The sequence below is a fragment of the Dendropsophus ebraccatus genome, chromosome 10, assembly GCF_027789765.1.
Source record: "Dendropsophus ebraccatus isolate aDenEbr1 chromosome 10, aDenEbr1.pat, whole genome shotgun sequence".
NCBI classification, from domain to species: Eukaryota; Metazoa; Chordata; class Amphibia; order Anura; family Hylidae; genus Dendropsophus; species Dendropsophus ebraccatus.
In genome coordinates, this window is record NC_091463.1 from 18051088 (window position 1) to 18116576 (window position 65489).

Sequence of the window (65489 nt, forward strand, 5' to 3'; positions counted from 1 at the left end):
ACTGATGCCAGGGGATAGTGGCAGAGCCCATGTGTACAGGCTGGCACTACTGATGCCAGGGGATAGTGGCAGAGCCCATGTGTACAGGCTGGCACTACTGATGCCAGGGGGATAGTGGCAGAGCCCATGTGTACAGGCTGGCACTACTGATGCCAGGGGGATAGTGGCAGAGCCCATGTGTACAGGCTGGCACTACTGATGCCAGGGCTCATTCACAGGCGGATCCAACAACACATGGGGGGGGAGTGGGGGGGAGAGCGGGCAAAAACAAAGAAATATGGCAGAGAGAGGAGAGCCGAGAGCGCCATGCCCCGGAGGGTGAGGGGGCACTGCCACTTACTATCTCCGCCGCTAGGATGGCTCCTTTCCGGGTCCGTATATAGGCTTGGACCAGGCTGGTACAGCTGGCACTCTGCTCGGGCGCGGAGTCCGACATGCTGGCACACGGGGCACTGATGGAGCTGGCCGGGCGCTGTGGGGAGCTGTCACTGGGCGGGATGCGGGGCACTCCCAGGGGCAGGCAGGGGTGTGTGCAGACGCCGCCACTGCCGTGTAAGGAGAGCGCAGGGCCGGGGCTCCTCACAGGAATGCCGCCTGCTGATGGGAGCTGTGAGCGCCGCTCCGTGCAACAGGTTCAGACAATGTAACTCAGCAATGGAGGACGGCGCCTCATGGGGATAGGAGGCAGGGCGCTCACTGGGGGCGCGGAAGGGGTTAATTATCAATGGCTGAGACAGGTATAAGGCACCGGCGCAGAAAGGGTTACCACAGTGCAAACAGCGACCAATCACAGCTCCGCTCTTAGCGCTAGTCAAATTAAAGCTGAGCTCTGATTGGCTGCCGAAGACAGGTTCTGTTTTAGTTTGGTAACTCCGGGCCATAGGGAGAACGATGTTCTTTGTTGTCCATAGCAACCAATCACAGCTCAGCTCATAGCACTGGTAAAATGAAAGCTGAGCTCTGATTGGCAGCTGCGGACAGGTTCTGTTTTTTTAGTTTGATAAATCCGGGCCATAGGGAGAACGATGTTCTGTGTTGTCCATAGCAACCAATCACAGCTCAGCTCTTAAAATGAAAGCTAAGCTGTGATTGGTTGCTGTGGGCAGATTCTGTGGCCCATAGGGAGAGATTCTCTATGCCGTCTTATTGTAGTAAGATTTTGTTGTGTTGCCCATAGCAACCAATTGCAGATTAACATTTTAAATATTTACAAGCCTTGGTTAAAAAAAAAGAAAAAAAAAAGTTGAGATGTGATTAGTTGCTACGAACAGTAAAGCAAAAGGACATTCCTACTTTGGCACAAGAAGGGTATGCAGTAATGCATTAGAGGAAGGCATGGGAGGGGTTAATTATCAATTTTCCTATAGATTAGGAGGACACACTGGCATAGGAAGCGTTATGTAGCTGTGCATGCATACAAGAGGCATGGAAAGGGTTAACTAGCTATGACCACGTAGCTTCACACACATCGAATCGCAGTGGATTTTCTGCTGCGGATCCGCAGCAGATTTGATCTAAACAACTGAACACAGCATCAAATCTGCAGCATCAAATCTGCAGCAGATCAGCTGCGGATTCTGTACGTGTGAATGCACCCTAAAGAATTATGTAGCAATACAATGGAAGCAGGCATGGAAGGGGTTAATTACGATATAGTGTAAAGCAGTGATTTTCAACCGTTTTTGAGCCTGCAGCAGACTTTTTATACTTAAAAAATCCCGGGGCACACCACCAAACAAAATGGCACAAAATGACACTAAAACAGTACATATTATACATATAGTTAATAATATAGATTCTAAATGTATTTATACTCACTCAGTGTGAAACCTGGGCCTCTTTTCTTTTCCCCCCTGTGCTTCTCTCCACCATACTTCTCCCCCCTACTTCTCTCCTGTGCTTCTCTCCACCATACTTCTCCCCCCTGCTTCTCTCCTGTGCTTCTCTCCCCCATACTTCTCCCCCCTGCTTCTCTCCTGTGCTTCTCTCCACCATACTTCTCCCCCCTGCTTCTCTCCTGTGCTTCTCTCCCCCATGCTTCTCTCCTGTGCTTCTCTCCACCATACTTCTCCCCCCTGCTTCTCTCCTGTGCTTCTCTCCCCCATGCTTCTCTCCTGTGCTTCTCTCCCCCATGCTTCTCTCCTGTGCTTCTCTCCACCATACTTCTCCCCCCCTGCTTCTCTCCTGTGCTTCTCTCCCCCATGCTTCTCTCCTGTGCTTCTCTCCACCATACTTCTCCCCCCTGCTTCTCTCCACCATACTTCTCCCCCCTGCTTCTCTCCTGTGCTTCTCTCCACCATGCTTCTCCCCTGTGCTTCTCTCCCCCATGCTTCTCTCCTGTGCTTCTCTCCACCATACTTCTCCCCCCTGCTTCTCTCCTGTGCTTCTCTCCCCCATGCTTCTCTCCTGTGCTTCTCTCCCCCATGCTTCTCTCCTGTGCTTCTCTCCACCATACTTCTTCCCCCTGCTTCTGTCCTGTGCTTCTTTCCACCATGCTTCTCTCCTGTGCTTCTCTCCCCCATGCTTCTCTCCTGTGCTTCTCTCCACCATACTTCTCCCCCCTGCTTCTCTCCTGTGCTTCTCTCCCCCATGCTTCTCTCCTGTGCTTCTCTCCACCATACTTCTCCCCCCTGCTTCTCTCCTGTGCTTCTCTCCCCCATGCTTTTCTCCTGTGCTTCTCTCCACCATACTTCTCCCCCCTGCTTCTCTCCACCATACTTCTCCCCCCTGCTTCTCTCCTGTGCTTCTCTCCACCATGCTTCTCTCCTGTGCTTCTCTCCCCCATGCTTCTCTCCTGTGCTTCTCTCCACCATACTTCTCCCCCCTGCTTCTCTCCTGTGCTTCTCTCCCCCATGCTTCTCTCCTGTGCTTCTCTCCCCCATGCTTCTCTCCTGTGCTTCTCTCCACCATACTTCTCCCCCCTGCTTCTCTCCACCATACTTCTCCCCCCTGCTTCTGTCCTGTGCTTCTTTCCCCCATGCTTCTCTCCTGTGCTTCTCTCCCCCATGCTTCTCTCCTGTGCTTCTCTCCACCATACTTCTCCCCCCTGCTTCTCTCCTGTGCTTCTCTCCCCCATGCTTCTCTCCTGTGCTTCTCTCCCCCATGCTTCTCTCCTGTGCTTCTCTCCACCATACTTCTCCCCCCCTGCTTCTCTCCTGTGCTTCTCTCCCCCATGCTTCTCTCCTGTGCTTCTCTCCACCATACTTCTCCCCCCTGCTTCTCTCCACCATACTTCTCCCCCCTGCTTCTCTCCTGTGCTTCTCTCCACCATGCTTCTCTCCTGTGCTTCTCTCCCCCATGCTTCTCTCCTGTGCTTCTCTCCACCATACTTCTCCCCCCTGCTTCTCTCCTGTGCTTCTCTCCCCCATGCTTCTCTGCTGTGCTTCTCTCCACCATACTTCTCCCCCCTGCTTCTCTCCACCATACTTCTCCCCCCTGCTTCTCTCCTGTGCTTCTTTCCACCATGCTTCTCTCCTGTGCTTCTCTCCCCCATGCTTCTCTCCTGTGCTTCTCTCCACCATACTTCTCCCCCCTGCTTCTCTCCTGTGCTTCTCTCCCCCATGCTTGTCTCCTGTGCTTCTCTCCACCATACTTCTCTCCACCAAACTTCTCTCCCCCCTGCTTCTCTCCCCCATCCCCAGGTTTCTCTCCTCCCCCCCTTCCTCCTCACCTCCTCCGAAATGGTCGCAGCTGCTGTCCACCTCACCTACTGGCCGCCCGTAGGGCCCGGATGGGCCGTAGCGCACACGTTGATTGGATGCGTGCATCACGGCCCGCCGCAGCGCACCACGCAACCACCCACATTACAATCCGCCACTGATCGCTGCGCATTGCCGGGGAACAAAACACAGGGGCACCATAGTTTGGGGAACTTTCCCCGTGGCACACCCGACCATGTGCCGCGGCACACTGGTTGAAAATCACTGGTGTAGAGCACTGGCTCAAAGGGGTTGTGTAGCAGAGGGCAGGCGTGGAAGGGAAAGGGTTCATTATCATATCATAGAGGAATAGAGGGTAAATCCCACGCCAATCATGGATCTGATGAGCTGAACTGATATCTGTCATCTATAATATGGACACATATGTGCAGCCCAATGTTCTTGCAGAATGCTAGCCTAAGGCTGGTCTCACTCATGTTTTTACCTGCAGTTTTTGGCAGCCAGATGTTAGCTCACAGGCGACAAACTCACAGCCCTCCAGCTGTTGCAAAACTACAATTCAATTCATTCATCATGCCTGGGAAGCTTTAGCTTTGGCTGTCCAGGCGCATGAGGGGAATTGTAGTTTTGCAACAGCAGGAGGGCTGTGAGTTTTAGCTGAAGGTCAACAATCAAATATATAACACACTACAAAACATAAAAACAAATGCTATATATATATATATATATATATATATATATATACATAGCAACCAATCAGAGCTCAGCTTTCACTTCTCACACTTCTCTTGTAAAATGAAAACTGCTCTGCGATTGGTTTCTATGGACATCAGCGATGCTCAAAAATGCCTTAAAGGGAACCTGTCACCCCCCGTGCCGGGGTGACAGGCTCCCGACCCCCCGTTAGAGCCCCCTTTACTTACCTAATCCCGCCGGGTCCCGCTTCTGGAGGTGGTCGGGTGATGAAGATCTCAGCCGCTGCAGCCCGGCGCGCGCGCTGAGAGATGAGTCCAACGCTCATAGAGAATGACGGAGCGCTGGACTCTCCTGTCATTCTCTATGAGCGTTGGACTCATCTCTCAGCGCGCGTGCCGGGCTGCAGTGGCTGAGATCTTCATCACCCGACCACCTCCAGAAGCGGGACCCGGCGGGATTAGGTAAGTAAAGGGGGCTCTAACGGGGGGTCGGGAGCCTGTCACCCCGGCACGGGGGGTGACAGGTTCCCTTTAAATATGCCATAGCAGAAAACATGTAACATCTAAAAGATAAAAAAAAGTGGAAGCTTTTTTTCTCGAGCCAAAAGAAAAAGAGCGCCAAAAAACTTCTGTGTGAAAGAAGCTGACAGGAATTTTGTTGTATTTATAACTTGAAGGGGTCGTCCCCCCTGTGAAAACTTTGGCTGGAGCGCCGCCCGTACCCCGCCCTATGGGCTCAGTGACACCCGCCTGTAAAAATGAGCAGGTAATTGAGGAAAGGTCAGCGGTCAGCCATCCCCAGCTGCAGGAATGCTGTGGGCGCAGTTCGAGGGCAGCTCTATAAAGACCTCTACCAGAGATTCCCTACACTTAACCACTCCCTGTTTTCATGACAACCGAGGACAAAGACTGACAAGAAGCAGCATGCTGTAGAGTTCCATGGGAAAACATTACCAGGCAAACTGTCCGCCCTTCTTCTTCCCTTAGGCCGGATGATAACACACGTCCTGCAATCTCCGCACATACACAGCCATTTATAGGTGCAGAACCATGAGCAATCACAGTACATGATGAGAGTTGTCCTGACAAGCCGTAGTCACCCCACAATCCTTCCATTAACATTGCTGCAACATGCCGGCTAATTCCTATAAGCAGCTGCCAGACACCTGGCCAAAAAAAAATCAAGCACGGCCGCTGTAATTGTTGCCGCCTAATCACACCATATAATAAGCGGAATGTGCCAAGAGTAATATAATCGGTGTGAACAGCTTCATGTTGATTTGTTGGCATGAAGGTGCAGCTGATGTCGGAAGATTTGTTGTAGAAATTTCTGTGCCAGGAAACTAGTTCCTTCATCTGAATGACGTTTGGATTTCTGCAAGTTGCATTGAGATCTATGGAGCAACAGCAAAAATTCCTTTATGAAAAGTCGTGTGTATATTCACCCTGAGACAACTCCCTAATGTATTCCTGCACAATAACAACAACGTGGGGGCACATATCTAACGTTAGGGATTTCCTTCCCTTCACTGTAATGTGATCCTGGAATTCTGGGAGTAGGAAAGGTATAAATATACCGGCTATATCCGGCAGACGTACAGAGAGCAGCGTCACCTAGAGAGTAAATATGTGTATTTATGGGGTCCTGCCCCACCTTGGATTGGTCATGAACCCTTATTCGTGGCATACTATAGTAAACCCAGGTAACTTTGATTACTTATCCAAAGAAAAAGGCAACGTGAGGACACGGGAATCCAAAGCAAACACGAGACGGAAACTCTCAGAGGGCAGATGCTAAAGGAACTAAGGGGCAAGGAACCTTGGGCTCTCCAGCTGTGGCAAAACTACAACTCCCATCACGCCTGGACAACCAAAGCTAAAGCTCTATACCAGGCATGATGGGAGTTGTAGTTTTGCCACAGCTGGAGGGCCGCAGGTTCCCTGCCCCTGAAAAGTCTGATAATCCATCACACGGGACAACATAAAGACAGTAGAATGTCAGGCTATGAATAATTCAGCTGAGATGGGAGATGTTTCGGTTGTTGTTGGATAGCTGCTAAAGCAATTACATCTGCTGCTCCGATAACAGATAGGCGGCCCAGTCACAGGTTACCGTTTCCTCCCATTGATCTTAAGAGGAAACAGTAGTCAGAAGTCACACGCCGGTGATAGGATGGATAATGTATTGGCAGGTAGCATGGATTGGAATGGAATTGGCGGGCAATCTAATGAAGTGGCTCCTGGCGTCTTTGGGGCCCCTACATCCTCTTCTTGTGGCCCTTGGGACATCTACATTAGAAAAAAATCCACCATTATATACTTACTTGTCACAATTCCATCTCCTTTTTTTTTTGCACATACATTAAGGGATTTGATGCGGTATCAGATATGCCGCAAATCCTGTACGTGTGAATGGACCCTGGTAACGTGCATGTTTTATTCTGCTATTGCTTTGTGAGCTGAAAGTCTATGAGATGTACAATGGAAAAGTGACTCCCCGTCCACACACAAACCTGAGTATGAATTAACCAGTCATCCTGGGGAACAGCAGGGACTGGAAGAGGCACTGGATCGGGCATCCGGTAAGTTGGAAGTGCAGGATTCTTTAATGGGGTTTTTCAGGCCTTTTTTTTTTTTTTAAAGCACAGGTCATCAATATCTGGTAGGTAGGTTGTGAACACCTAACACCCCTGTCAATCAGCTGGTTGCTAGATCCGTAGGGTCTGACACCCAGTGAACTAGGCCAAAAGCAGTCAGGTTGTGTGTCGCACCCACAGCAAAGGTTATGGATGTTATAGGCATTATTGGCATTTTTCATGGCTCTGTGCTACAATGCCCTATAGTAGGGTGCAGGACAGAGAGAATTGTGGCATGGATATCATGTTGCAATAGTTTAGGGGTCAAAGAGGCATAGTCCTGGGGGGGGGGGGTTTAGCACAGTTCATTGGGGGCTCAGAGGTATTCTTTATTAGGGGGGCAGTAGCACAGTCCATGGGGGGGGGCACAGAGGCACAGTTCATTAGGGGGCTGCAGTACAAGTAGTTAATTAAGGGGCAGTCATACAGTCCATTAGTGACATGGTTTATGGGTGGTGGGATAGAGGCATAGTTTATTGGGGGTGCATAGGTATTGTTTATTGGGGGGGGGCAGTAGCACAAACCATTGGGGGTACAGAAACACAGGTCATTGGAAAGCAGTCACAGAGTACAGAGATACAGTTCATTATTGGGGCAGTGGCACAGTTCATTGGGGGGGGGGGCACAGTCCATTGGGGGCAGTGGCACAATTCATTCAGGGGCACAGTCCATTAGGGGCAGTGACACAGCTTATTAGGGGGCACAGTCTATTAGGGGGCAGTGACACAGTTTTTTAGGAGGCACAGTCTATTAGGGGGCAGTGGCACAATTCATTAGGGGGCACAGAGCCACAGTCCATTAGGGGGCACAGTTCATTATTGGGACAGTGGCACGGGTCATTAGGGGGCTCAGAGGCACAGTGCATTATTGGGGCAGTGTCACAGGTCATTAGGGGTCACAGAAGCACAGTGCATTATTGGGGCAGTGGTGCATGTCATTAGGGGGCAGTGGCACAGGTCATTAGGGGGGCACAAAGGCGCAGTCCATTATTGGAGAAGTGGCACATGTCATTAGGGGGTACAGAAGCACAGTGCATTATTAGGGCAGTGGCAGAGATGATTAGGGGGCAGTGGCACAGGCAGGGGCGGTCATGGCATTTCTGGGGCCCCAAGCGAAGTTATGTCTGGGCCCCCCTCGACACGCACTCCACAACATTAGACCGCTGTGTGCTGCCCCCAGTAGTATATACCCTTTGTGTGCTTCCCCCAGTAGTGTATAGACGCCTGTGTGTTCCTCTAGTTATATATAGCCCCCCCCGTGTGCTCCCCCAAAAGTATATAGACCCCCTGTGTGCTGTCCCAGTTGTATATAAACCCCCTGTGTGCTGCCCCAGTCGTATATACCCCGTGTGCTGCCCCCAGTTACATATACCCCCTCTGTGCTCCCCCACTAGTATATAGACCCCCTGTGTGCTCCCTCACTTGTATATAGCCCCCCTGTGTGCTCCCTCAGTGGTATATAGCCCCCCTGTGTGCTCCCCCACTTGGATATAGACCTCCTGTGTGCTCCCCCAGTAGTATATAGACCCCCTGTGTGCCCCACAAGTAGTATATAGACCCCTGTGTGTTCCCCCAGTAGTATATAGACCCCCTGTGTGCCCCACCAGTAGTATATAGACCCCTGTGTGCTACCCCAGTAGTATATAGCCCCCCTGTGTGCTCCCCCACTTGGATAAAGACCTCCTGTGTGCTCCCCCAGTGTGTGCTCCCCCTCCCATATAGTATATAACACAATAAAACAAACACTTATACTCACCTGGGTCCGGGCGTCTCCTCTTCTCTTCACTCTTGTGGCCGCAAGGGTTTTCCCTGCGGTCACAAGAGGCCGCGCTCCCCTTGTCCTGGCGCCAATGCTCCAGTGATGTCACTGGAGCACCGACACTACAAGGACAGAGCGGCCACTCGTGACCGCAGGGAAAACACTTCCTGCGGCCACAAGCGTGACTGACAGGAAGGGAGCAATGGCTCCCCCCCTGTTAGTGCTGCTGCAGCATGTAACTGGTAGCGCTCATTACGAGTGCTCATAGTTACAGTTCAGATCACAGCAGCGAGCGGGTTTGGTGCCAAAGACCGCTACTGGGCAGTGGGCACAAGTCATTAGGGGGCACAGAGGCACAGTGCATTATTGGGACAGTGGCACGGGTCATTAGGGGGCACAGAGGCACAGTTCATTATTGGGACAGTGGCAGAGATGATTAGGGGATAGTGGCACGGGTCATTAGGGGGCACAGAGGCGCAGTTCATTATTGGGGCAGTGGCACAGTCCATTAGGGGGCACAGTGGTACGGGTCATTAGGGGGCACAGAGGCTCAATTCATTAGGGGGCACAGTGGCACAGTCCATTATTGGGGCAGTGGCACCGGTCATTAGGGGGCACAGTGGCACAGTTCATTATTAGGACAGTGGCACGGGTCATTAGGGGGCACAGTGGCACAGTCCATTATTGGGGCAGTGGCACGGGTCATTAGGGGGCACAGAGGCGCAGTCCATTATTGGGGCAGTGGCACGGGTCATTAGGGGGCACAGTGATGAAGTTTACTAAGGGCACAGATCCACTATAATGTTTCCAAGAAGGCTTGAGTGAAGTCTGATATAAGTTCCAGTCCTGGCGCTGAAAAACTACAACTCCCAGGTGGCCTTTACAGCGTGCGGCTAGTATGACCTTATGGGAGTTGTAGTTCACTGTTACCAGCTAGCAGAAAACTCCGCCGCAGCAAAGAACTACATTACCCGGCATGCCGCGCGGCGCACAGCTCCTCCCAGCATGCCGTGCGCTGTGATTCTCCCGGCAGCTGCCTCCTGGAAGTGGAAATAACAATGGCGGCGTCCGGTTCTTCTCAGGCCCCGGTGTCGTTCGGTTTCAGTCGGGTCTCCAGACCGAAGCTCGTCGTTCCCGCTCGTAAGGAGGATGGGGAGGAGAAGGAGTATGTGCTGGCGGCCGAGGGGAAGGAGATCGTGAGGTGACAGCTTGCAGTATGCTACATCCCGTGTATCTGGGCCTGGGAAAGCTGGGTGATACCTAACTGTCTCTAATAAACGTGTGTCATGTATCTACAATACAGGTGTCAGACCTGCGGCCTCCAGCTGCCGCAAACTACGACTCCCATCATGCCTGGGCGCACAAAGCGTTGTCTCTCTGGGCATGATGGGAGTTGTAGTTCTGTGACAGCTGGAGGTCTGAATAGATGCCACCACAGATGTGACCCTAGCCGTAAGCTGAGCCTGTATGGAGGGGATGCTGGTAGCATTACACAACCCTTAAAGGGGCACTGTGATTTAATTTATTCTTGCAGAAATCAATAGTCCAGGCGATTTTAAGAAACTTTGTTATTGGGTTTATTAGCCGAAAAATGCATTTTTATCATGAAACAGCAGTTTGAAGCTTGGAGGGAGATAAGGCAACAAAACAGGACAACAAAGAGTTAATTTACAGCTACATCTCGGGCTATCTCCTCTGAAGTCAGCACTAACCTCTCTGACCTCTGAATACCTGCTTTTACACAGGTCCAGCTGTGTAATCCTTTGTTCTCTGCTGGTGACTAATCTCCCTCCTCCTTCCTCCCCTCTCCATAGATTAGACAGGGCCCGACCAATGTAAGAGAGTTGAGATTTCCTGATAATGAGCAGTGGATGAGGGAGAGGGGGAAAGTCTTTTTGAATGCAGATAATGGCATATTTGCCTAATAAACCCAATTATGAAGTTTCGTAAAATCGCCTGGACTATTGATTTCTGCAAGAAGAAGAAGAAAAAAAAAAAAACGCCAGCGACACTTTAATATAGACCGGCACCCTTACCACTGGGGACTGTAAAGGTACTATTACACCGAACGATATTCGGCCGATTATCGCTCCATGTAATAAATACAACGTTCAGCCGATGACAACAATGTTTTCGTCAGGCGCCAACCGCGCATTGCTACATGTAATAGCGGTGCGCGGCCGGCGACTGACGATATACATTACCTATCCACGCTCTGGGGCTGCTCCTGCGGTCTTCTTCTCCCCCAGGTCCTGCGTGCTCTAGCTTCAGAGTGGCCTGTCAGCTGACAATCACAGGCCGTGGCGGTCCCAGCCTGTGATTGGCTGAGCGGCCTGTCAGCTGACAATCACAGGCCGTGGCGGTCCCAGCCTGTGATTGGCTGAGCGGCCTGTCAGCTGACAGGCCACTCTGAAGCTAGAGAGCAAACAAGGGCTGCAAGGACATCGGTAACAATGTCCCTGCAGCCCTTGTTTAACGATTATCGGGCCGTGTAATAGGTCCAGTAAACGAGCGCCGATCTAGCAGATCGCTGCTCGTTTACAGGTATTATCGGGCCGCCATCGGCCCGTGTAATACCACCCTAAGACTACATTCACACATCCAAAAATTTTACGGACAGGGAAGGATTCGTTCCCCGCCTGGCGTGATGTGTCAAAATCATCATCACAAATTTTTGGACGAGTTAGTGCCCCCTTAGGCTCTGTTCAGTGAGAACAAAATCATTCAGCTGTAGGATCGGCCTGTGGATAATTGCACAATAACCATGATGCATTGGGGATATCCGCTGCCTGTTTCTGCAGTTACTGCAAGGCTGCGTTCACACGCTCCGTGTTCTGTCCGTGAAACATGGACGTTAAATTCCCAACCTGGACTGTTTTCTCGCTGCCTGGATAATATTGATACATCATGCCAGACGGGAAACAGTCCATCTCGGGCATTCAACGTCATTGTTTCATGGACAGGACACAGAATGTGTGAATGCAGCCTTAAAGGGGAACTCCAGTGACAATCTTTTTCAGATCAGCTGGTTTCAGAAAGTTATATAGATTTGTCATTTACTTCTATTTAAAAATCTCCAGTCTTCCATTACTTATCAGCTGCTGTATGTCCTGCAGGAAGTGGTGGATTCTTTCCAGTCTGACACAGCGCTCTCTGCTGCCACCTCTGTCCATGTCAGGAACTGTCCAGAGCAGCGGCAAATTCCTATAGAAAACCTCTCCTGCTCTGGACAGTTCCTGAGAGCACTGTGTCATACTGGAAAGAATACACCACTTCATGCAGGACATACAGCAGCTGATAAGTACTGGAAGACTTGAGATTTTGTAATAGAAGTAAATTACAAATCTATATAACTTTCTGATACCAGCTGATCTGAAAGAAGACGATTTTTGCTGGACAACCCCTTCCTACTCTGTATGTTTACATAATGTAAACTGATCTGTCTAAACAGCAGAGATCAGTCATCATTGATGTATGTATATCACATACGTATGTCACATCAATGATACAGGGGCTATATCCACGTCATCACTGGCAAGCAAAAGTAGTATTATTATACAGCCATCGCCCTGATCTAATGGCCAGGATCAGAGATTACGCTGATCTCTGCTGTTTAAAGTGACAGTCACAGACACATATTCAAAGGTTTTTGGTGATAGGTAGACCTTAATGTGAACTTTTTACCCAGTTACCCCACAGATCACGGCTGACCGCTGAGGAACCCCATACTAGAAGAATCCTTGATCACATATAGGGGTTGTCAGAAGTGCAGAGCGCTTTTAGCAGAGAGACGCTCTTGTCGGCAGGCGTCAATGGTTTTTATATTAGTTTTGGAAAATGTTCCTGGTCCCCGGCGGTAGGTGCTTTAGGCGATAAGATTCATGACCTGACATGAACGATCTCCATTTCTAGAGATGATGAGACCAGATGTCTCTTGTAATGCACAGGGCTGTGGAGTCGGTAAGCCGCAGCTCCGACTCCAACTCAGACTCCTGAATTTTATCAGGATCGACTCCAACTCCCGACTCCTGCTCCTTCATAAATGGCCGGTCATATACCAGGGGAGTTATTTATCACGCTGGCTCAGCAGCTTCTCCCTAATGTCCTACATGATCCTGGGGCGACTTCTGAAACATACAAAGGAAGCTTCTCCTGTGTGTGCAGTGGATGCAGCCAGTCTCCAGCCTCCATGTCCTGAACAACTCAGAACTAGACTAGATGGAGCAGGTGGTCTTTTCCTGCTGACAGTCTTCTATGTTTCCTACTAAATATTCACCATACTTAACCCCTTAAGGACGGAGCCAATTTCGATTTTTGCGTTTTTGTTTTTTTCCTCCTTGTGCATAAAAGGCCATAGCACTTGCATTTTTCCACCTAGAGACCCACATGAGCCCTTATTTTTTGTGTCACTAATTGTACTTTGCAATTACAGGCTGAATTTTTCCATAAAGTACACTGCGAAACCAGAAAAAAATTCAAAGTGTGGTGAAATTGAAAAAAAACCCGCATTTTGTTTATTTGGGGGAAATGTGTTTTTACGCCATTCGCCCTGGGGTAAAACTGACTTGTTATATATGTTCCTCAAGTCGTTACGATTAAAACGATATCTAACATGTATAACTTATATTGTATCTGATGGCCTGTAAAAAATTTAAACCATTGTCAACAAATATACGTCACTTAAAACCGCTCCATTCCCAGGCTTATAGCGCTTTTATCCTTTGGTCTATGGGTCTGTGTCAGGTGTCAGTTTTTGCGCCATGATGTGTTCTTTCTATCGGTACCTTGATTGCGCATATGACTTTTTGATCGCTTTTTATTACAATTTTTCTGGATTTGATGCGACCAAAAATTCGCAATTTTGCACTTTGGGATTTTTTTGCGCTGACGCCGTTTACCGTGCGAGATCAGGAATGTGATTAATAGTTTGGGCGATTACGCATGCGGCGATAGCAAACATGTTTATTTATTTATTTACTTTTATTTATAACCTGGGAAAAGGAGGGTGATTCAGACTTTTATTAGGGGAGGGGGCTTTTTACTAATAATGACACTTTTTTTTTTTTTTTTTTTTTACTTTTACACTTATACTAGAAGCCCCCCTGGGGTTAGGGTTATTCCCCCCCTAGGGGACTTCTAGTATAAGTGCTTTGATCTCTCATTGAGATCTCTGCAGCATAGATATGCTGCAGAGATCCATGAGATCTGCACTCGTTTGCTTTCGGCTGCTGCAGCTGGAAATAAACGAGTGCCGAGTCGGGGACGGCGCCATCTTGGAGCGGTCCCCGGCCGGCTTCAGTTATGGAGATCGCTCCTCCGGGATAACATCCCGGAGGAGCGATCTCCCCACTAGACACCAGGGATGACGCTGCACCCGGTAATCAGATGCAGCTGTCATGTTTGACAGCTGCATCTGATTACTGTATTAGCGGGCACGGCGATCGGACCGTGCCCGCTAATACCGGCGGTCCCGGGCTACAAGTGGCACCCGGGACCGCCGCGGTTCAGAGCGGGGTCGCCGCGCGGCCCCGCTCTGAACTCCCTTACCGGCATCAGGGCGTAAATTTACGCCCAATGTCGTTAAGGGGTTAAAAAAACACTTCTAACAATGCCAGATCCCTATGAAATAGAGGTCAGCCATAGTGATATACAGGAGGTCACACATAGTGATATAGAAGGTCACTGTGGGGGCACGCAATAGCACGCACGCACACACACACACAGCCTGCTGCAGCCATAGCACGCACACACACACACAGCCTGCTGCAGCCATAGCACGCACACACACACACAGCCTGCTGCAGCCATAGCACGCACACACACACACAGCCTGCTGCAGCCATAGCATACACACACACACAGCCTGCTGCAGCCATAGCATACACACACACACAGCCTGCTGCAGCCATAGCATACACACACACACACCCACACAGCCTGCTGCAGCCATAGCGCACACACAGCTGGCTGCAGCCATAGTGCACACCACACACACACACACACACACACACACACACACACACACACACACACACACAGCCTGCTGAGGCAATAGCACAAATACACACAGCTTGCTGCAGCCATAGTGTGCACACACGCACACTCAGCCTGCTGCAGCCATAGCACACATACACTCAGCCTGCTGCAGCCATAGCACACACCCAGCCTGCTGTAGTCATAGCACACATACATACACACACAGCCTACTGCAGCCACAGAACACTGAAGAAAAACACACAATCTTCTCCCAGAGAGAAAACACCACACTGAGGACAGAGGTTACTGCTATACTACTTATGTCTTCTCCTCCTCCTCTATATTACACAGGATATCTTCATATTACACTACTGCTCATATACAGTCATCCAGCATCCAGGAAGAGAACAGCACAGATCTCCCCCCACACAATGGACTCTTCCAGCTGCCAAATAGTGACCGACAACTTTTCCATGACTCCCCTTATGTAATAGGGCCAGTGTCCTATTACTGATATATTCCCCGACCACCCTTATCTAATAGGGCCAGTGTCCTATTACTGATATATTCCCTGACCCCCCTTATGTAATAGGGCCTGTGTCCTATTAGAATGTTGCTCATAATATATATTCATGAGCAAACAAAGGAAAGTCTGTCCTCAGGGCTCACATAGGACTGTGAGCGTGTTAGTCACTGGATGTTATTACCGAGGCAGAGTATACTACTTCACATTGAATCCAGGATGAGAAAAAGCACAGCTACTTTCTTGTGAAAACAGCGCCACCCTGTCCTCAGGTTGTGTGTAGTATTACAAATAAGCTCCATTTACTTCATTGGAACTGAGCTGCAATGCCCACACCCAGGGTAGTTGCTGTTTTTGGAGGAATGCAGCCATATTTTTGTAGGCCTGAAAAAACCCTTTAATTTGTGCCAAAATCTTGTCCCAGAAATCTACTGTGTCCCATTTTATCCTGGCCGCACACCTCAGGTGTGGTGGCAAAAACGGTGCATGGCAAGTCATGTGTCTGTGATTACAAATCATGTCCAAGCCTCATGTAGTGTTATTTCCTTATATTTGTCCCCGGCTTTATGCTAATGCAGTGCTTCTCAATTCCAGTCCTCAGGCCTCACCAACAGGCCATGTTTTGAGGATTTCCTTAGTATTTCACAGGTGATATAATTATACTCAGTGCATCAGGTATTATTACAGGTCATCTTTGTATGGGATATCCTCAAACCATGACCTGTTGGTGAGGCCTGAGGACTGGAATTGAGAAGCACTGTGCTAATGTATACCTGGAAAGTAGAGATAAAACAGTCTGGCTGCAAGATCAGACTACAGAGTTGTTGTCTGTTACCATGGAGACACATTTTCTACATAGGATGTGTAGGAAATATTGCTTTATGTTAAATGAGACAAAAAAAAAGTCAAGGTAGACATTGCCTATAGTCATTCCTGGTGATAAGTAGATATATGAAGATGTTTAAAGGAGTCTTCTGGGCAGAATAATTTTTATGATCTATTGTCAGACTTGGACACCACTGCCAGTTAGCTGTTTGCCAATGCATTAGGCATACAAAGTGAAGAGCAGGAAGCAAACAGCGCCGTACATTGCATAGTGGCTGTTTTGCGTTACTGCAGCTCAGCTTCAGTTCACTTTAACTGGGATTAAGCTGCAGTACCCAGCCCTGCCACTACACAATGTATGGAGCTGTCCTAAACAATTGTTCATCATGATCGTCCTCATTCATGGACACAATACCTGTAATACATCAGATGGGGAGTTCATGCTGACTATTGCTCTTTTTTAAAAGAAATTTTACTCTTACTTTTTGCAGCACTAAACCCGCTCCAGAGAACAAACCTCTAGTGATCCCCCTAATACAGAAGAACAGGTGGTCCCAGCTGGGTAAAGAGAAAGCTGAGAATGGTGACACACCGAAAGAGCTGGATCCGATGCTGTCACAGGCGGTGCAGGAGCTTATTGCAGGTATTTTCCTCTGTTGTGGCACAGTGCGGCGTTTGGGTCAATAAGTACACTGTATTAACCCTGGAATTTCACTCATTTCTAATTTTTTAAAATTTTGTTCCAAAGAAGCTCAGAAGAAGGAGCAGGAGGATCCTGAGGGGGGTCACACTGTCAGCATTCCCCTACTCATGCAGAACAGAGTACCTGATGGCTTTGAAGATGGAGACAAAGTGAATGTGAGCCTGAGGCCCGAGTCTGTAAGTCTCTCTATAACTGTTTAATAGCTATGTAATATCTGATACTGGGGGGTAACTGGTATTACTGGTGGTCTGTGCCCAGTTATCGTATAGGTAGGGCCCAGGGATTCCTGTGCTGGGCAGCGACATACATAACAAGTTCCTTATGGATCAAGGGACATTAAACTCAAGGCCCTCCAGCTGTTGCAAAACTACAATTCTCTTCATGCCTGCGCAGCAAAAGGCTTTGGCTGCCCAGGCATGATGGGAGTTTTAGTTTTAGAAGAGCTGAAGAATCGCAGTTTGATATAGATAGAAGACCATGAAGTAGACAGGGAGTTTGTTATGGCTGGATTTGTTCACCCATGTTTTACTGACACGTTTGTTCCCTCTACAGGCGGCAGCTGTGGACTACGAAGCAGTGCCCGTGGAGCATTATGGGATGGCAATGCTGAGAGGGATGGGATGGAAGGAGGGAGAGGGCATTGGAAAGACCTTCAAACAGTGAGTATCCTACTATCATCTGAGCTGCAGCACCGGTACTGACAAACCACTGCTCTGCCTCATTCAGCTGATCAATAGCTTGAAACACTGGCGAGCTCCCTCATCACAATGGCCGTGCCGTTTCAGAGCGACCATAGTTATAACAGCAACTGGGAGTCGTTGCTCCAAGTCGATGGGGAGGAGTCTAGCCATGATTGACAGATGTCTCCCTGAGAAGATCTGTCAGTCAGGACTGGTGGATCAGCTTGATGACTCGAGAGTCCCGCTCCTATCCTAAATTATAGATATGATTTCTCTGCAGTCAGCATATTGTAGACCATTGTGATAAGTGACGCCTGTCAGTGTTTCCCTTTAAATGAAGATGATCCCATCTCCGTCTTGTTGTGTTCCATCACAGAGACGTGAAGCCTTTAGAACAAAAGCTCCGACCCAAGGGCCTCGGCCTAGGAGCTGACCGATCTGCTATCAGTGACCTCGAACCCCAGAAACCTCGCAAACCATTGAGACCTGGAGACAAACCAGAGGAAGAATCCAAAGGCCTTGGCACAGGAAGCACGGTGTTGATCCAGAGCGGCGCTCACAAAGAGCTTTACGGAAAGGTGTGGCTTGTTGTGATAGAAAACAGAAAGGAATCTTTCAATGGATTTACGTCACTTTTGTGGTTCTGTAATGTAAACGAACCCTAATGTTGGTTAACTCTTTAGGGTGGGTTTACACGTACTGATTTGCAGCGAAAATCTCGGTGCGAGTTTTGCAGCGAGATCTGCTACGAGTTAAGGTCCTGGCAGGCTCCTCTGACTACATACTCGCAGGGGTCTGAAAGACCTCTGCGAGTATGTAATGCAGCTGCCCCCTTAACCTCTTTGGCTATTGCTCGGCTCCCGCGCTGTCTGTATATACATTACCTGTCTCCTTGCTGCACGGGATCCCGTCGTCCTGCTCTTCCGCCCAGACAATCAGTGTGTTGCAGAGCAGGACGCCGGGACCCCGTGCAGCAAGGAGAGAGGTAATGTATATACAGACAGCGCGGGAGCCGAAGGGGTTAAGGGGGCGGCTCCATTACATACTCTGAAAGACCGCTGCGAGTATGTAGTCACAGGGGCCTGCCAGGACCTTAGCTCGTAGCGGATCATGCTGCAAAACTCGCAGCGAGATTTCCGCTGTGAGTCGGTACGTGTGAAGGCACCCTTAAAGGGATTATCCAGGATTTAAAGTGCATAGCCGCTCCCCCCCCATAAACAGCTCCATCCGTCTTCAGGTTGTGTTGTTGGATTACAATTCAGCTCCATCTACTTCAATGGAACAAAGCTGCAAACTCCCACATGCAAAGTGAGGACAGGAGTGGTGCTGTTTCTGGAAGAAAGCAGCTCGGTTTTTCCTAATCCTGGACACAACCCTTTTAAGACTGGTATAGTAAATCTCCGTTACCTTTTCTCATCATACAATAACTCTCTTGTCTCTGTAGGTCGAAGGCCTGGATGCAGACAACTGCCGAGCAATGGTAAAGCTGGCTATCGGTGGAAAAGTCGTGACCGTCTCTCAGTTTGCAATACGATTGGTTGGCAGTGCGGAGTACAACAAATATGCGAAGGATCTTAGTAAGTACAAGACGGTAATAGTTTTCCACATGATGGTAATAGTTTTCCACATGATTGGAAGTTTTAGTTTTCCACATGATGGTAATAGTTTTCCACATGATTGGAAGCCACAGAAGTCACCACAGGCGCACCCTGTCACTCCCACTCTGATTTATTACATCCAGCGCGTGGTACATTCTCCGTCTAATGACATCAGATCACACTGATAGACGCTCACGTGATGGGCGTCGCACACTCCTGTGATTCCTATCTCCACCCAATGTCCGGGATGAGATAACGCTACAGATTTTGAAGTCAGTCCTAGCCGCTCTGACTCTTTGCAGCGCCTTATCCTGCAGAAAGAAGCGATTATTTGGTTACCTGGAGATGTATTTACACAGGGGTTACTGATTTACCCGGCTCTCTTGGGTGGCGGCCAACACTATAACTCTACAATCGTTTTACAGCCTTCATGAGATGAAAGGGTTTTTAGGAAAGTCTGTTCGTGTTACACTGCTCAATGAACTGGCTGCTTTCCCTATCATAGCTGTAGCTCCTGCTGACACATTACACATGGCTGCTTTCTTCCAAAAAATAGCTCCACCCCTGTCTTCGGGTCGTATGGTTACAACTCAACTCCATTCATTTAAATGGAGCTGAGCTGAAAATATTCACAGAAACTGGGGAAGAGCGGTCCTGCCTGTTTCTTTTTATCCTGGATAACCCCTTTAAGTATATTCTTGCAGAAGCTATAGAGCTGGCAGCTGTGGGTGGGCCCTGACACTAAGGAGGCCCACAGGCTGTCCACATTCTGGATAATGGGTCATGCACGGAATTCAGCCGACATGGGACATACCACATTTTCTCTATCTTCCGGTGGCAGCTGTGTCCATACGCCAATCGGGAGATACAGTCTTTTGGACAGGTACCATTTAGGCTGGGGATACATGATGATTCCTGGTTGGGGGCCCAGAAATCCCTATGTAGCCCCAGCATTAATACACCTCGGGTACCTCTTAGATCAGACATAAGATACCATGGGGTTTATTGAAATGGCTTAGCCATAAATAGTGATCTGAAGTAGTAGGATACTAGGAAAGATTCCCACACACGGCATGGTCTCTTAGATTTATCAAGCAGCTGGTCAGGGTTACTGTAATATTTATAAGAATAGTGCTGCAGATTATTGCATGGTCATAGACGCCTATATATCGAGATCACTTGTTAGGGCCAAGAAGTCTGCGGGAAAAGATCCAAGAGGAAGTATTATTGCAGAACAGGCTGATATCACTACTGTGTTTATTTGTTATGTCGCTCATCTTTGGGTCTTCTGAGCTGAGAACAAGTGCAAATCTAACTTCTGGACTATTGACTTGACAGTTTAAAGGTCATAGATGTGCATATATATTATGTATCCAGCTGGTTATCCACATAAGTGTCAGCTAAAACCTTGTTCTTCCTGTTGTGAATATATGAACATATAGTGGGATATGGAGAGAGCTGGGTGACTTGCCCAGTTATTCCTAGTATAGATGAGCTGCTTCTTTCTCATGAAGTCTGCCTAAAAACCCATCCACAACTAACAGAAAAGGGAAGAAGCGGAGAAGTTACAGTCACTGCTTCCTTATATTTGCTTATATCAGCAGGCGCCGTGACTCTGCCAGTCATTCAGGACGACCATGATACAACACGTCATTAGTCTGTGACTGAGGACCGTGACATACATTGCTGGATTTCTGGCTTCTCGGTCATTATTTGTGGATGAGCCTAGGTCTGACAAGGGGAACAAGACTGGATTATCACACTGTCTGTTAACATTGAGACAGCCAAGCACTGTGCCCATTGTTGTGCGCATCTATCAGCCCCATAGACTATGAATGGTGCAGCAGAGGCTCTGTGACAGCTCATGGTAAACTCCTCTTCTCAGTGAAGCTCAGAACAGCCCAGTACATAGCCAGCTTCTGTGCCTGGCACTACACATGTCTCTTAGAATAGCTGGTACAACGCGGTACATGATAATGGAGGCCACAGTACACTGTTGGAGCCCGTTCTAATCCGCTGACTGATAGCTGTACCAGAAATGTCCCCCACCACCAATTAATATTATTCAAAAATTTCAGGATAGGGTACCAAGCAGTTGATTTGACGCAAACACATGCCAAACCCATCAAGGGACGTTAGGCTGCAGTGACCCCGCGCCACCACTACACGGCTGATCTGTGGGGGTGCCAGGTGTTAGTACCTTACCAATCAGTCATTGATGGCCTATGCTGAGGATAGGTGATCAATCATTTCAGCCTCAAAATCTCCTTTAGGGTGCGTTCACAATTTTATGGCGCAGATTGGAAGTTGTAGATTCAAAGCAAATCTGCGCCATCAAATCTGCTGCAGATCTTGTACGTGTGAAGCTTTCCTAAGACTTTGTTCTCATTATGTTTTTTTTCTGGTTGTTGTTTGATACAACGGCTCTTGTTTTGAATATGAAATAACGTACATGGTTTAGCATGTTTCAGCGCCAGTCAGTGCAATGATGGCCATTGGAACATTATTCTAGGTCAGGTGGACTGATCATCCTATGGATGTGTCTTTAATTGAAAAGTCCATTGAGTTTAATAATAAAAGACGTCTGCGAATAATTGTCATGATCATTATTTTGACATACGCCCAAACAACATCCGTTATTTAATACACTGCTGCATTGGGTGCCCGTCATTTCATTGACGTCAATTACAATGCGGCAAAAAGAGATGTCATTTTAAAAACATTATTTTTTTTATTTTTTTTTACTTAGTGGGAACATGACCTTAAAGGCAATGACATTTTTTTCTAGGACATCCTCTCTAGTATCTGATGGGTAGTGTCCGTCCTTTGATATTGGTTCTATCTTGTAAGAATAAAATGATATATTCTTCTTGTATTTCAGGTCGGTTAAGTAAAGCAGAACAGCAAAAGGAGCAGCGTGAGAATAAGGAGGATAAGCGGAGGGAGCGCTCCCCAGACAGGGAGCAAAGGAGAAGAGAAGGTGAGGAGAGCAGAGAACAGAAAAGAAATGGACACTCCAGCAGCCGAGACAAGAGGCATCGACCAAGGAGCCCAGACAGGGAGAAAGAGAAGAAGAAGCAGAAACCGGAGGAGCCAAGGTAAGTCTCATTCCCTGGACGGCGAGTTGTGTAGCAAAGTAGTAAGGCCACAGAACTCTTAAATCATGCACAGGTGTGAGTTTATTGTACAGCAGTCATGTCAAACTCTGGCCCAGGGGCCAAATCTGGCCCGTGGTGCCGTTATTTTTGGCCCGCCGTGCTTTTTCATTGCTGTTTTAAATCTCGCCCTCCTGACGTTGCAGTAGATTTTAATATGGGTGGTCCAGATGGCCGCTCAGACCGCCCATATTATAATCTCGTAGGCCGCAGGCTACTATATAAGAGACTATTTTAGGGAATGGCTTCTATATAAGACACTATTGGAGAGGGTAGGATACTATGTAAGACACTATTGGGAGGGGGGCTACTATATAAAACACTATTGGGGACTGGCTACTATATTGGGCACTATTAGGTGTGCTGGCTACTATATGGGTCACTATTGGGAGGTCTGGCTACTATGTGGGGCTCAAATAGTGGGCCTGGCTAGTATGTGGAGCACTATTGGGAGGGGGGGCTACTGCATGGGGCACAATTATGGGAATATCTACTGCATGAGGGATATAGTGGGTAACTACCATGTGGGGACAAATACTTTAGGATAGGCAGTGACAGAAATGCCACATGCACTTTTCATTAAATATCATGGTTGGCCTGTGACTTTGTCCAATTTTTTTTTATTTTGGCTCTCTGAGTTTGACACCACTGTTGTACAGTGTAAAAGTACAGGTTTTTACTCCGACCGATATGACAAGTAAATGAGAATATGACATAGCAATGTTTCCAGCCAGGACCACCTTCAGGTTGTGAGGTTCGCTGTGAGAGAGGGAGGTCCGGTGGACTAAGACGGGGGGGGGCCAGTTGTGTAGTGTGCAGATGGTTCCACATCCTGTTTCCTGTGTGTTTGTATGATGCAACCAGAACTGTGCAGAATTTACCCAACCTGACCAACCTTAGCCATAATCTGACTGCAATAGTCACTTCTAGCTAGTTTATTGCATCAGAGGAAAAGGTTATCTGGTGTTCCTGTGCATGTGATTGTAATCATTCTCTTATGGTAAGTATATGGGGAATTTTTTTTTCTTTGAGGGTGGAAAGTTCATCTTGCATGATAGTGTAATGCTGTCTGCTCCATCCCTCCCTGATGTGTCCACAGTTATCTCCATATACGTTAGAATTGACTAAGACGTTGGTCTATTTCTTCAGGACCGGGTGACTAAATGGGTATTCACTCTAGATAGTCAGCCTCCCGATTCATATCCAGCAGATGATTTTTGGGGGAGAGAACTTTTTTGGGGAGGATTGGAAAACAATGTCAGCCGAGCCAATTGGTTATGTGTATGGTGGGATCGGGAGAGATGGCTGCTGCAATTAGGGATGTATTACATGGACCGATCACTAATGTAATTAAGCAGATTGGCGCTCCTGTACTGAGTTATTACATGGCTCGATAATCCTGCTACAAGGGCTGTAAGATATATATATATATATATATATATATATATATATATATATATATATATATATAGATATAGATATGTGTGTGTGTGTGTGTGTGTAATAGAGAGAAGTCTGTGCAGCCCTTGCAGTATATAGTAAATAATAAAGTATATACCTTACCTCTCCATGCTTCCGGTGTTCTTTTCACCTCTGCCTGCTTCTTAAAGCTGGAACTTCAGAGCCGGTCTTAGGTGGCTCAGCCAATCACTGGCGGAGACGAGACAGCGCTGTGGCCAGTGCTTGGCTGAGCGGTCTGTCACTTCAGAGACCACTGTAGAAGCTTCAGCGGTGGCTGCAGGGAGTGGGCAGAAGCAAGAAGAACATCAGGGAGTGTGGCCAGGTATGTGTAAATCTGTTTGTAGTCAGCAGTGCATCGCTAATATAGGTTATCGGTGGTCCACAGGCTGATTTTTAGGCTGGACCAAATGATGTGATCAACTGTTGATCAGTGTCATTGGCTGATCATTGTCTTTTTTACCTGGAGCGATAATCTGCTGAATCGGCAGATTAATCTGTCCCCCTAAACCACTTGTACCTTCGGATAGCTGCTTTTAATCCAAGATCCTGTTCATGCAGCCCTGTGCCCAACGGAAGGTGACCTAGAGTATCTGTGCCCTAACCTTGCACCACCCCTCCGTCCCTCCTCCCCACCCTCTTCACCATTAGGAATGCCACTGGCAGGATTTCTCCTATTCCTCTGCAGTGAACACTGCCCAGGTGCCTTAAAGAGGACCTGTCACCCCCCCATGCCGGGGTGACAGGCTCCCGACCCCCAGCTAGATCCCCTTATACTAACCTCATCCCGCCGAGTCCCGCTTCCGGAGCCGGTCCCGGGACGGAGATATCCCGGTCAGAAGCTGGTGCTCGGGCTGTGGGGAGAGGTCCGGCATCCACAGAGAATGAATGGAGCCGGACTCATCTCTGCAGCGCGCGCACGGCTCCATTCATTCTCTAAGGACGCCGGACCTCTCCCCACAGCGCGCGCGCCGGCTTCTGACCGGGATATCTCCGTCCCGGGACCGGCTCCGGGAGCGAGACTTGGCCAGTTGAGGTCAGTATAAGGGGATCTAGCTGGGGGTCGGGAGCCTGTCACCCCGGCACGGGGGTGACAGGTCTCCTTTAACGATCCAGCCCATGTGCTGTGCTGACACAGCTGATGAATAGAAGAATACCTGCCTGAGGCATTCCTAATGATGAAGAGGGCGGGGAGGAGGGACATAGAGGGTGTGCCAGCGTAATGCTTAGTCACTCTAGGCCACGGCTGTTTGGCACAGGGCTGCCAGTTTAAAAGTTGTTTTTTAGGACAATAACTGCATCAGCTGCCGAACGGACCCCAGGACAGATCTTGGATTAAAAGCAGCTATCTGAAGGTACAAGTGGTTTGTGGGGGTCAGATTGTGGGTACAAGGTCTCTTTAATAATACATCTGCCTCACTGTACATAGAGGACAGGACCTGTTTTCTCCATCAAATCTAGTTTCCCTACAAGCCATATTGGCTCAGAAAATGAATCTGGCCGAATTCTCTTCTGCCAGGCACTTGTACCGTATCTTGCACTGATAAGTGATCTCTTTGCTTCTTTCTTAGTTGGTTACATTGCGACTTAAAAGTTCGCTTTATTGACAAGCATTATAAAGGAGGAAAGTACTACAACTCCAAGGTGAGTGGTTTCCCTGCCCCCGCTCCTGATCAGTGCTGCTGGGCGGCAGTTTTCTCATCCGTCTATCTTTGTATAAAATATTAATGTAGTTATATTATCCCCCCCCCCCCCCCCACGGCATGTGGAATGCTAGGCCAGGTTCACATGTAGTAGTGGTTTTTTTTCTCTCTTGTGCTTCTGTTAGTGACCTCACCCCTGTGTGATAGATCCCATCTGCCTGTCCTGGTTTCCATACCCCACTCTCCCCTCAGTTGGTGGCACTGAGTTGCAGTCTCTGACTTCCTTATTCTACCTTCTTGCAGATGTTGGTAGAAGATGTTTTGAGCCCCACAACCTGCGTGTGCCGGACAGAAAGCGGACGTATCCTGGAAGGTAAGTGCTGACCTGGAAACAATCGGTGATCACCACAGTCCTATCAGATATGCAGTTTAGAGTGGCCGTTCAGGGTTGGATGCCATATTAGAGGTTTTGCACCATCCAGTGAGAATTCTGGGCTTGGGGCTTCCACAATCTCACGCCCGTGTAACATTGGGTTAATCTTATTATGTGTACCGTTCTCTCTATTACAGATATAAAGCAGAACATGCTGGAAACTGTCATCCCCAAAGACGAGGGAGACCATGTGATGGTGGTGCTGGGGAAACATCGGGGGCAGGTGAGTATTACATCCATCCCATAGTCTTCTCCCCTGTTCTGTAATAGTAGGGGGCAGGGAGGGGATCCGTCCCACATTTCAGCTGTAGCTAGTAGGCTTCTTCCTATGACGTTCGGGAACGGTTATCGGACATATGCCCAACCTATGCATGGTTTGCAAACACTGACACATGAGGTTCATGGAGTTAAAGGGATTGTTTGCTGAGGCTTTGTGTTACATGTAGTTGTTACAGTAGAAGTAAATCCCTTTCCTGTCCTTTATTTGCTTAACCCATTACCCTGTAAATTGTCAGCAGTGGCCGCCCTCGGGTAAGCTGGCTGCTGCACAGTACGTCCAGGGTTCACACCGTAGTGGGTGGCTTCTCTGTCGCAGCTGTGTTTGTCTTCAGACTCTACATGCAAATCTACATACAAATCCAGTCACACACACACACACACAGCAGAGGCTGTAGCAATGTACACAACACAGATCACAGGAAGTCAGCTGACCCATGACAGACCACTTTCCATGACACATTGAGTGCTGTGATTTTCTGTGGGTCAGGCTGGCGGTCACATGACTCTGCAGCTGTACTGGATGGCGCTGTAGGAGTAGGGATGATGAGTGCGCATGATAGGGGCAAAACTCTGAGTGTTTTTAAAGGGATTGTAAACTGCGCCACACTCCCCTACGTTTGTGTGTGGTATTACTTCGATGGAACTGATCTGCAATATCACACACAACCTGAGGACAAGAGTGGCGCTGTTTTTGTAATCCCGAATAACTTCCTTTAAAGGGGTAGGTCACTAAAAATGTTTTTCTTTTAAATCAACTGGTGCAAGAGATTTGTAATCTACTTCTATAAAAAAAAAATCTCCAGTCTTCTGGTACTTATCAACTGCTGCATGTCCTGCGTCAGTGGTGTATTCTTTCCAGTCTGCAGAGCAGGAGAGATTTTCTATGGGGATTTGCTACTGCTCTGGGCAATCCCCGACATGGACAGAGGTGGCAGCAGAGAGCACTGTGTCAGACCGGAAAGCATACACCACTTCCCGCAGGACATACAGCAACTAATAAGTACTGGAAGACTGGAGAATTTTTTTTTTTTTTTAATAGAAGTAATTTACAAATCTCTGGCTTTTTCTGACACCAGTTGATTTAAAAGAAAAATATTTTTGATTATCTACCCCTGATGAGACATATATAGCAGCGGTCTGCAGTCTGAGACTCTTCCCTTTTAAAGGGGTTATAAAGGATTACAAAAACCAAAGCTACTTTCTTGCAAAACATCGCCACCCCGTCCTCAGGTTGTGTGTGGTATTACAGTACAGCTCCATTCACTTCGGTGGAACTGAGCTGCAAAATTACACCCAGACTATGCACAGGAGAGGCACTGTTTCTGGAGAGAGGCATGTTGCTCTAAGCCTGGACAACCCCTTTAAGGAACTACAACACTCAGCATGCCTGATGGCTGAAGGCAGTAAAGTGATATGCTGTGTCTGTTAAATTTGTTGCTTTGTAATTTTTTAAAATTAAACTTTTATTTTTCTGTCCAGGTGGGGAAGATCGTCCATAGAGAGAAGCAGAAGAGCCGAGCGTTGGTGCAGCTGGAAGGGGATATCGATGATGCCGTCAGCTTCAACTATGATGTCATTTGTCACTACATCGGGATGCGGGAGGACTGACCATGGCAGACAGATGTTTTGTACATTTTATCCAGGCTATTGTATTTTTTATTTAATACCTGTAAATAAACTTTTTTCTGTAATATCTGCCGTTTTAATGTGTACGCCAAGAACTTTATGTAAGGGACGGCAGACTCATAGACAGCGCGTATAGTTGGGTGATGTCTGCTCCCACCCCAGCTCTTATACCACAGGCATTTTACTGAAGAAACAGCGACATCTGCAGGAAGCATGTGGTATTACATGCAGCCATGTGTAAAGGTATCAGGCAATAAGGAACATTCACATCTAGTACTATGGAAGAGAGAGCTTTTCCCTCCGTGCAGCCAGTAATGGAGGATTGTGGGTACTAAAGGATAATGTTACATGAGAAAAGCGCTTGCTTGTCCAGTTTACTTTGGAAATGGAGGAGGCATTTGCTTATGTTTTGCATACACGGTGATGCAGCATAGAGTCAGGTACACCAATAATATCTACATATATATATATATATATATATATATATATATATATATATATATATATATATATCTCTATATATATATATCTATATCTATATATATATATATAATATATATACACACACACGTATATATAGGTAAACCCAGGAGCCCACACACTCAGAGACCTGCATCTCTTCTATGAGACCCTATACTGATGCAGAAGTCTGTGGTGTAGGGCCAGGGCTATGGTGGGGCTTGTGCGACTCCCACCACCTGTTACCCATGGGTATGGGGATTTCAGTGTTAAATGTGGGTTGCAATTGCATGCATTGAAAATATTTGTGGCAGTCACACTGTTGCAATATGACACCAATTTACTATGAACTTGAGATCAGTGTGGGGCCTGCACCTCTCAAAACTGTGGCCAAATAATAAAAGTCCAAAAGATCCCTTTAAATGCAGTGATTGTGGTATCTACTGAACAATTACAGACATTCTGCAAAGGTTCTCTCATTCTTACAAACACCTCTGATGATTCCTCCCTTACAGACATGCATCCTGGCTCCTTATACCAGTTTAACACTGATCCTTCCTATTAATAACATTTCAGCTGTAAAGAGGTGGTCATGCCCTGAGTAAAGATGGCGCGGGCCGCTCATTGCGTCATGACGTCACTTCCGCCGTGCATCACCGCTCTAACATGTAAACACGGAAGCGCAGTGTCAAAAACAAAGCGGCTGTCACCTGCGGAGCCAGGTAGCCGGAGGGGCACGGTGGCGAGGGGTGAGCTCGGTGCCGGCTCGGTCACCACATAACTTCTCTATGTCTCGTTACAGCTGGGGAGTTCCTGTGTCCGCCATGTCCCAGCAGCGCGGTGTCAATGGCCTCCGGTTCAACCAAGACCAGAGTGAGTGGCGGATGCGACCCGCTCTACCTGCGATACATCAGTGACGTCAGGGGGGCGGGGTTTCAAAACTACATCTCTTTTCTTTTGATTAGGTTTTTTTAACCTCTTAAAGGGGGATTTTTTGGGTCATGTGACTTCATTGTCCAGTGTCCAACGTTCTATGCTGAAGGGTGGTGTCTGAGACTTAAAGGGGATTTCTAGTAGTTTTAATCATTATAGGTCTGATTGGAACCTGTCCTAAACCTTTTTTAGTTTGCTGCTGCCCCAGTGTCCCCTTTATAGTAGAGCTGTGATGATGTCATGTGACGCCGCAGCCAATCACTGACCTCCCTGGTCTCCATGTACATCACATGATGTCATGGCAGCGCTTTCATCAGGCGGCGGCGCTTAATTCAGAGTCTATGGGGCTTCTCAAAATGACCAAGTAGACGCCCACTCATCTGCTAGTCATCCTCTGTCCTTCGGGGTAACTTCTGAGGATGAAAATACCCCCTTTAAAGGGGTTGTCTAGAGGGTCCGCCCTATTTAATATATTGCTACTTGTGCATTTAAAAGAATAAACATGTTCTCCTTACCTCTCCGTCTTGGACTGTCTCGGGATTGTCAGCCAATTACTGGCCGTGCGGCTGTCCTGTCTCAGTCAGTGATTGGCTGAGCACGCTGTCACTCCTGAGATGAGTCAGTGCAGCCAGTGAGGGACACAGAGGGAGCACAGAGAGGTAAGGATAACATGTTTATTCTTTTATATCTAAAAGAGAAAAAGGCCGACCACTGGACAACCCCTTTAAGTAAAATCTGGAATTGTCGGCAGAAGTGATGTCACCATTGTCTGCCCATCCATAGCTGTGTTCTTATTGGATCTCAATGATCATGTGTTCTCCAGGATTGTAGTATGTAAAGAGATGTGAGTATGACCATAATGTGATGATGTAAGACCAGTTGTTCTTGGTTATTTGTCCTCACCCTGACCGACCAGTGATGGCTGCTTTCTTCCAGCTTGCTGTCAGTGAACAGAAACCTCCTAGCAGTCAGGGACTGAGTATCTGCACTGATCTTACCAGAACTCTGATAACAAGTTCTCCCCCGCTGATCAGGAAAAATCAATTCAATTCAGGACAATTCAATTTTTTAATATACAGTATATATATTTCTCCTTTATGGCTCAGGTTGCTTCTGCTGCGCGATGGAGACGGGAGTACGGATCTTTAACATTGAGCCTCTGATGGAGAAAGGGCACCTGGGTAAGTAAAGGGTGCATGGGGTGGGGGGTTATGTTTTGTCACCCCTGTACATAGTCTTTGGTTTAGAATTATAGACATGAGGTCCATAGTGAGGTCATGTGAGCACGTCGGCCATTACTCTAGCACATAGGTGTTAAATCTGCAAAACTACAATTCCCATCATGCCACTTGTCTGCCAACAGAGTAATGGCTGATATGGTCACATGACCTCTAACGTTATGTCGGTCACTACCAGGTTCCTTACATTTTATACATAGAAAAAGTTTCACAGTTATCTATTAAAAACACATGCACACTTCCCTGAGCCGAGCATGCGTATGTATAGGGCTATTAAGAGGATTAGGTGGCAGCTGAACATGTGTTTGGCCGACAGTTGTAAGAAGATGGATGGGATTATAATGCAGTCCGCTGTTCAGGATCCCTCATTAATTAAAGTTTTGCTACAGCAAGAGGGCCACAAGTTGTGTCCTAGTGCAGTCATCTCTAGCTATTGTGAAACTACAACTCCCAGCATGCCATGACAGTTTCACAACAGTTGGAGATGACTCGCAATGAGACAACCACTCAGATGTTATTGGACAAAACTAAGCGGAAGAAAGAGTTGTCGGCGACTGATCAGTGTTCTGTTTCCTCTGTCCAGATGTGGAGCAGGTGGGCAGCGTCGGGCAGGTTGAAATGCTGCAGCGGTGTAACCTGCTGGCACTGGTGGGCGGCGGGAGCAATCCCAAGTTCTCCGATATATCGGGTGAGTACTCCTCACACTGGTAACAACTCGAGTCTCTGGCTCCGCCTAAGCTCTAATAGCGCCTTACTTCTTATAGTGCTGATCTGGGACGACTCCCGGGATGGGAAGGACAAGCTGGTGCTGGAGTTCACCTTCACTAAACCCGTGCTCAGTGTACGACTGCGAGCCGACAAGTGAGTCCGCACCTCCTCTGTTCTCTGCTAATGGAGGAGGACGCCACATATAGCATATGATACAAGTCCTATTGGAGGAGATCGTAAGATCCATAACATCATAGCCATGGACTAACAATATCCATTCTATTCAACAGGATTGTCATCGTAGTGAAAAAACGGATTTACGTCTACTCCTTCCCCGATAACCCCACAAAACTCTTTGAATTTGATACAAGAGACAACCCTAAAGGTAATGTCACCCGGCTGTAGTAGTGTCTGTATTACAGCTGCAGGGCTGGTACAACCTAAAGCCAGCCCCAGGGTCCAATCCTCTAGGGGGCAGCGTAACTTCTGTGACCTGTCTTTCCCAGGCTGGGCTCACACTAGGACAGACTTACCTTTCCATCTGTATTACTGCCACAGGCCCAACTGAGGGTGTGATGCCCCTGACAGGCGCCATAGTAGTCTAGTGGGCTTTACTGAGTCTATGTATGCTTCTGACTTCATAGAGGTTTCTCCATCACAAGTCATGTGTTAGAGGTCTTCTCCCTTCCATAAGAAAGTAGCAGAATGTGTAGTGCATCTGGCTCCATTACACTTACATCTTAAAGTGGTACTCTAGCGGGGAAAAAAAAATTAAATCAACTGGTGTCAGATTTGTAATTAACTGTCTTCCAGTACTTATCAGCTGCTGTATGTCCTGCAGGATGTGGTGTATTCTCTCCAGTCTGACACAATGCTCTCTGCTGCCATCTCTGTCCATGTCAGCAACTGTACAGAGCAGTAGCAAATCCCCATAGAAAACCTCTCCTGCTCTCCAGACTGGAAAGAATACGCCTCTTCCTGCAGGACATACAGCAGCTGATAAGTACTGGAAGACTGGAGATTTTTTTTAATAGAAGCACATTACAAACCTCTGGCACCAGTTGATTTGAAAGAGTTTTTTATGCTGAAGTACCCCTTTAATGTTGTGATTTCTCATCCACTTTACGTTGTTTCTATTCTTCCCTCTAGGTCTGTGTGATCTCTGCCCCAGTATGGAGAAGCAGCTGTTAATCTTTCCAGGTCACAAATGTGGCAGCTTACAGCTGGTGGTGAGTCCATTACTAAGTATGTAGGAACTTTCCGGCAGTATTGTATCACATATCTAAGCAGCTCCTTTTCTTTTCAGGATCTGTGTAACGCCAAGCCTGGTAGCTCATCTGCCCCCTTCACGATAAACGCCCATCAGAGTGAACTAGGCTGCTTAGCGGTCAATCAGCAGGGCACACTGGTGGCGTCCGCCTCACGTAAGGGCACCTTAATACGACTCTTTGACACCCAAACCCGGGAGCAGCTGGTGGAGCTCCGGCGGGGTACAGATCCAGCCACTCTGTATTGGTATGTGCCGTACTCCTTAATGGCAGGAAGTCCGTGGCAGTAGTGAGAAATATTAGTGATCGTCTAACTTTCTACACTACTTGTAGCATCCTATGAGTGATAGTACAGTAATGGCGTCCAGTACAGTGATAGGAGTACAATAATGGCGTCCAGTACAGTGATAGGAGTACAGTAATGGCGTCTAGTACAGTGATAGGAGTACAATAATGGCGTCCAGTACAGTGATAGGAGTACAATAATGGCGTCCAGTACAGTGATAGGAGTACAGTAATGGCGTCCAGTACAGTGATAGGAGTACAGTAATGGCGTCCAGTACAGTGATAGGAGTACAATAATGGCGTCCAGTACAGTGATAGGAGTACAGTAATGGCGTCTAGTACAGTGATAGGAGTACAGTAATGGCATACAGTACAGTGATAGGAGTACAGTAATGGTGTCCAGTACAGTAATGGCGTCCAGTACAGTGATAGGAATACAGTAATGGCGTCCAGTACAGTGATAGGAGTACAGTAATGGCGTCCAGTACAGTGATAGGAGTACAATAATGGCGTCCAGTACAGTGATAGGAGTACAGTAATGGCGTCCAGTACAGTGATAGGAGTACAGTAATGGCATACAGTACAGTGATAGGAGTACAGTAATGGTGTCCAGTACAGTAATGGCGTCCAGTACAGTGATAGGAGTACAGTAATGGCGTAGAGTACAGTGATAGGAGTACAATAATGGCGTCCAGTACAGTGATAGGAGTACAATAATGGCGTCGAGTACAGTGATAGGAGTACAGTAATGGCATACAGTACAGTGATAGGAGTACAGTAATGGTGTCCAGTACAGTAATGGCGTCCAGTACAGTGATAGTACAGTAATGGCGTCCAGTACAGTGATAGGAGTACAATAATGGCATCCAGTACAGTGATAGGAGTACAGTAATGGCGTTCAGTACAGTGATAGGAGTACAGTACAGTGATAGGAGTACAGTAATGGCGTCCAGTACAGTGATAGGAGTAAAGTAATGGCGTCGAGTACAGTGATAGGTGTACAATAATGGCGTCCAGTACAGTGATAGGAGTACAGTAATGGCGTCCAGTACAGTAATGGCGTACAGTACAGTGATAGGAGTACAATGATGGCGTCCAGTACAGTGATAGGAGTACAGTAATGGCGTCCAGTACAGTTATAGGAGTACAGTAATGGCGTCCAGTTCAGTGATAGGAGTACAGTAATGGCGTCCAGTACAGTGATAGGAGTACAGTAATGGCGTACAGTACAGTGATAGGAGTACAGTAATGGCGTCCAGTACAGTGATAGGAGTACAGTAATGGCGTCCAGTACAGTGATAGGAGTACAGTAATGGCGTCCAGTACAGTGATAGGAGTACAATAATGGCGTCCAGTACAGTGATAGGAGTACAATAATGGCGTCCAGTACAGTGATAGGAGTACAGTAATGGCGTCCAGTACAGTGATAGGAGTACAGTAATGGCGTCCAGTACAGTGATAGGAGTACAATAATGGCGTCCAGTACAGTGATAGGAGTACAATAATGGCGTCCAGTACAGTGATAGGAGTACAATAATGGTGTCCAGTACAGTAATGGCGTCCAGTACAGTGATAGTACAGTAATGGCTTCCAGTACAGTGATAGGAGTACAATAATGGCGTCCAGTACAGTGATAGGAGTACAGTAATGGCGTCCAGTACAGTGATAGGAGTACAAGAATGGCGTCCAGTACAGTGATAGGAGTACAGCAATGGCGTCCAGTACAATGATAGGAGTACAGTAATGGCGTCCAGTACAGTGATAGGAGTACATTAATGGCGTCCAGTACAGTGATAGGAGTACAGTAATGGCGTCCAGTACAGTGATAGGAGTACAGTAATGGTGTCCAGTACAGTAATGGCGTCCAGTACAGTGATAGGAGTACAGTAATGGCGTCGAGTACAGTGATAGGAGTACAATAATGGCGTCCAGTACAGTGATAGGAGTACAATAATGGCGTCCAGTACAGTGATAGGAGTACAGTAATGGCGTCCAGTACAGTGATAGGAGTACATTAATGGCGTCCAGTACAGTGATAGGAGTACAGTAATGGCGTCCAGTACAGTGATAGGAGTACATTAATGGCGTCCAGTACAGTGATAGGAGTACAGTAATGGCGTCCAGTACAGTGATAGGAGTACAGTAATGGTGTCCAGTACAGTAATGGCGTCCAGTACAGTGATAGTACAGTAATGGCTTCCAGTACAGTGATAGGAGTACAATAATGGCGTCCAGTACAGTGATAGGAGTACAGTAATGGCGTCCAGTACAGTGATAGGAGTACAAGAATGGCGTCCAGTACAGTGATAGGAGTACAGCAATGGCGTCCAGTACAATGATAGGAGTACAGTAATGGCGTCCAGTACAGTGATAGGAGTACATTAATGGCGTCCAGTACAGTGATAGGAGTACAGTAATGGCGTCCAGTACAGTGATAGGAGTACAGTAATGGTGTCCAGTACAGTAATGGCGTCCAGTACAGTGATAGGAGTACAGTAATGGCGTCGAGTACAGTGATAGGAGTACAATAATGGCGTCCAGTACAGTGATAGGAGTACAATAATGGCGTCCAGTACAGTGATAGGAGTACAGTAATGGCGTCCAGTACAGTGATAGGAGTACATTAATGGCGTCCAGTACAGTGATAGGAGTACAGTAATGGCGTCCAGTACAGTGATAGGAGTACATTAATGGCGTCCAGTACAGTGATAGGAGTACAGTAATGGCGTCCAGTACAGTGATAGGAGTACAGTAATGGTGTCCAGTACAGTAATGGCGTCCAGTACAGTGATAGGAGTACAGTAATGGCGTCGAGTACAGTGATAGGAGTACAGTGATAGGAGTACAGTAATGGCATCCAGTACAGTGATAGGAGTACAATAATGGCGTCCAGTACAGTGATAGGAGTACAATAATGGCGTCGAGTACAGTGATAGGAGTACAATAATGGCGTCCAGTACAGTGATAGGAGTACAATAATGGCGTCGAGTACAGTGATAGGAGTACAATAATGGCGTCGAGTACAGTGATAGGAGTACAAGAATGGCGTCCAGTACAGTGATAGGAGTACAGTAATGGTGTCCAGTACAGTAATGGCGTCCAGTACAGTGATAGTACAGTAATGGCTTCCAGTACAGTGATAGGAGTACAATAATGGCGTCCAGTACAGTGATAGGAGTACAGTAATGGCGTCCAGTACAGTGATAGGAGTACAGTAATGGCGTCCAGTACAGTGATAGGAGTACAGTAATGGCGTTCAGTACAGTGATAGGAGTACAGTAATGGCGTCCAGTACAGTGATAGGAGTACAGTAATGGCATACAGTACAGTGATAGGAGTACAGTAATGGCGTCCAGTACAGTGATAGGAGTACAGTAATGGCGTCCAGTACAGTGATAGGAGTACAGTAATGGCGTCCAGTACAGTGATAGGAGTACATTAATGGCGTCCAGTACAGTGATAGGAGTACAGTAATGGTGTCCAGTACAGTGATAGGAGTACAGTAATGGCATACAGTACAGTGATAGGAGTACAGTAATGGCGTACAGTACAGTGATAGGAGTACAGTAATGGCGTCCAGTACAGTGATAGGAGTACAGTGATGGCGTCCAGTACAGTGATAGGAGTACAGTGATGGCGTCCAGTACAGTGATGGGAGTACAATAATGGCGTCCAGTACAGTGATGGGAGTACAGTAATGGCGTCCAGTACAGTAATAGGAGTACAATAATGGCGTCCAGTACAGTGATAGGAGTACAGTAATGGCGTCCAGTACAGTGATAGGAGTACAATAATGGCGTCCAGTACAGTGATAGTACAGTAATGGCGTCCAGTACAGTGATAGGAGTACAATAATGGCGTCCAGTACAGTAATGGCGTCCAGTACAGTGATAGGAGTACAGTAATGGCGTCCAGTACAGTGATAGTACAGTAATGGCGTCCAGTACAGTGATAGGAGTACAGTAATGGTGTCCAGTACAGTGATAGGAGTACAGTAATGGCATCCAGTACAGTGATAGGAGTACAGTAATGGCGTCCAGTACAGTAATGGCGTCCAGTACAGTGATAGGAGTACAGTAATGGCGTCCAGTACAGTGATAGGAGTACAATAATGGCGTCCAGTACAGTGATAGGAGTACAGTAATGGCGTCCAGTACAGTAATAGGAGTACAATAATGGCGTCCAGTACAGTGATAGTACAGTAATGGCGTCCAGTACAGTGATAGGAGTACAATAATGGCGTCCAGTACAGTAATGGCGTCCAGTACAGTGATAGGAGTACAGTAATGGCGTCCAGTACAGTGATAGGAGTACAGTAATGGCGTCCAGTACAGTGATAGGAGTACAGTAATGGCATCCAGTACAGTGATAGGAGTACAGTAATGGCGTCCAGTACAGTAATGGCGTCCAGTACAGTGATAGGAGTACAGTAATGGCGTCCAGTAAAGTGATAGGAGTACAGTAATGGGGTCCAGTACAGTGATAGGAGTACAATAATGGCGTCCAGTGATAGGAGTACAGTAATGGCGTCCAGTACAGTGATAGGAGTACAGTAATGGCGTCCAGTACAGTGATAGGAGTACAATAATGGCGTCCAGTGATAGGAGTACAGTAATGGCGTCCAGTACAGTGATAGGAGTACAGTAATGGCGTCCAGTACAGTGATAGGAGTACAGTAATGGCGTCCAGTACAGTGATAGGAGTACAATAATGGCGTCCAGTGATAGGAGTACAGTAATGGCGTCCAGTACAGTGATAGGAGTACAATAATGGCGTCCAGTGATAGGAGTACAGTAATGGCGTCGAGTACAGTGATAGGAGTACAATAATGGCGTCCAGTACAGTGATAGGAGTACAGTGATAGGAGTACAGTAATGGCGTCCAGTACAGTGATAGGAGTACAGTAATGGCGTCCAGTACAGTGATAGGAGTACAGTAATGGCATCCAGTACAGTGATAGGAGTACAGTAATGGCGTCCAGTACAGTGATAGGAGTACAGTAATGGCGTCCAGTACAGTGATAGGAGTACAATAATGGCGTCCAGTGATAGGAGTACAGTAATGGCGTCGAGTACAGTGATAGTACAATAATGGCGTCCAGTACAGTGATAGGAGTACAGTAATGGCGTCCAGTACAGTGATAGTACAGTAATGGTTTCCTATTGACATTGGGTTTCCTCTCTCTACAGCATCAACTTCAGCCATGACAGCTCCTTTCTGTGTAGCTCCAGTGATAAAGGAACCGTGCACATTTTTGCTCTGAAGGACACAAAGCTGAACCGTCGCTCTGCGTATGTATCAGACCTACACTGTGTACCCACATGTATAGTACGGTGCCATGCCAATAATCCAGCATCCCCAGGACCACCAGGGTGATGGACTATGGGAAATTATATACAGATTATTACGTATACACATCCATATATAGATGCCTATACAAACATATTCATATATTATATATAAATCCATGAGTGGTCACATAGAGATTATTTTTTTTTTTATCCTCATCCAGGTTGGCCCGAGTCGGTAAGGTTGGTCCCATGATCGGTCAGTACGTGGACTCTCAGTGGAGTTTAGCCAGCTTCACCGTGCCCGCAGAGTCCGCCTGTATCTGTGCCTTTGGCAAGAACACGTCTAAGAATGTGAACTCAGTCATAGGTGAGTGTGATTCCTCTGCCCTGCTAGCTGCCAGCTTCGCCCCCTGATAATGATGGGATCTAACCATCCTTCTCTCCCTCAGCCGTCTGTGTGGATGGAACCTTTCACAAATACGTCTTCACTCCAGAAGGGAACTGTAACCGCGAGGCCTTCGATGTATATTTGGACATATGTGATGATGACATTTTTTAAGCTGCTTATGAAGTGACTGTAACCCTGTGCTAAAGATGGGGGGGGGGCTCAGCCTGGATACCTGGAGTGGCTGCCCCCTGTACTACATGGTCTATGGGAGACTAATGCTGCGTGTATACAGTATTATTGTACATAGATTGTAACTGACTGTATGTATTCATTTATAGTATTAAAGATATACATGTTGTAGACAGAGGTAGTACTGCTTCCATGTCAGTATAATGTGGGCACAGAGAGTGCTGTACCAGTCAGCACCTGTATCATGATCACCATACTATTATTAGCAGTGATGAAGCGTACCATTTATGTGAATAGGCCGTGCATCTCTGCTACTAATAGTATACATGGAGTGGCAAACAAGAAGCTTCAAACAGCCCATTCAAACAGCTGGTTGGGGAGGTCTGAGGATAAGGCCATCAATTTTATTAGTCTGGATAACCCTCTTAAGGCAAACCTGTCATTACTTTCATGCTGCATGAACGATAAGTCATATGAATCAATAATATGGCTTACCTATCCAGTACCATCCAGCTGGTTAATGAGGCTGCGACATATCACTGTGTGCCAGGTGCTGTTGTATACTGTTACTAGAAGCTGTGCCTGGTAGTACAGCTCCTTCCCATTCAACTGAATAGGACACAGTGGCAGGAACTAATACCAGTCAGTATTAAAAGGACACGTGCCAGGTAACTTTCAGTAAGTTCAGGTTTACGAGAAGGTCAGGGCCTGAGTGTTCAGACAGCGACTGGTAGAACAAGACAGGTGAAGGCATGCTTAGCGCATTTCTCTCCCAGCTCTGTGTCATGTGATGACAGTATGGAAGTATGTGGGGCAAGTGTCTTCATAGTCACCGAGTGCGGTCCTCTCCCCGCTCATCCTATGGATTGGTCCAGGTGCAAACACTCAGACCCTAGTCTCCCTTATATACAAGAGCAAAAGAGGCCAACAGCATCCAAGTTCAGCAAAACCCAAAGGTTTATTATGTCTAGGTACAAAAAGCGACGTTTCGACCTATAAAGGTCATTATCAAGCATATAATTGCACCAGGTATCACTTCTGCCTGGAACGTTACAGGTACCAATAAGAAAGTACAGTCTGATGAAGCCGGACACCATCAATAGATGGCCAGAAGCCATTTATTATATATAAAACGGAACATAAAGAAAATTATGTGCAGCAATATAATGCAGTGTGAATGGTCCAGTCCAGTCTGGAGTTACCCATCCAGCAACATAATGGGACGTTCTTCAGAACATGGAGTCTGCAAAGGATCAGGAGTCTGGGAGCGGAGGTCCGAATCTGTCCATCGTCTGCACCACGAGGGAGAGGTGATCCAGGAAAGAGCTGACAGACACCCGGAGGATACGGGCTTCATCTGCTCGCCAGTGTCTACAGGCAGAAGAGAAGAGGCATAAGCCTGGACACATTATATATGGTGGTGTAGTGCACATTCTAGTGAACATGGCAGCCTGTTAAGCGGTGAACTAGATCTGCTAGATCGGCCTCACTTACCGAGTCTATTAGACGGTTTGATAGTTGTGTACCCGGGACTGCATGGTCATTGTTAGAGATGTTCATGCAGCCCTGGCTTTAAGAGGGTTAAATAATAAAGAGGATGCTCGCCTCTCCACGCTCCCCTGGTATCCTCCTGCCACGTCCCTGCGTCCCTCACTGACACTACCGAACTTTTCTCTACAATGACAGCCCGCTCAGCCAATCACAGACCAAGACGGGACAGTGTTGAGGCCAGTGATTGGCTGAGTGGGCTGTCACTTTAGAGACGGGTTCAGGAGTCAACAGTGGCTGTATTCCGCGAGGGATGCAGATACATGGATGGAGGACACTGAGGGAGTGTGAAGAGGTGAGCATCCTGTTAATTATTTTCTACACAGAGAGTAGCCCTCTCATCAGCTGCACGGCCAGTGATTTTTAAGCATATTTAAAGACAACGATCAGCAGACGAGCGAACAATTGCTCTCTCCACGGCTGATCGCTGTCTTTATTACACGAGTGGCATCTGCCGATAATCTTTCTGTGTAATAGGGCCCTAACTTGATGCAGCCTGTGTCCATGTGACTAGTACTTGGCTATCTTCAGCAGTGTCAGAAGGGTTATGCAGGATTTAATAAACCCCAAAGCTGCTATATGGAAGCACAGCACCAGGTCCTCAGGTTGTGTTATAATTCAATGCAGCTCCATTCGCTTCAATGGAACTGAGTGACCGATGACTGTCCTAAGGATTGTCCATCAGTCTGTTTTGCCTGAAAACCCCCCTTTAAAGTGACAGTACCACCAGGCCCAGGCTGAAGCACTGGAGGCGGCCGACCCACCCTTAGTGGGAAGAAACCCTAGCCCCTCTATGACAGGGTTCCATTGATTCTAATGGAGTCATGTCATGGAGGGGCGGGGGTTTCCTCCCACTAAGGGTGGGTCGGTCGCCTCCAGTGCTTCAGCCTGGGCCCGGTGGTACAGTCCCTTTAAGGCTACCATTTTGGGTCTGATACAATGACTTACACATGGAGGACGTTGTCTGTGACGCTCAGAGTCTTGCTCACACCTCCCTTTCTTGGCTCTGCATCGGGGCTCAGCGAGTCATGGGCGATGAGGGCTTCTCTGGAGTCGGGGAAGGGCACGTGGAGGTGGCTATATAGTAGTTACGGAAAAGCAACTGATATCCCCTAAATCCCCAACACTGCAACAACTTTACAAACTGCAATGCCAGACACAGCCACTGGGAAAGGGTGGCGCCATTTATGGAAAAAAGCACAATGTGTTTGTCCCCTTTAAGTCATGAAATCGCATACAAGGCCACATATGTGTGATGCTTGTGCAGGACGTGTAAGTGCACAGGAGTATAATCCGCCATCTTCATGTAGGAGCTGCTTATCTAAAGCCCTTTCCACTCCAAACATCACCAAAAACCCATGCACCCCCCTGCTCCAACCTAACAGAACACTATTGCACAGGAAGCAGAGGTGCCCATGGCAACCAATCAGATTCCAGCTCTCTAGTCTGAGCTAAATGAAAGCTGACACCTGATTGGTCGCAATGGTGAGACGCTTATACAGCCCGCCTCCCTCCCGGCAGTACTCGGCTCTCCACCTGTAATGCCACCCCTCAGTCTCTACACCATGTGGAAGGATACAACTGTAGCGCGGCAGCCGCCATCACAGCTACTGGCAAGCCGTACGACGCTTACCATAGAGAGGAAGGGAAGCGTATAGAGCGGCCTCTACCATGTGGAGGACTTGAGTTGGTATGACGTCTACATCAAAACACAACGCCTACCTCTAGTGGCCTCTGCTGGCCGCTTATGGAAGTGCATGAGAACTGATAATGTATGGAAGGGAGCTGTTCCTGTGCTGTTTACAATGGAGAAATGGTATAATACTGGTGCAGTATATGTTAGGGCCCGGAACCCCCCTTTAAGTCTTATACCATGGTGGGTATGGCCGGCTGTATTGGAGGGACACAAGTTTATTTCGATACTATGACAACAAAGCTGCGGGTTACGCCGGTCACGTGACATTCTGGGGACTTTCCCATTGAGTGTGAGCTCGGAGGGGGGGTACAAGTCATAAAATTGCTGCTTTTCCTTGTTCATAGCGCTAATATAGTGATGTGTATTGTATAAAGGAAGATTACTAACATAGAGAACCTGTAAGAGACCCGGATTAGACCCAGATAATAAACATTTATCCTTTTAGAAATAATTAAGTACAGGTCATCCCCCCTTCTTACATTCGCTGGTAGAGGATACAAGTGGTACGGTCCGTTGCTATAGCAGCCAGTGTTGCTGCTGAGGGATCTCCGGGACTTGCAGGTCTGTTCAGGCTCCATGTATTTCTATCATAGAAGGATAAATGATGGGGGTTGTAGTCATTTGGGTACAGAGTGGTCATGCTTAGGCTTTTGTCTCATCTCAGTAGTTGAGTGGCTATGATGAGACTTGTAGTCCCATTTCAGATGTAGAGTAGTTATGCTGAGTCTTGTAGTTCTTCATCAGGTTTGGGGTAGTCCTGCTGAGGCTTGTAGTTCTTCATCAGGTTTGGGGCAGGAATGCTGAGGCTTGTAGTTCCTTATTAGGTTTGCAATAGGTATGCTGAGGCTTGTAGTTCATCATCAGGTTTGGGGTAGTCCTGCTGAGGCTTGTAGTTCTTCATCAGGTTTGGGGTAGGCATGCTGAGGCTTGTAGTTCTTCATCAGGTTTGGGATAGGCATGCTGAGGCTTGTAGTTCCTCATCAGGTTTGGGGCAGGAATGCTGAGGCTTGTAGTTCCTTATTAGGTTTGCAATAGGTATGCTGAGGCTTGTAGTTCTTCATCAGGTTTGGGGTAGGCATGCTGAGGCTTGTAGTTCTTTATCAGGTTTGGGGTAGGCATGCTGAGGCTTGTAGTTCCTCATCAGGGTTGGGGTAGTCCTGCTGAGGCTTGTAGTTCTTCATCAGGTTTGGGGCAGGAATGCTGAGGCTTGTAGTTCTTCATCAGGTTTGGGGCAGGAATGCTGAGGCTTGTAGTTCATCATCAGGGTTGGGGTAGGCATGCTGAGGCTTGTAGTTCATCAGGTTTGGGATAGGCATGCTGAGGCTTGTAGTTCTTCATCAGGTTTGGGATAGGCATGCTGAGGCTTGTAGTTCGTTATCAGGTTTGGGGTAGGCATGCTGAGGCTTGTAGTTCTTCATCAGGTTTGGGGCAGGAATGCTGAGGCTTGTAGTTCATCATCAGGTTTGGGATAGGCATGCTGAGGCTTGTAGTTCTTCATCAGGTTTGGGATAGGCATGCTGAGGCTTGTAGTTCTTCATCAGGTTTGGGGCAGGAATGCTGAGGCTTGTAGTTCATCATCAGGTTTGGGGTAGGCATGCTGAGGCTTGTAGTTCATCAGGTTTGGGGTAGGCATGCTGAGGCTTGTAGTTCCTCATCAGGTTTGGGGTAGGCATGCTGAGGCTTGTAGTTCCACATTGTATAAAGTATTCCTGCATTTGAAAACTTTAGATTTGTTACAGATAGATGTGAAAACTCGGGGTCTAGGTGTTCAGATAGAGCCGGGAGAAGTGCCTGACTGAGCGCTTCTCTCTCCATCTCTCTGGAGTAAGTCTATAGAGCTCATCTCCTCTAGAGAGCCAGGGATAATAGTGCTTCTCCCGTATGTATAGATCACCCATATAACCTTATACATGTCTCTGGGTCTCGTCGCTGTAATAGTATAACACATTTTGCAGTAGTGATATGTTATGTTGTACTATATTCTGCAGCCATGTATAAGCTGGATCTCCCCGTAGACCTGAAGGAAGTCGCTGCTATCGAAAGGCGAAGAAACAAAGAGCAACAAAGACAGAGCCGAATATTCAATGCCAAGGCTCGGACCATGGGGGTAGGTATACAATGTGCGGCAGCAGCTCCTGGCTAGATCTCCGGTCACCCTGTGCCAGTGTATAGTAATGCCCTTCTTGTACAGGTGGATGTGGCCACCCTGGGGAAGCAGGTGGAAGAAAGGAGGACGATGGAGAGAACGGAGAAGGCTCGGGAGGAGGCATTTGGTAAATATTATTGAGCCAGAAGAAAACTGGACTCTTTATGAAAGTGATGAATGTCTTAAAGGGGTACTCCGGCAAAAAAATTATTTCAAATCAACTGGTTATATAGATTTGTTATATAGATTTGTAATTTACTTCTATTTTAAAAATTTCAAGTCTTCCAGTACTTATCAGCTGCTGTATGTCCTGCAGGAAGTGGTGTAAAAGTATTATTACACTGAAGCTTTTTAAAGGGAACCAATCAGCATAATATGGTTCCCTGAACCGCTGTATACAGCTCCTGCAGCAGCTGTGGCACTTACAGGCCGTGGCAGTAGCAGGAGCTGTATACCCGAAAAAAGGACTTTAATCCCCCGGGCGCGTGACAGGCAGCGGCGGGGAAGTAGTCATCTCTACGGGGAAGTAGTCATCTCTACGGTGACTAGATATGGACGGGGAGCAGCCCAGATGACTACTTCCCCGCCGCTGCCTGTCACGCACCCGGGGAATCTAAATCTATGAAGCTTTCTGACACCAGTTGATTTGAAAGAAAAATAGTTTCGCCCTTTAAATGGGTTATCAAGGCTTACAAAAACATGGCCACTTTCTTCTAGAAAAAGCTCCTGTAATAAAATACACAACCAGAGGACAGGGGTGGTGCTATTTTTGCAAGAAAGTAGCTGTGCTTTTTCTAACCGGGATAACCCCTTTAAATGCCTTATTATTTTACATGATGTCCAGGGGAGTGACTTGATGCTCCTGGGTCCTAATGCCAGATTTGTAACAGAGTCCCTACCTACCAAGTGCCATTTACAATATTGGTGTTGTATGTGGCAGAGGGTTGTGGTGTTACTGCTATTGTACCCCCTATAGCGGTCCCCCTGAAGAAGGTGCAGCCCCCAAGCTACTGTACCGTTATTACAATCCTTTTATCTCTTCATGAACCCACAGATGCAGACAGAGAACAATATGATAAAATCGCTCTGATGCTGGAACAGAGAGAGCAGCAATTGTCTCGAGATCTAGACCGAGCCGTCCAGAATTACAGGGCACAGCATCAGAAGCCGGAGACCCGGAGAGAATTTGACCTGTATGATCCGGACGCACTGAAGAAGGACAGGCCCGCCAGAGTGAGCGACGATGACCCCAGGTGCGGACCTGCCAGCTTGCAAAAGTTTGACGGAGAAGACCTGAGCGAGAAGAAGCGGAGAGAGCTGCAGACAGACATGACCAAAAAGTGTCTGACCGAACAGAAAGATGAAAGGAAGAGGAGTGAAGCACAGCAGAAGTATGCAGGTAGGTCACAAGGACAATTGGTACCCCCCCACCCCCCCATTATTGCCTGTTATGTAACTATAGTCTGGGAGGGATCTGACCTCTGCTCAGTGCTGCTTCATAGCACTCCTGTCTCCTCAGTTCAGTTCAGAATGATTATCGTTTAAAAATTCGCTAAAATGATTGAAATGAACTACTATCTGTCTGTGTAATAACACCCAACGATGAAGCAATGAAAAATCGTTCATTTTAGTCATTCGACATGTTGAAAAATTATCATTAGTGCGCCGATCGTTTGCATATTTGTTCCTGTTATAAGTCTTTCGCCGATAAAACATGTTGTGTGGGCTGTCCTGAGGAGCGATTAGCGACCATATAATGACGTAAAAGCGATCGCTCATAACAACAATAACATTCAATCGGTGAGTGTAATATCCTCAGGATTGTTCACTAAAAAATCGCTAGTTATCAGTAGCAAATCTTTGAACGATAATCGCTCAGTGTAATACAGACTTTTGCATATTTGTATTTCCCAGGGGGCAATCCACCTAGGATTTCACTGCATGGCGCTCTTTACAGGAGAAGTCCGGTGAAAATTTTTATTAAAGTATTGTATTGCCCCCAAAAGTTATACAAATCACCAATTTACACTTATTACGGGAAATGCTTATAAAGTGCTTTTTTCCCTGCACTTTCTACTGCATCAAGGCTTCACTTCCTGGATAACATGGTGATGTCACTTCCTGGATAACATGGTGCTGTCACTTCCTGGATAACATGGTGATGTCACTTCCTGGATAACATGGTGATGTCACTTCCTGGATAACATGGTGATGTCACGACCCGACTCCCAGAGCTGTGCGGGCTGTGGCTGCTGGAGAGGATGATAGCAGAGGGATGCTCAGTGTCCCTCCAGTGCCCTGTGTCCCCCTGCCATCATCCTCTCCTGCAGCCACAGCCCGCACAGCTCTGGGAGTCGGATTGTGACATCACCATTTTATCCAGGAATTGACATCACCATGTTATCCAGGAATTGACATCACCATGTTATCCAGGAAGTGACATCACCATGTTATCCAGGAAGTGACATCACCATGTTATCCAGGAAGTGACATCACCATGTTATCCAGGCAGTGACATCACCATGTTATCCAGGAAGTGACATCACCATGTTATCCAGGAAGTGACATCACCATGTTATCCAGGCAGTGACATCACCATGTTATCCAGGAAGTGACATCACCATGTTATCCAGGAAGTGACATCACCATGTTATCCAGGCAGTGAAGCCTAGATGCAGTAATAAGTGCAGGGAAAAAAAGCACTTTATGTGCATTTCCCTTTTGGGGGGCAATACAATACTTTAATAAAAATTTTCACTGGACTTCTCCTTGAACCAGCAGCCGACAATGTTATCTTTGGCTTGTCTCCCTGAGATCAGTGATCTGTTTACCATTGTCAGGATTGGTGGATCCTCACTGACCATCTACAATGGTGACTGCCAATACATCTTTTTGCAGAGCCTTTATTCTTGCCCATATGCTTTACTATGCCAGTATAAGTATAGCTTGGCATGGGTGTCCTGAGCAAGGCCCACAGGTCTGCCAGGTTTGTTGTCCTATTAGGCCCTGCAGACAGGAGGATCAGGTAGGATGCCGGTCAACATTATAATAGGTTTTCTAAACCAGACCAGCCCTTATAATGAGTATGTATTTTGGAATTGTTCCCCTACAATTTTTTATGTGAATTTTGTAAGAAGTAATTCTTCTTTTGGCGACTTTTAATTAATGTGAATTTCAGATATTAAATAATAATAATTTTATTATTATTGTTAATAATAATAATAATAATAATAAATTCCTTTAATTTATTATTGACTTTTTAATGAAAAGGTAGAAGAAATTAAAAAAAAATAGGGGAAAATAGCACTCCACAACCAGCTCTTATTTCTTATGGCTGCAGATAATTTATACGACATGAAGAGAATAGAACTGGATGAGAGAGCACAACACCTGAGCACGATGGAAGAGGAGTGCCGCAAGGCAGTGGACATGGCCACCAATAGTTATAACCAAGCCTTGGTAAGTCGCCCGGCTTCTCCTTATCCCCAGTGATGACAGATGTTTTACGTCTTGTCCATGACTGTGATCTCCACATTTTTGCAGGCCATGGAGGCATCAGAGCGCAGGAGACTGCACAAACAACAGGAAGAAGACAATAATTTTGCTGAGATTTACAACCACCTGACAGGAGACATACTGACGGAGAACCCTGCCGTGGCGGTCAGCGCCTTTGGGCCTCACCGCGTCGTGCCCGATCGCTGGAAGGGAATGAGCCCGGAGCAGCTGAAAGCCATCTTAGACATTCAGAAGCAGCAATGCCAAGAAAAAGAGGTAGCGTCTTGAATGCTGTTTAATTAATGGGGACTGTCACTTTAAAAAAAAAATAATTGACATGGTACGTCCTTTTATTTCATTCTTCTTCTCTAACACAGTGGAAACAGCGTCCCCTAGACTTTGGTGTTTGAAGAAGCATTGCATGTATAGGTGTAGATACAAGGCAGGAGCGTCTGCCTGGTCACCTGCAGGGGCAACACTTTACAGGACTATCATCAAAGGGGTGCTCCAGCAACAACAACAAAAAAATCTTTTCAATTCACTAGTGCCAGAAAGTGCCAGAGATTTAAAACTTGCTTCTATTAAAAAAATCTCCAGTCTTCCAGTACTTATTAGCTGCTGTATGTCCTGCAGGAAGTGGTGTACTCTTTCCAGTCTGACACACTGCTCTCTGCTGCCACCTCTGTCCATGTCAGGAAGTGTCCACAGCAGTAGCAAATCCCCATAGAAAACCTCTACTGCTCTGGACAGTTCCTGACATGGACAGAGGTGGCAGCAGGGAGCACTGTGTCAGACTGAAAAGAATACATCACTTTATGCAGAACATACAGCAGCTGATAAGTACTGGAAGACTGAAAAAAATTAATAGACGCTAAGTACAAATCTCTAGCACTTTCTGACAGCATTTGATTTGAAAGATTTTTTTTTTTTTTTTAACTGGAGTACCAATGCAGTTACCTATTACAGCAGCATTGACCAGGGGTGTCAAGCTGTGGCCCTCAAGCTGTAGCATAACAGCAATTCCCATTATGCCTGGACAGCTAAAGTTTAGCAGCAGCTGGAGGGCCAGACATTTGACACGGCTGGCGTAGATGATACCAGACATTAACCATGTTATCTCCTACAGTGGTGGATCTGAATACTGCTGCACAGAATATATCATGTAGTCACTATCTCATATTGATGTTCTCAGAGACTGAAAGAAGAGGAGAAGCAGGATAACATGGAGTGGGACAGACAGAGAGTCCTGGCTGCACGGGCTGCAATGAACATGGAACAACAAGAGCAGGAATTCAGCAGAGAAACGAGGATGAGACTGGACGGCTATAACCAGCAGCTGAGCCGGGAGCAGAGGGCACAGTGAGTATCTATAGGCTGTGCTATTTATGGGAAACTGTATTCGGAAGGGGTGATAGCAGATCATTGAGGAACAGACACAGCAAGGAACATCATCAGACCTTAACTATTTAAATCAGGGGGTAGGGAACCTTGGCTCTCCAGCTGTTGCAAAACTACAACTCCCATCATGCTTGGATAGCCAAAGCTAAAGCTTTGGCTGTCCAGGCATGATGGGAGTTGTAGTTTTTCTGCAGCTAGAGCCAAGGTTCCCTACCCCTGATTTAAAGTTTTATAGACATTTCAAATGTTATAATCTGTCTGGGAGAAGATGCTGGGAGAAGATTTCCACTCCATGTTGCTTGATAGACTTATGGTCCTTTTACACGAAGCGATACTTCGAATGGGATGATTAACGCGCAATCGAATGATTAATGATTTTGAAGTAATGATGTGTTTTTTCGAATGATCAGTGTTAAGATGAAACCATAAGTCGTTTGAAAAAATCGTTATTACGATCGATTTAAGAAAATTTGAACGATAATCGTTCTGTGTAAAGGGACCATAAGGACCCTATTACACGGATTAAAAAGGCAGGAATGCTCATTGACAATTATTGTCCCAGGCAACTAATGAAAAAATCACTTGTTTGTTGGCTGATCGCATCTATTGTGCGGCCTTTTAAATAATTGTTAGTTGGCCGCACATCTTCCTATGTAAACATTATGATGAAAATGAATAGGCCGCATGATTAAGCTTTGTAAATGCTCAGAATACGAGTGCTGATCTCACTGATCAGTGCTTGTCTGTGGCCATGTAATAGGATACTTACTTTACAACTAGAGATGAGCGAACCGGGTTTGAGTCGATCCGAACCCGAACGTTCGGCATTTGATTAGCGGGGGCTGCAGAACTTGGATAAAGCTCTAAGGTTGTCTGGAAAACATGGATACAGCCAATGACTATATCCATGATTTCCACATAGCCTTAGGGCTTTATCCAACTTCAGCAGCCACCGCTAATCACATGCTGAACGTTCGGGTTCGGATGGACTCCAGCATGCTCCAGGTTCGCTCATCTCTATTTACAACCCATTACCTGTAATGAGCCAGGAGGAGTGATTGGTGGATCCAGTGATTCGCATTGACAGACATAATAAAAAGCATGCTAATCTCTACATGTCTCACTGAGGTTATTTATTATGATTTCTCGTTCCCTTCTAGTCTGGAGTACCTGGATAATGTGGTCTACACCAACAGCCCGACAGCTCACTACCACACTCAGTTCAACACCACCAGCCGTTGAATGACTCCAGACCTGACTGGTTTCGATAACCAGGATTTATGGTTCGATCTGTAAATGTAACATCTTGTCTATCAATAAAGATGTCCCCAATGTGAACAGTCTCTTGCATTCAGCTTTAATTGATTGTTAGGGCCCTACTACGTGGAGCGATAATCATCCCAATTGACCCAATTCGGCTAATTATTGCGCCGTGTAATAAACACAACGATCAGCTGATAAAACAATTGGCTGATCGTTTTTTTTTAGGCCCAGACCTAAAATCAACGGCCACTGAGTGTGCATCACTACGTGTAATAGTGATGCACAACTGACGATTGCCCAAACAGTAATACATCACCTGTCCATGCTCCTGGTCTCCTCCTGCGCTGTGTGTGCGTCCCGGTGCCGTGCGCGTTGCAGCTTCAGAGAGGTCTGTCTGAACTGACAGGCCGCTCAGCCAATCACTGGCCGGGACTGTGGCAGCCAGTGATTGACTAAGCGGCCTGTTAGCTTACACAGGCCGCTCTGAAGCTGCAGCGCGCAGGATCGGGGAGGAAGCAGACCGCAGCAGAAGACGGGAACCTGTGTAATATGTCTCTTGGGCTTCGTGCACACACACTTTTTCAGTCTTCCTATTGTTCTGTGTTTTTGACAGAACCGAGACAGAGAAAAAAACTATAATGAAAAGATTTTCACGTTCTTCCCTTCCACGTCCCCTTCAGCGACATGGCCAGACTTGATCATACTAGAATAATAGAGAAGACCTGGCACTCACCAAATAGTTCAGCTAATTTTTTTATAGTGCAGTAAGCATCAGGTACACTAAGGATGCATTTCAGCCTAGCATGGCCTTCATCAGCTTAAGGAGTCCTTAAGCAGATGAAGGCTATGCTTGGCTGAAACGCATCTTTACTGTACCTGATGCCTACTGCACTATAATAAATTAGCAGAATTATTTGGTGAGTGCCAGGTCTTCTCTACTACTTATCTGGATACCTACCACCTCGGCCACTACTACTGACAGAAGTGCCGTAATCTCCACATCTACTCAGCTTGATCCTAGGGGAGGCCCATTTGGTCCAAAATGGACACCACCAAAAGAATTTCTGCATCAGCCACAACCAGTGTAAAAAAAATATATATATAAATTCAGTAAGTGAATTGATATGCTTTAACTCCAAAAATAGCTGTGGAGTAAAGGGGTTAATGATCAAAGAGTAGACTCTGGTTTTGAAACTTTTTTTTTTTTTTTTTTTTACTAATGTGACAGCTCAGTAACAACACGGCAGTAATAAAGTATAGTAAGCTAAAACAACTGCTGTTGGAAAGGTGCTTCATGCTTCATTTTTATTGCATTGGGTTAATAGGGTCTGATATAGTTATCAGTGCCTAGTAATGACCTATGACCTTCCCTACATATTCTCCTTATTGTCAGCACTATTCAAAAAGGGGAGGGCAATGCAAAATTTATAATAGGGCTCCAAACTATAATGCTTCATTTCATTTCTGGGTTTGTTATACAGGAAAGAGGGTCCTAATGGGCCCCTGGGCCCGGGTGCTACCATATGTACACCACATACAGAATGATAGGCTGCTAAGGATTCAGTACGGTATATCTACCGGAAGATATGGCCATCACTTAAGCATGATGAAAGTTGAGAGTCCCCAATGATTGGATGAGTCTCCAATAGAAGGAGATTACACTAACTAGCTCCACCCACTAAACAACAAGGCCCCACCCATGAGGAGCAAATAGTGATTTATCCAAAGCTCCATGCCAAAGTTTTTAATTGCTTTCTTTTTAGAACTTCACACATTTGGTACTTGGTGATTTTGGGGGTTTCATATATTGTCTGGAATCACTCAATACGTTAAATGCATTTGTATGTGTAGTAGAAAGCTTTCTGCGGTGATGATCTGTACATGCTAGGGGGGAACATAGGATGTCCTGAAGTGGAGATCTTCCTGTAGTTATGACCATCCCAGATGGAGAAGTGTCAATGTCCCGTTGTGAACAGGCAGGTCCATTGTTGAAGATGATATTCAGCTGACAGGTGGCGGTGGACTCTGGACATCTCGTGTTGTCGATTTTCGAAGGTTCTGTCTCACTACTAGGAACTCATGGACAGCCGGACCATCGCTGTTGGTTGATGTCTGCTCTCTCTGCAATGTTAAAGAGGCCAAAACAGGGAAAGGTATTTAAAGGGGTTATCCAGGATTAGAAAAAGCACAGAACATTATTGCAAAAACAGCACCACCCCTGTCCTCAGGTTGTGTGTGGTATTGCAATTTATTTCCATTCACTTCAATGGAACTGACCTGCAAAACCACCCAACCTAGTGTAGAGTACAAGTCATGCATTTTCTTTTTCTCTAACCTCTTTAATATTCACCTCTTCTCTCCGTCTCTGCCATTTGTGCAGCTCCTGCTGTAGGGGACAATGAGGCGTCTTTGTGTCCTGACTCTCCTGCCGTTGTGACCTTCTCTTCTCTAAAACGCGGAGCAGCTCAGGCTTACTATGTAGGACCAGGCCCCTGCATGGATAAAAACAGATTAAACTAGAGAAAGAAAGCTGGAGATAAAGGGATTATGAAGGAATTCTAAGAACAGAATCCTTTAAAGGGCACCTTATCCGTAGAGGAAAGCCCCCCCTCCAATACTTAAATGGTCTTTAAGGGTTATCATAATGTTTCTGCTTGAGTAGATCATGAGACTTAATTGAGAGTCATTTGTGCTCAATTGGGAATTCTGGGAAAAATTATATGCAAAGTAGCTTTCTCCTGCCAGGAAAAGAACCGGTGCCACCTATTGGAGATGGCATGAACTGAAATCACTCCAGTCCAAGAGACGCAGGATTTAGCCTAATATAGATGGGTGGCGTAACAGTAACCCACCTCTCAGTAACTCCTATATGCTATAATAGGCTTAATATTGGGCTTAGAGAGGAATATACCCATATTCACCCACTTCTTGTATGTGACCAGCAGTTCTCGATGCAGCTCCTGGTGGGTTCGTGAAGACTTCATTGGATTGTCGGGTTTGTAGGGAGGGAAAGTCTTAGGCAACATGGAAACTGAGTCACAAGAATCCTCTTTCCCTGCAACTAAAGAAATACAAATAGCAGAAGTCAGCAAAACTAGCAATGCCGGCCACATGTAAGCCGTATTCTGACATGTTGGGGTTAATCACCTCTGCCATGCTGCTGTCACAGGACACAACACACCCAACAGTACTGCTGAAAAGGCTGACACTGTCATAGGGGACACAGTGCAGTACTAAAGATAATGTGGAGGAAAGAAGGGGTTACTGATGCTCTGGGTGTACAGGGTGTGGTGTGAGCGGAAATGCAAGAAAAAGCAACAGCAATGAAGGGGTTACACTAGCTGATGCTGAGAAGGTAACAGGAGGAGGAGATCACACTGCAGCACTGTATACTGCTATTTGCAAGTACACATCCCAGGCTTTCTCTCCTGTAGAGATCCTAGGTTCTTTAGAACTCAAACCTTGTCGAACCTGCCGCATTTGATTCCCGATGCCTTCCCGGTCCGTGGGGAAGGAGGAGACAACCCAGGTACCGCCTAGAATTCCGAGATTTAGGTTAGGTAATAGGCTGTATCACGGAATTTCAGACGGGACCCGGGCTGTCTCCTCCTTCCCCACGGACCGGGAAGGCATCAAATGCGGGAGGTTTGACAAGGTTCAAGTTCTATAGAACCTAAGATTTTCCGCTGTTCGATCATCTCTACTCTGCTGCACATTTCGAAAGCTAAACTGCACCCACACTTCCTGTATTTTGTTCTGTGTCTCTCTGTTACTAGAGACAGAAATCCCCTGACAACAGGCACCAGATAGCCAAGAAAAGAGACATCTAGTGGTCAAAACTTAAGGGATGTTTTTCTGGGGTAGGGAGTTTGTTTTTGGTTTACAAATATGTTTGGAGTCACATGGAAGGAAGGCGTTTGAAAATTTTTGGAACCCTTTCAACATAAATCATGTACGTGATTTGCAGAAAGAGGTTACACGAGCACCCTTGTCCCACCAGAAATATACAGACCCCACACAGACATAAGCAGCTGACTTGTGTGTCCCTACACAGTCTGACATTGTCAGTATTAGTCAGACAGTCTTACACTTCCAGGAAGAACAGCTGAGGAACAGATTAATTCATACGTAGAAAATAAAAAGCTGAAAATACACCTCATAAATAGACACCTAATAAAATCCATAGTCATCCAAATGATTGTATTGATATAAAGACTATTCAGCATATGACATTCCTGAGAAAAGTTAAAGGGGAAATGGGGAAGACATTGGAGCTTCACCCACCTTTTTTAAGAACAGGTAGACTGGTTGCCATACCGAAGGGCATCCGCAGTGAAGACAAGACCTGGCATTTGGCCCACATCCATAATTCCTGGGATATCCTGCCAATATACATAGGATAATAAGAGTGAGATGGCTGGTATCTGGGGGTACACACATCCAGGGAGGTTTGCTATAGGGTCTCCACTCTTCTATATAAGCTACTGGTTGGAGGGTGGCGGAGACCCCAGATAGTGGAGGCCCCAGGCCCATGACCCTCCCCATATGTCTGTGTTACCTGCACTGTGGTGGGATGGGCGGATTCAGTCTCCACTGTTGGTCTCTGTGTAGGACACAAAAAAAAACAAGCAATGAGTACAAAGGATTGAAGAGAATAGACATACAAGTGATAGGGCAGGCTTACATAGATGGTGGGCACCTCCCCTGTCTGTGCCCGGGGACATTACATTGACCATTCACCTACTACAGTCTTTGCGTCCAGGAAACATCATCCAGATGTTGAATAATGGATTCGTAGCTCCCATCTCCGGTTTCATGGCTATGTCTGCTCAGAGGGAAACTAACCAAGGTAGACACTAGGTATATGCTGCATATATACAGCTATTACTATATACTCTGGTACAGAGGCTGGATCAATCACTTGTCGGATGGTTACCCGGCATGGCCACGCATGTTGTGGGGGGTCTGAAGATCAGATCTTGCGGCGGCTATCCATGGTAATTCCTTATAATGTCAGAGGAAGAGTAATAGGATCTGTAGGAAAGGCAATAAAGGCCTATAGGGGCTAGGCTGGGAACCCGATACATGGACATGGGCGTTCTTTGTTTTGTCTTTTTTTTTTTACTTCTTACAGCAAAGTGGTCATACATAATACAGTAAAGTAGTGAAAGAGGTGTATATACCACACTGTAGATACAAGGTGTAGCTGTACGGGGTGTAGGGGGAGCAGCCATATGCCTCAAAAATGGTGGGTGGGGGTCCTGGAGCATTGGGGCCCAGAAGCTTCAAGTTAAAGTTTTTTTTCAGGAATTTGTGATTGATCAATGGGGGTCCGACCTGTTTATCAGAGCTGCAGCACTCAAATGTATACAATAAATGGCATAAGCACTCATAGTGGCCATTCTAGGTTACTGCAGCTCAGCTCCCATTGAAGTGAATAGGAGCTGAGCTACAGGATAGAAAACAACTACCAAGTAATTCAGTTATAGTGACTAATTTTATGGAGTGTTCCCTTCCTCTTAAATAAAGGCCTTGCACCCCCACTTTTCTCCTCCCAAGTGCCCCTATATTTCATTAATTCCTGACTACCTGCACCTGCATCGTCCCTGGTGGTCTAAAGGTCTGAATAATTTACAGTGGCCCTGTAGGCTGTGGACCATTGGACTGCACTACAGAGCTCAGCTAGCCTGGGTCTACTCCCATCTCTAGAGCTAGAACTCCAGAATAATTTATGGCTGTTATTAGAAGGGTGGGGGTAGCCTAGTAACTTCCTAGTGTCATCCTGCAGCCCCAACCTGTATTCCAGATGGGAATACAGCCTTTTACCTGCTGAGATCCTCAAACATTTACTGAAGTACTATAATACCCAGAATCTACTTCTAATCCACGTTGTGGGGCAGCCTTTTCATTGGCTGGAGCGCATCACATGGCTTCCAGCTTGCTCAGCCAATCAGGTCAGGGGTGGGAAAGGGGGGGGACGGGGCAAGACAGCTTATTAACTCACCTTACAAAGTTATATAACTTTGTAATGTGTGTTAATTAAGCAGAAAAAGTAAATTGCCACACTACCCCTTTAACTTTGTATCCGCCTCTTAGAGGAAGAGAATGGCCTAAAAGCCAGAAGGGATAAACAACGAGATGACACTTAACTGTGTCTAATAATCACCACAGAAGAGAATAGTATCAGAGGGATTTGGAGAAGCTGGAGGCTTGGGCAGATAAATGCCAAATTAAGTTTAATGTCGATAAATGTAAGGTTATGCATTTGGACCGTAGAAATAATAAGTACAGTTATGTGCTAAATAATAAAACATTGGGTAAAACCAAATCCGAAAAGGACCTGGGGGTATTGGTGGACAGTAAACTCAACTTTAGTGATCAGTGCCAGGCAGCAGCTGCCAAGGCTAATAAAATAATGGGATGCATCAAAAGAGGTATAGATGCTAAAGATGAGAACATAGTTTTGCCTCTTTATAAATCACTAGTCAGACCACATATGGAATACTGTGTACAGTTTTGGGCACCGGTATATAAGAAGGACACAGCTGAACTGGAGCGGGTGCAGAGGAGGGCAACAAAGGTCATTAAGGGAATGGGTGGGTTACAGTACCAGGACAGGTTATCAAGCTTGGGGTTATTTACGCTAGAAAAAAAGACGTCTTAGGGATGATCTGATCACATTGTACAAATATATGAATGGACAGTACAGAGATCTTTGTAGTGATCTTTTTACTCCTAGGTCTGTAACAATGACTAGGGGGCATCCTCTACGTCTAGAGGAAAGAAGATTTCATCATCAGCATCGACGCGGGTTCTTTACTGCAAGAGCAGTGAGACCATGGAACTCTCTGCCACATGACGTCATGGCCGATTCATTAAATACATTCCAGGGAGGCCTGGATGCTTTTCTTGAAAAATATAATATTACAGGCATATTATGGCCATTAGATTTCCAGTGATACATTGATCCAGGGATTCTGATTCTGATCGCCATTGGAGTTGATAAGGAATTTTCTCTCTGTGATGGGGCAATTGTCACCTGCCTCATAGGGGTTTTTGCCTTCCTCTAGATCAACACAATAGGATTTCTCTAAGTTGAACTTCATGTTGTTGAAGTTGACTCTTCTGAACTTGATGGTCTTCTTTCAACCTTATTAACAATGTAATACCCTCCTGCAGTGACTGGTCTCCTAGTGGGCCTCCAGCCAAAGGCCCCGTTCACACTGAGCAAGAAAGTCGGAATTCTGCGGCGGGAATCCCGTCTCACTGTGAGTGAAGGAGAGGGCGCGCGTGAGTCCGCTGCTACTGCTCTCCGCTTAAAGAAATGACATGTCATTTTCTTCACTCCTTCACTCAAAGCAGCACACTGTACACGGCGGGATTCCGCGGTGGAGCGCTCCGCCGCGGAATTCTGACGTTCTTTCTCACTGTAAACGTGGCCAAAGTCAATGCAATGTGACTTTTATGCCACAAGTATTACTGCCCTGCACCCTGCTATAGGGTACTGTAGAACAAACTATCATTAGTCTTAGGATATCTCCACACTGAGTAATATAGGCAGAGTTCCGCCTGCCTCAGTGTTTCTATGGGATGGCTTGAGTTACGGAAGCGGAGGCGCGCGAGCAATCCCATAAAGACACTGTGTGACACTGGGGCAGGGGCCACTGAATTCCGCCTATATTACTCAGTGTGAACATACCCTTACCATGGATAGCCAACCCATGAAGGTCCCTTTTTTTTAGAAAAGTTCTATTTGCACTGTGTTCCCAAGATTGCCCTTTAGTACCCCAAAACATACCGATAGATGAAGTGCTGCGGAATCTGTGTGCGCTATACAAATAATAGTTGCTAGAACAGTAAATTTCATCATATTCACTTAAGACTTTCCCTGTATTCAGCTTACAAGGGGCCAAAACCTTCTCTCATTTGTACTGACAAAATATTGTTCTGGTGACTAAGAAGGTGCCAGCTGGGGTCCAGCCATTGCCCTTCAGCTGCCATGACACTACCATTACCTTCTATAACATCCGTAACCTTCCCCAAGCCCATGGCATAATACTGATAGGAGACTTAAAGGAACAGGCCCGGCCTCTGCTGCTTTATCACAGAGTCCCAGTGTGCAGCTTATCAAAAAAGTTCATTCATATTAGGAAAAATACAGATTCAGCAGGAAATAATCCGCTGAGGACTGCGCTTCTGTAAAGTGCCTGTCAGCAGAACGTCCGGTGCGCTCCCTGCACATAATAACTTTATATTCAGCTGCACAGATTCCATACACTATAATATTCTCTATATAACGTTCCCTGTTATCAGTCACTTCAGGCTGCGGGGAGAGGATGATTATAGTGTTCAGGTCAAGAAAAATATACGCCTCTGGTTCTGGGAACATCCAGGCACATTTACAGTTGCAAGAAAAAGTAAGTGCACCCTTTGAATTACCAGGATTTCTGCATTGATTTCTTTTCTTATTACGTTTAGTCCGATTGCCATTAATTTGGTTAGATTGTATTAGTCCAGATATGTGAGAACAAATGGTTCTACTGTTTGTGTCCGTTACTGAGCATATTGAGTAAACATCCACTGGGCAGGGGGAAAATATGTGATCCGTTGAATTCAATAGCCTGTAAATCCCCCCCCGTAGTAGCAATTGCCTCTACCAAATACTTCCTCTAGCTGCAAATAAGAGTCGCCCAAGGGGGAACCATTTGGACCAAGTCTCATGAAGATGTATTTCAGTTTACTAGTATTCCCGACATGCGTTGTGTTCACAACCCTCTTCAGATCCTGACATGGCATCTCAGTATAGTGAAGGTCAAGATTCCAAAACATTTTTTCGTCTATTTACTGAGCTTTGGGTCATTGTCTTGTTTTATCACCCAACATCTACATCTTGGGCAATCGTTTTCCCCCTGCATTATGGATGTCTACTCAACACGCTCAGTAAAGGACATGAGCAGTACAGCTGTCTGTTACTTTGTGTTTGTCTCAGTTATCATTGCAGAAATCCTCATAATTCCCAAGGGTTCACTTACTTTTCAGTACATGCTGGTGTGACTAATATTGCTAGGCTAGAGATTTTAGGGTTGCTGTTCCTTTAAATAGCTCATAGATATAGGTCTATCACATTCATCTTTCATAAACTAGACAGTCTGACACCTCTCCCCCTCCACACTGGCAGCCTGACAACTTTCCATATCGGCGGTCATTTACAGCTGCTGGTTAATGTCGGTAACTTTCGCCTATTTTTCTAGGAAAACTTCCAGCCTTACTTACTCACAGTCTGCCGTTCCCAGTCCCAATAGGAAAACCTTCTATGGTCAAGCTGCTTATGTGTTAAAGATCTTTTATTCCAATGATTTGCAGGGACGTCATAGGTAAACAATGTCCTTTGCGATTTCCTATATATGGGGGATAGAGCTGCATTTTTTAAAACATAGAGCTCCAAATCCTACGCTTCCTGATATATGGTCATAGAGTTTAATGATAACATTCTGTCTGCATACTGCCACCAGAAGGGGGCAGTGTCTGCATACAGATCTATACAATGGGAGCTGTAGAAATCTCTATATAATTTGGACTATAAGAACTATAGAAATTGCAGTTGCACCTGGGCCCTAGTGCCTACGGAGCCCTAAAGATGTCACATAGGAAGATATTTTTATTATTAATGGTGCATGGTAAGTAGGGGCCATACAAAGGAGAGAGATGGGTTTGGCTGATATCCTCTAGTTATTAAGCTTCAAGTTTTCAAGTTCCTTACAGTGTTTCTTTCACTTTTAACACAGATATGTCAAATGTTTTGCTGGATCAGGGTCTGAGTATTCGGATCCCCATTCGGATCATTAGACAGAGCCAAAAGAGGCAGATGGCTAGGCACTTCTCTCCCCAACTCACTGAAGGCGATGGGCTCCATTCAGGGCCGACCTTAGCTATGTGTGACTGGTTAGGTTGCACAGGGAGCCACTCTTGTGGATGTAGGTAGTGTTTTGCCTGTGGTCACAAGAGCCCGCTTACTCCCTGGTGTCCCGGCGCTCGAGTGATGTAACTCGAGCGCCGCTTGCAGAGAAGAGGAGACGCACGGGACCCAGGTGAGTATAAATGTTGTGTTTTTTTAATGAAGTATGCTTACCAGGGGATATGGGAGGGGGACTAACCAACAAGTAGTCTTTATACTACTGGGGGCAGCACACAAGGGGTATATTCTACTGGGGACAGCACACAAGGGGTCTGTATACCACTGGGTGCAGCACACAAGAGGTCTGTATACCACTGGGGGCAGCACACAAGAGGTCTGTATACCACTGGGGGCAGCGCACAAGAGGTCTGTATACCACTGGGGGCAGCGCACAAGGGGTCTGTATACTACTGAAGGCAGCACACAAGAGGTCTGTATACCACTGGGGGCAGCGCACAAGGGGTCTGTATACTACTGAAGGCAGCACACAAGGGGTCTATACTACATTGGGGCTGCACACAGGGGCCTGATACTATATTGGGACTGCACAGAGGGGCCAATGTTATATAGGGACCTTACTACTATACTGGGGCACAGAGCATACCTAATTATTAGGCTTGATCGAACAGCGGAAAAAACTATCGATCAAACTCGAAACCTAGCCGGACCTTCCACATTTAATTGCTGATGCCTTTCCAGTCCGTGCGGAAAGAGGAGACAACCTGGGGACCGCCTGGAATTCCGGGATACAGCCTATTACCTAGGTCGAATCCCGGAATTCGAGGCTCCGCACGGACCGGGAAGGCATCAGGAATCAAATGCGGAAGGTCCAGCTAGGTTCAAGTTCAATCGGACCTAGCTTTTTCCGCTGTTCGATCAAGCCTAATTATTATGTGGGGGCACAGGGACACCTTAAAACTAAGGGGGCACAGAGGGGCGTAACTGCTGTATAGGGGACCTAACTACTTTATGTGTTGGAGCCTAAAATGTTTCTCTGGCAGATTCTGGAGAGAGAATTCACAGCCAGGGGAACACTTCAAGATGGTTTGGGCTGGATTGAAAGAAAAAGTGAAAGACTCTGATCAGAGAAGACGCCCCCTGTGAGTCACTGGATATAACTGCACTCTGTGTGTAATGATAGTAGTCATGGTGCAGCAGTATTATTAGTAGTATCATATCTTTCTGTTTTGTTTAGAGCAGTCTGGGGGCAATATGTAATCACTATATGGCAGTAAGAGAAGGGTGTTATAAGATAACTACTGTATGTATGTATTGGAGCTCCTGACACAGTGTTGGGGCACTTTCAGGGCATTATTCTGTGTTTGAAGCACTGATTCTGATAACGCTGGGTACAGGGGGAGGGGGGGTTAAAAGTAAATTCCGCACAGGGCGCCATCTACTATAAGGCCGACCCTGGCTCCATTATAAGTCAATAGAGTCTGTTTCCTGCAGTGAGACAGAGATCACAGCAAACCGAGATGAAGAGCAAAGGATCAGTGGAGGACTGAACCCCCAAACCCTGAGCAATCAAAACTGAGCCAACAGTGCACATCTCTCTATGGGTTGGGTCTGGTATTGCACCCCAGCTCCAGTGAAGTAAATGAAATGGAGCTGCAGTACCAGACACAACCTTCATACACAGGTGGCACTGTTGCAATATTTTTTTTTTCTAATAATGAACAAGTGTAACAATGCTGAACATGCATCAGTTATACAACATCCATTCCTCTTGAATATTAATTATTATTAAGATTTTTTTCATGCTAGACACTTTCTGAATAATCAGTTGCCTTACTATCACCATCAAGAGCCCGAGCCACCTGAGCATGTGATAGACCAACCTAGAAGTTTATAATAGTCTGGAAATGTCATAATATAAAAGTTTTGGAGTCTTACATGGCGATGGTGCGGCTTTGCTCCTCTGGGGTCTGTGACATCACCAGACGTTCCCGGGACCCTCCGGACAGGACGCAGCCGCTCAGGGAACTGTCCAGGTGTCACCGCACCTCCTCACCTGCTCTCATTTCTGGCTTCCGTTTTCAGGGCTCATGAATTATTAAAAGGCGACGATTGTTTCTGATCCAGAGGAAACTAAAGAGTGTCCGTCACCTCAATGAACCTCCCCCAGAGGACCCTCAGCACAGGGGGGATATTTTGGGGACATATTGCGACTTCATTATCTATCCATCAATCAAAAGGACAAATTAAAATCGTATAAATAAACGTGAAATTATTTTCTCTAGATCAGAACAATCATTCTGTTTGTAACAATATTTGTGTCAAAGTGTCCAGATTTATTTAGGAAATATTTTAATGGTTATTAATGTTCACAAATATAGATAGATGTGCAATACTAACCAATGAACACTAGATGGCAGCAACGCACCACAGATTACATACAAGCACAGAGCGCTCACTTTCTACAATGAGGCTGTGTTCACACATTGCTTATAGGTTGCAGCCTCCACACCAGGAGATCTACAGGGAGTTTTAATATTTTTTTTATTTTTTTTTAAATCATTGTAATGGTAGGGAGTAAATATAAAACTTTTATATATTTACTCCATAACATTACAATGATTAAAAAATAGAATAAAGAGAATGAGATGCGTCCTGCATCTTGCACAGATATTTCCCACTTGTCAGTAGTACACACATTCTCTTACTTCTCTACGTTATGCCATGATATAGTGTTGATAAATATGCATTGGAGTAAAAAATACTTGCACTGTACTGGAGGATTTACAGTGTACTAGTATAGATGGTAGGTGGAGGAGAAGGGGTTACTGATACACTTGATTGGCAATATGGAATGTGAGCAGATAGAACAAGCAGCAGCACAGCAAGGAAGGGGTTGCAATAAGCTGCTGCAGAAAACAAGCTAAAGGGGTAGTAGGGGAAATTACATTCAGGAGGTAGCACTGTGTACATAGAGTAGGAAGAACACAAGGGGCAGCTTCCCAGAAAAACAAGCCCCCATGTGGCTCTGCAGAAGGGAAATGAGTGTTGTGGTTTTTAAAAGGCGAGAAGGGAAAAACAAAAAAGTCATCCTCATCTCCTTATAGGGTGAATAGAAAGGAGCTGGTGCTGTAAGACATCCCCGGTAAAGAATGGCCGCATGAAAACGTCATCATTAGAAAAATGGGATTACATTATGACACAGGACACACGTCATTGGCGGTTTTCCTGGAATACAGGAACGGATTCCAGCGGGGGAAAGATGTGTCCCATAGGAATAGGTTATCCCTACAAACCCACAACCACTCATGCAGTTTATTACGGAATAGGGTCACTGTCCAGTTTTAACCCCTTAGTCACTGCAGTGTTTTTTTGTTTTTTTTTTTTGCTGTGTGAGGGGGCATTTTCCCTCCTCACCCTGTGAGATACCTTTTTTTTTCTCCATAGACACCATCCTAAGGGCGGGCGAATTCCGCTGTCTGCTGAAAGAATTGACATGTCAGTTTCACCGGAACTTATCCGCGCAGATGCCGTAGTGTTAACCTACCCAGAGTGGAATTTAAGCAGAATTGAGCAGAATTTAAGCCCCATTGACTTCTATAGGATTCCTCTAGCAGAGTCCAACCAAAGAATTGACATGTCAATTCTTCAGGCAGAACGCAGATGGAAATTTCCACTGTGTGCACTAATGTGCAGAAATATACTTGAAAACAAATTGAGCCAAGACTACTCTTTTTACGGACAGAATTTCAAGCAGATTCCGCACCCATTTTGGCACGAAATCCGCTTGAAGTTCCATGAGAATTGCTCAGTGTGCATATACCCTCAGTGTACGAACAGTTCAGAGGCTGAATCTCTATATGTAGCAGGACAGAAAAAAAGAAACCTGCATCATGGTATCCAGCTGCCTCTTGTGTTAAAGGTGAATATGCTGAACTAAAAGGCATTCAGTAAGAGCAATAAAGTGCACAGCACAGGAGAGGCAGAAACTGGTGGTCAGGGACCATGAGAACAAATGAGGCCCAGAGTTTTTCATGACTACTCTCTATAGTGCAGCTGAATGATGGACGACCAGTCTAGGGTTATCAGTCATCAGTGACAAGGGGTTATCCAGTATAAGAGGAAACACAAGTACTTTCTTGCAAGAACAGCATCATCCTTGTCCTCAGGTTTGTGTGGTATTACAATTCACCTACATTCACTTAAAGGGGTACTCCGGGCCAGGTGGTATTTTGGTGCATCGCCGGGGAGGGTGTGGAAATTGAAGCCGGAGGTCACTTACCTCCCCCGTTCCAGCGCCCGTATCGCGCCGTCCGGTACTGCCATCCTACGGCCGCTTCCTGGTCAGAGCTGCCGCATGAGACGTGACGTCTCAAGGCAGCTCTGACAATCAGCAGCCGTAGCGGGATCCCACCTTTGCCGCTGAATGGCAGAGCTGCCTTGAGACGTCACATCTCATGCTACAGCTCTGACCAGGAAGCCGCCTCGGGACAGCAGTGCCGGGCGGCGCGATCCGGGTTCCGGCGCTGGAACGGTAAGTGACCTCCGGCTTCAATTTCCACCCACGATCCTCCAAAATACCCCCTGGCCCGGAGTACCCTTTTAATAGAACCGAGCTGCAAAACAAACTGAGGACAGGGGAGGCGCTGTTTCTGGAAGGCAGCAGCCAGCCATGTTTTTCTTAACACCTAAAAGTTAGGGTCCATTTACACAGACAGATTTATCTGAGATCTTTGAAGCCAAAACTAGGAACAGACTATAAACAGGGATCAGGTCATAAAGAATAGACGAGGATCTATCCTATTTTCAAATCCAATCCTGGCTTTGGCTTTCAAAATCTGTCAGATAAATCTCTGTGTAAACGCACGCTTAAACAGCTCGATTGGTCAGGGTCTGGCTGCAGAGACCTCCTCAGTTAGAGACCATAGAGAAGCACTTTGTTTTTCTAACACTGAATAACCCCTTTAACAGAGACCGCACCACTCTTCAGGTGTTTGCCATTAAGCTTCATTCACGTTAATGGAACAGTTGCAAAACCTGCACCCAAACTGGAGACAAGAGTGGCCATGTTCTTCTAATGCTGAATAACCCCTTTAACCTCTTCTCTCCACCTTTTAACATACAGCAAGCTGTCGGGTGAAGCACTTGGCAAGACACTTCTCTCAGCTCAAACTGGTGGGGGTCTAAAACACCCAGACGAAATTTTTTTTTTTTTTAAGTAATTGACTTTGCCTATGTAAGAATCTACTACCGTTTTGTGTCTGCAGCACCTATGCATATCCATGAAAATTAGGACACCTCTAGTATATGTCACGATGCTTCAGCAACCTGGCTCCCGGGACGAGTATAATTTACCAGCTCATTGTAGGCCAGAGACTGTAATACAGGCTGTAAAAGGTTCAGTGGCCATTGCAGAATATGTAACCTTATAATATATGGAAAGGTCATGTCAAGGTATGTATTGCTATCAATAACAAAGTATAGGGGGCACCACTGCAATGCTTGGGCCCTGCATAAAACAGCCAGTACCCCCCTAACAGCTGCAGTAGAGGTATGTACAGAACAGACTCAATTCCCTGCAGCACCTCCGCAGGCAAAATGAGGTTTTACACCAAATTCCATAA

The 65489-nt window shown here is 46.5% G+C and overlaps 5 protein-coding genes across 7 annotated transcripts in view; 3 read left to right on the forward strand and 2 right to left on the reverse strand.

The window, feature by feature from the left end:
• The window catches only part of PLP2 (proteolipid protein 2), a 22973-nt gene extending 22203 nt beyond the window's left edge, over window positions 1-770 (reverse strand). Inside the window, exon 1 of the mRNA XM_069985867.1 lies at window positions 341-770. Coding sequence (XP_069841968.1) covers window positions 341-436 — 96 coding nt within the window. The 5' untranslated portion in view covers window positions 437-770. The remainder of the gene's footprint in view (window positions 1-340) is intronic.
• An 8999-nt stretch (window positions 771-9769) lies between these two features.
• GPKOW (G-patch domain and KOW motifs) lies at window positions 9770-27712 on the forward strand. The gene is made up of 11 exons (XM_069986810.1): window positions 9770-9949; window positions 16564-16715; window positions 16821-16951; window positions 17328-17434; window positions 17832-18033; window positions 18900-19032; window positions 21935-22151; window positions 25238-25310; window positions 25613-25682; window positions 25880-25965; window positions 27501-27712. Exons 1-11 carry the CDS (start codon window positions 9807-9809, stop codon window positions 27627-27629), a joined length of 1443 nt encoding a protein of 480 aa, XP_069842911.1. The 5' UTR covers window positions 9770-9806; the 3' UTR covers window positions 27630-27712.
• A 1019-nt stretch (window positions 27713-28731) lies between these two features.
• Window positions 28732-38579, forward strand: WDR45 (WD repeat domain 45). Of its 2 annotated transcripts, XM_069986566.1 has the most exons (11): window positions 28732-28828; window positions 28909-28979; window positions 30146-30220; window positions 30861-30965; window positions 31042-31138; window positions 31276-31370; window positions 32135-32214; window positions 32292-32500; window positions 37728-37829; window positions 38051-38196; window positions 38279-38579. In XM_069986566.1, exons 2-11 carry the CDS (start codon window positions 28931-28933, stop codon window positions 38386-38388), a joined length of 1068 nt encoding a protein of 355 aa, XP_069842667.1. In that variant the 5' UTR covers window positions 28732-28828; window positions 28909-28930; the 3' UTR covers window positions 38389-38579. The 2 variants fall into 2 exon arrangements, with proteins under 2 accessions (XP_069842667.1, XP_069842666.1); XM_069986565.1 differs by lacking the exon at window positions 28732-28828 and having other exon boundaries at window positions 28838-28979.
• A 3122-nt stretch (window positions 38580-41701) lies between these two features.
• LOC138802458 (RIB43A-like with coiled-coils protein 2) lies at window positions 41702-50027 on the forward strand. Of its 2 annotated transcripts, none has more exons than XM_069985790.1 (8): window positions 41702-41770; window positions 43639-43757; window positions 43842-43923; window positions 44851-45195; window positions 47137-47255; window positions 47340-47567; window positions 48484-48650; window positions 49850-50027. In XM_069985790.1, exons 1-8 carry the CDS (start codon window positions 41725-41727, stop codon window positions 49929-49931), a joined length of 1188 nt encoding a protein of 395 aa, XP_069841891.1. In that variant the 5' UTR covers window positions 41702-41724; the 3' UTR covers window positions 49932-50027. The 2 variants fall into 2 exon arrangements, with proteins under 2 accessions (XP_069841891.1, XP_069841892.1); XM_069985791.1 differs by lacking the exon at window positions 41702-41770 and adding an exon at window positions 42153-42211.
• Window positions 50028-51186: 1159 nt separating this feature from the next.
• LOC138765670 (actin-associated protein FAM107A-like) lies at window positions 51187-54590 on the reverse strand. Its single transcript, XM_069942634.1, has 5 exons — window positions 54511-54590; window positions 54237-54334; window positions 52878-53013; window positions 52288-52444; window positions 51187-52073 (listed from the first exon to the last, which is right to left on the reverse strand). The coding sequence occupies exons 2-5, from the start codon at window positions 54313-54315 to the stop codon at window positions 51954-51956; spliced, it is 492 nt and encodes a 163-aa protein (XP_069798735.1). The 5' UTR covers window positions 54316-54334; window positions 54511-54590; the 3' UTR covers window positions 51187-51953.
• Between the last annotated feature and the right edge of the window lie 10899 nt (window positions 54591-65489).

Coding starts and splice junctions, on each gene's coding strand:
- GPKOW (XM_069986810.1), top strand. CDS start 9,807: ATGGCGGCGTCCGGTTCTTCTCAGGCCCCGGTGTCGTTCGGTTTCAGT. Junction 19,033..21,934: donor CAAATATGCGAAGGATCTTA/GTAAGTACAAGA, acceptor CTTGTATTTCAG/GTCGGTTAAGTAAAGCAGAA. Junction 22,152..25,237: donor CAGAAACCGGAGGAGCCAAG/GTAAGTCTCATT, acceptor CTTCTTTCTTAG/TTGGTTACATTGCGACTTAA.
- WDR45 (XM_069986565.1), top strand. CDS start 28,895: ATGTCTCGTTACAGCTGGGGAGTTCCTGTGTCCGCCATGTCCCAGCAG. Junction 30,221..30,860: donor GATGGAGAAAGGGCACCTGG/GTAAGTAAAGGG, acceptor TCCTCTGTCCAG/ATGTGGAGCAGGTGGGCAGC. Junction 38,197..38,278: donor GAATGTGAACTCAGTCATAG/GTGAGTGTGATT, acceptor TCTCTCCCTCAG/CCGTCTGTGTGGATGGAACC.
- LOC138802458 (XM_069985790.1), top strand. CDS start 41,725: ATGTATGGAAGGGAGCTGTTCCTGTGCTGTTTACAATGGAGAAATG. Junction 43,758..43,841: donor CCAAGGCTCGGACCATGGGG/GTAGGTATACAA, acceptor CTTCTTGTACAG/GTGGATGTGGCCACCCTGGG. Junction 47,256..47,339: donor ATAGTTATAACCAAGCCTTG/GTAAGTCGCCCG, acceptor ACATTTTTGCAG/GCCATGGAGGCATCAGAGCG.
- LOC138765670 (XM_069942634.1), bottom strand. CDS start 54,315: ATGTGGGCCAAATGCCAGGTCTTGTCTTCACTGCGGATGCCCTTCGGT. Junction 53,014..54,236: donor TCTACCTGTTCTTAAAAAAG/GTGGGTGAAGCT, acceptor GTATTTCTTTAG/TTGCAGGGAAAGAGGATTCT. Junction 52,445..52,877: donor CTGCTGGTCACATACAAGAA/GTGGGTGAATAT, acceptor TTATCCATGCAG/GGGCCTGGTCCTACATAGTA.